Source organism: Phoenix dactylifera, chromosome 13 (genome assembly GCF_009389715.1).
Source record: "Phoenix dactylifera cultivar Barhee BC4 chromosome 13, palm_55x_up_171113_PBpolish2nd_filt_p, whole genome shotgun sequence".
Classification (NCBI taxonomy): domain Eukaryota; kingdom Viridiplantae; phylum Streptophyta; class Magnoliopsida; order Arecales; family Arecaceae; genus Phoenix; species Phoenix dactylifera.
In genome coordinates, this window is record NC_052404.1 from 4480115 (window position 1) to 4537912 (window position 57798).

The 57798-nt window shown below is 45.3% G+C and overlaps 2 protein-coding genes across 2 annotated transcripts; both read right to left on the reverse strand.

Annotated features, from left to right (window-relative positions):
• Positions 1–640: 640 nt before the first annotated feature.
• Positions 641–4997, reverse strand: LOC103716441 (phospholipase A1-Igamma1, chloroplastic-like). Its single transcript, XM_008804432.4, has 2 exons — positions 3608–4997; positions 641–1344 (listed from the first exon to the last, which is right to left on the reverse strand). The coding sequence occupies exons 1-2, from the start codon at positions 4930–4932 to the stop codon at positions 1101–1103; spliced, it is 1569 nt and encodes a 522-aa protein (XP_008802654.2). The 5' UTR covers positions 4933–4997; the 3' UTR covers positions 641–1100.
• Positions 4998–25217: 20220 nt separating this feature from the next.
• On the reverse strand, positions 25218–26277 carry LOC103716429 (protein FANTASTIC FOUR 3-like). The gene is made up of 2 exons (XM_039133149.1): positions 25576–26277; positions 25218–25418 (listed from the first exon to the last, which is right to left on the reverse strand). Exons 1-2 carry the CDS (start codon positions 26275–26277, stop codon positions 25218–25220), a joined length of 903 nt encoding a protein of 300 aa, XP_038989077.1.
• Between the last annotated feature and the right edge of the window lie 31521 nt (positions 26278–57798).

Consider the following 57798-nt stretch of genomic DNA (forward strand, 5'->3'; position numbering starts at 1 on the left):
GTGGGCCGGTCAATGGACCAGGCCCTCACAGCTTCAAACTGGTCCAAATCTTAAACTTGTTAATTGTTGACCACCCTTAAACTGACTCAAATTTCTTATAGCTAGGTAGTAGCCCCTCTCCCTGGATATGATTTCTTTGACCCTAAGGTCATCGACCACTTTGCTTGAAGGGCACAGCCCAAAGAATTTATCCTCATTAACTAGGAGCCTTTGTTCTTGCTTGCATGGGCAAGCACAACGGCCACAACGTCCTCCTTGATGGTCTCTCAAAGGCTTCTACGTGAGCAACTCTGTCTAGATACTCCAAAATCTTGGCCATCTGATGGGTGAATGTTAGGAAGGCCTTGTCATGCTCCACGCAGTCATGGACTTGGTTGAGATCTAGGATGCTAGTTTGCTAAGACTTCCCTGTGAAGGTGGCGTTACAAATCTTTTTGTGAGCACAAAAACTCCCATGAAGTAACCATGGACCACATATAGGGTTGGAAACAACCCGGGCCACTCCCCTACCCAAGCCAGGCTGGGAATTTTTTGTGGGCTTCGTTATCCATTTGGGCTAAAATTTAGGCTGGCCTGAATCTGATTGAAGCTTAATCTTTTAATTTTTTATACTATAGCTTAACATTTTTGTGATGAAATACTGTAGCTTCATATTAGCAACCATCTGATAATTAGAAATATGTTTAACAAAAAAACAAATTGATAATACAATCGAAAATGACATTCTTGTTTTCTAAGTAGTTTATAAGCAAGTACTTAAGTTTAGGTTCGGGCTGGATCTAGAATTGAGTTCGCGCTCCATTTTGGATCTCATTTGTGCTCGAGCTCCGCTTGACCAATGCTAATACCCAAGCTCAGTTCGAAAAATATATGGACTCTATATTTAAGCTCAAACTCCTCTAGCCTGATCCGAAGTCGGCCCAACCCAAGGCTTCGGGCTCAATTCCAACCCTAATCACACAAGACTCACGAACGCATTATATAGCACCAAGTCGTCCTCTGGCTGTCTTGCATGCGAGTAGTAGTCATGCCACCTGAACGTAGACAATTATATTTTTGGCCAACCCAGCAGCTCCTTGAAGCATTCTGAATGGCGTATATTAATGATCTTTGTCCAGACCCAGTCGTTGGAGGTGATGGTGTATGTCCAGGGCATGGTCCTCTATCTTCTGCCTCTCGCGCTGCACCCACCGGCCGTCATGAGCCCTGACCATGCCTTTGTTCTCCTCCTGCCTCCAGAATGGTGGAACCATGAGGTGGTCTTTGAGGAAGTCGCACGCCTTGTTCACCAACGCTGGATCCCTCTTGCTCGCCAGGTAAAACTTCTGGCCACTCCCGTGGTACCTATACGTTATCCCGAACAACAAAAACATTTGCGGAGAGGATTGGAATAATGTGAGTTACATGGCTTTGTTTTATTGAGGAGCACAGTTCTAAACTCGCCATTGTTTCATGAGAAACTGGAAACGGGACAAAAAGAATCGATATCCAAAGGTATAGAAAGAAGATTTTAAAAGGAAAATAAAAGAGGTAGCATTCTCTCTCCATATCTTGTAAAAAAGAAACGAGCAGAGGGAGGGAGGAAACATAAAAAAAAAAAAAAAAAACTTATGGCATTAATATTTTTAGTTTGTACAAATAACCTTTTAATGCTTTTTGAGAGGATATGCATTTTATTTTCAGTTCTGTACTTTATATGTATTTTATATGTGTATATATGCATCATTTATAAAAGTACCAATAATGTTTGTCGAGAGACAACCATAGCTCTTGAATTTAGCTTAAAGCATTATGACCATTCTTTCTATCCTAATGTGAAAACATCTACCAATCAGCTGAATATATAAAAGGTTTCCATAAAATCTGACTTGGACCCGCCAACCTGCACAAGTCTACCCAGGCCCAGCATAAATGGGTGGATGTAGAGGGGGCTTCAATTCACAACGGACCGCTTCTGAGTTGACCTACGTCTACGTAATTATAAATAGATAGATTTGGATTTAGTCCTCGCCCCCATCGGTTTTTCAGGTGACCCAGTCACAGATCTATTAACATAGTTGATGTTGCTGGAAATTGGACCCGGGGGCCGCCGCGAACCGAGGAGGAGGAGCTCCGGTGAGAGAATCGGCGGACGGCGGTTCGTCGTCTGGCGGCGTCCTCCGTGGGGGGGAACCTGCAAAAAGCCGGTGGCCGGGCTTTTTCGGCGCCGGCCCTCCGATGCTTAAGTCAGAGAGGGGCTTAACTTTGGAGAAGAGGGAGGGATTGTATGTAGAAGTCCGAAAAAATCCCCTTGGGAGGAAGAGGCCTCCCCCCTTTTAGAGGGAGAAGCTCCCCTTTTATAGGGAGAGTGGCAGGGTTACCTGTGATGTGACTAGGCGAATTAATGGGTTACCGTCACTGTCAGGGAGCTGTCACGATTGATCGGACCCGTTGGGGTGGTTGAACCGCCGGCCGTGGTGGGCCTGGGGTCCGTAGATGACAAGTGCATTGATTGCTGAGTGAACCGATGGTCAGAAAGAGCCATACGCTTTGATGGTTCAGTGATCCGGAGATCATCTTGAGCCGTGTTCATTTAATGACTGAGTGCATCGGAGGCCTGAGGGTGTGCCGAATGCCTGCGGAGATCTTGTGCCTTAATGACTTGGGAATGGTGGCAGATTGAAGTGGAGTCATATATTTAGTTGTCAGATCCTTTGGAGGGTTAGGCGGAGATTGGATATTTGGCTAAGGCATGGGCTCGGCGGGGTTGCCTTTCTGGTCGGCGCTCTCTGGTCTTGGCCTTCTGGCCTCGGCTCTCTGGTCTCGGCTCTCTGGTCTCGGCCTTCTGTGCTCGGCCTTCTGTGCTCGGCGGCCTTCTGTGCTCGGCCTTCTGTGCTCGGCCTTCTGTGCTCGGCAGCCTTCTGTGCTCGGCTCGGCCTATAAGCTCGATCACTTAGATGAGCTCGAGAGCGGAAGAGCTCGATCACTTGGATGAGCTCGAGAGCGGAAGAGCCCGATCACTTGATGAGCTTGAGAGCGGAAGAGCTCGATCACTTGGAAGAGCTCGAGAGCGGAAGAGCTCGATCACTTGATGAGCTCGAGAGCGGAAGAGCCCGATCACTTGGATGAGCTCGAGAGCGGACGGATTTGGGTGTTATAATTGCATTTGTGGGGTGGTCCATTTTTCCACCAACACTTGATAATCTCTATTTTTTCAAAAAAAATATTTTCATTAGAATATTTTCTAGAATATTTTCATTAGTTTTAGCCTTACTTAGTCTATGACTATCATATAAACACACACACACACACACACACACACACATACAAAAGAAAGTTTCAGATTCCAACTCTTGCACTGCCATGAGAAACAACCGGCTAGTTAAATAACAACAACAAAAAAAAAAGAAGTTGCCTAGCTGGTTGTTTCTCATGGCCATGGGAGAGTTGGAATCTGAACTAATTTTTTTGTTAGAAAAATCTTGTCTAAGAAGACTAAACTAAACTATTTGCTGAAAAGAATTATAAATTAATGTCTCGTTAATGATAACAAGCACTTGGGTACTGTCAGGCCACGTAACTTCCCCAAATATGTACACGCGTGCGTGCATGCGAGAGAGAGACGTACCCGTCGATGAGGTGCAAGAGGGCCTCAAGGTTATGAAAGCAAGAACGATCACCGGTGTCTTTAAGGAACGGCGAGCTCTTGTGGTCTAAAGCCAACTCCACCCCCACGTGGCTATAACTCCATGGCAACCCTTCCGCTAACTTCCTCAACAACTCCGGCACGTGCTCGTTGACCAGAATCCCCGGCACCTTTGGCACCGTGTCGTGCACGTTGACCACCCTTAACGCCTTCAACCCCAACCCCTCAAACCTCTCCTTAAACTTCCCATTCCCCACCCTCGGCCCGGAGAACGAGAACACCGTCACCGCCACCTTCTCGCCGTCAACGCCGACGTCGAGCCCCGTCTCCGCTATATCGTACGCGCTCAGCATCGCCAAAGCACTCCCAAGGCTGTGCCCCGTCACCGTTATGCTCACCGTCTCACCCATCTTCGTATGTTGCTCTACCAGTCGTCTCACCTCCGTTAGCAATTGTTGGCGAGCTGAGTACTTGCAGAAGCGACAGCTTGGATCCTTGTCGGTGTAGAGGTCAATGAAGCCGGATTCCACTTTGACTTCCGGGTCAGGGCAGGGGATCCCCTCCGACGCCACTGGTCGGAGGAAGTCCATGAGGTCGGCCACCCACTCGAGCCTCGTCACCGTGCCCCGCCACGCGATGACGACGTCTCGTCGGCCGAGACGGGCGGTGGCGGCGTCGTCCGACACCGCGATGTAGCCGATCCAGTTGGCCTTTTGGCTCCAGGTCTTGGATCCCCGGGTCGTAGTGAAGAAATTCGGTAAATTTATATTGGAGGTGGCGTAGAGGTAGTGGGTGACTTCGTAGTCGGCGGCGTCCATGCCGAGGCTGGCGAAGAACTGCCGACGGTTGTACCTGCAGTTACCGCAGTAGCGGGAGAAGGGCTGGTAGTCGAAGGCGTCGTAGCAGGCCTGAGCGAACTCGCCGTAGCGGATCAACTCGGAGCGGAGGAGAGGGTCCATGGGATCCAGCAGACCGGTCCAGTCGTCCCGGCCGTGAATCTCGCGCCACCGGTCCGCGAGCCGGCCGTCGCCTGGAGGACGGAGGGGGCTTCGAAAGAGCTCCTCTTCTTCCTCGGCTTCCAGCTCAGTGATGTTGGAACACGAGGAATCATCCTTGGTGGCTAATGGCAAACGAGTCTTTGATGATAATGATGGCGGGTTGTTGGTTCTTAGTGTTCTCAGGATTGGAGTTGGAGAGGGCCGGGAAGGGAAGAGAGACAGGATGAGGGGCTGTCTTGGGGGAGGAGGACAAGGTTGGTGGGAGAGGGGGTTGAAGGATGGAGGGAGTTTGGAGACAGGGAGTGCCATCCCTGGAGATAACTTAAGGGAGTCAGGAGGGGTACGGGGAGTAGTGAATGGTTATAATAAATGATGGGAGCATGAAAATTTGGTGGGGTATGGGCTATTATAAATTGCTTATGGTGATGAAGGTCGATGGGATGACGTAATATAATGTTAGCTTTGGTGGGAAGGGAGGAAGCAACGTATCTAGAAATTATTTGTTGGACCGTACCTATTTTCCGCGGTTAATAAATTTGCATATCAAAAAATAATTTAAATTTGTTCTAGCATATGTTGCTATTATATAAAAAAATAACAAATAATTATTATCATATGAGTTGCTTTTTGGTTGGACTGATTTGTAATAAAATTAATTTAATTAATAATTTTTTCTTGGAAAAGCTAGATGAATACTCATCGAATCTGATATAATAATATTTACAAAATAAAATTATGAGAGATGCATGGGGGTATAAAACTTTTTCTTTTTTACGCATCTCCTTGTGATCAAGGCCGGAGGCTGCATCGAACTAACAGATGGCCATTGACTGACCATTGATCGTCTAAAGGGCCGAGAGAGCCTGGTCAAGCATGCACGACAATTCCAATGAAGATCCGCGTGTGAGAAAGAAACCAGTGCAAGGTCTGAAGGCGCAATGTAGACTGGAGACTATTGTACTAGACGACAGAAATTAAATATGAACGGGATGACCTTTGACTATTGTACTAGACTATTGACGACATGCACTTGCACTTGTGAATCTGAGTCTAGGCCATATTCCAATCACCACTGAGTCTCTAGAGGCTCTTCTCGGTCCTTCTATCATTCCACCGGAGATTTCACATCATCAGAGTTTTCTCTTGATTTTCTTTTTGAACGTTGATTATCCATCATGCTGTCGGCACAGGCCGAATGCCACCAAAAACTAGGTAAGAACCCAACCACCTTTGATCTACTCTTCTCCTCTTTCTTTCGGACTCTTTGGAGCCCCAATGATGGCTGATGATCGTCAGATTTTGGTTGAAAAAGGTAAAGCTCTTTTTTTTCTATTTTGATTGGCCAAACTTTTTTTATTTCCGATTGGTTCCGCTGCCAACACTTGTCGCCGGAGTCTTCCCTCGATTTTCCGCAGCGATTAGAAGTGATGGTTGGAGTTTCGACTGTTGGAATGTCTTGATTTCTCGAGTTAAGGGGGTGAAACCCCTATTTTAGCTGGGTTTCCCTCGCCGCCGACATCCGATTTTCATCCGTCGTCGTCCACATTGGATGGTCATGGGTCCCCCAACCCTAGGCACCACCGTAGCCACCCTTTCTCTCTCCCTTTTTCTCTTCCTTGGCTAAAGAGAGAGAGACTCTATTCTCTCCCTTTCTCGCTCTTTTCTTTTTCTTCCCCATCCTTTCTCTTTCTTATTTCTCTCTCTACCTGAATTTTTTCTCTCCACTCTCTCTCTCTCTCGAGAGAGATATTAGATTCAATAAGGTACTTCTCTTAGTGATTTTGGATCAACCTTGGTGAAGGGCCCTGATCCATGGTCGTCGGACGGTGTGGCAGCCCTCACCTTGGTCCTTCCTAGACACTGTTAGAATTAATCACCCATGATCTCTATTGAACCACACCTAGACACTGTTAGAATTAGTCACCCCTAATCTCTATTGAACCACTTATAACCTAATCTGAGCATGATCAGATGAATTTTACCTTGATCGGACCAATCGAAATATCAGGCATTGCCATTTGGTTAGCCCACGAGGGTATGGAGACTTAGAATTTTTATTTTTAAATTAATCATTATTATTTTTTATAAAATCTAATTTTAGATTGAACTCTCAGCTTGACTATGTACCGAACCTTGTCAATTGGGGATTATGCATTAGCACTTTGATTAGTATTAAGCTCATTGAGTCTACTTTTGGTCCCGCCACAGGGTATAAATGTGGTATTTGGACCCACTCCACACGATATAAGTATAGTATTTTGGCCCACTCAGTAGAGTATAAGTGTAGTTCTATTTCTGTCCTAGCTACAAGGTATAAGTGTGGCCATCGTAAAGGTTGTTGAGTTGAATATAATTTGTTTCGATTCGAAATTGTGATTTTGTAGATGAATATTTGAAAGACATTGGTTTTACAACATTTATGCTTGAAATAGAATTGATTATGTCTTTGTATTGGTTCATTGTAATTTATATTTATATATTATGTTATTACATAAATTATCTAGATAAGGTATTCATTACTTATTGGGCTGTCGAGCTCATTATACTTTCTTTTTTTTCACAGATGCATATACTTAGTTTTGGATGCGGGTTCTACTGTAGAAGTGAGACTAGAAGTGAGATTCAATAATATATACATAGTTTAGTTTTAGTGTTATTATAATCTTTTTATCAGCTATTATTTTAGGTTTAATTAATGTAAAACTTTTAAATATTATTTGTTAGTTCGATTAGGTAGTTAATTGAATTATGGCTTATAATTATTTAAATTTATTCCGTTGCTTTTTTATAATATTATAATGAGATGCCTTGCATGCTTGTGGGAGGAGTTTCTTATGAGTACACGGCGGTTGCCGCGACCTCCGACTCATGAACTTGGGTCGGGGGCATGACATGACAGACTGCGTTCATTAGAGTTCTTATGTAGTTTTGCATCCTAATTTTTTCTGCCTAGCTCTTCTTGACTCAAGGAGGTAGTAAAGCACTTTATAGAACTCCCATCTTATGCGTACTTCTTGGCTTTCTTATCAAAATCTAGCATTTTGTACTCCAAATAGTGAAGTATTTTGATGAAAGCGCCTTCCGAAGAGCTCTCATTTAAATGTAGAAGCAACTCCAAGAAAAAAAAATATAATGGTAACTTCTTAGGCTATTTATCATTGGTTTTAGTTTTCTTGTTCTTCACGTAAAAAAATCATCTGCAAATATTTGAGTTAATCATATCAGTGAGTTAATTATATCTTTTTGTAAGCACACTAGCATGAGATGCTATGCAAGAGAAGCATGCATGTTGTAAGTCTGCATTCTATAATGCAATCGATTGAAATTTGAGAGATTTGGATGTTGTGATTTCTGCATGGTCCTCCGTCTCCGGACCATTTCAGCGTATGATTCTTATGATTCTGGTGGCCATTGCATGGGTTTGCTGGAAAGAAAGCTACGCTAGAATTTTTCTAAGCAAGCATGCCTCTATTGCTTATTTTGCTTTTGCTGGTCTGCACTTCTTCAATGAATGGTCACTTTTGTGCAATCAAAAGCTCTTACCAGGATTTGGGAAGATCTGGAGTAAAATCAGGGACACTCCGAGCTCTCCGCCTAATATTTGAGTCCTATTTGTCACTGCTCAACAACCAATCAGTTTCTTTCATGTTTCGATTTCAAGTTACAGATGTTCCAGCACACCCTTCAGAAGACTAATGACTGCTCCCCTCAAAGGCCTTTGTGATGACAAAGGCTTCAAGTTACAGATGTTCAGATTTCATAGTTTTTACGTTGTTTCAGAGACATATTGGTTGGTTTTAGGGAATGTTCAGAGAATACTTCAAATGTACAGATTTCAAGTTTCAAATGTTCGTATTTCAGATTTCTCACTGAAAGTTTCAGAGAGTATTTCAACAAAGGAATTTGAAGTGTTTCCCTGGTCAGATGGTCACAAATCATGGTTTTCACACAAGTTCAGCAGCGAATTGGACCGTAAGCCTCAAGTTTCAAGAGAAGTTCCAGCTGCATACTAGTGTCTTCCTTCCCTCAGTTCTACCAGTTAGCTGCTTGCAAGTCTTTTCGAAGTCCCATACTCATCATTGTGAGGATCCAAATGTGCAGGTGCGTGTCTAATCTTACCTCGGTTATGCATTAGGTAGATCTTGGATAGTTATATAGAGCGAATTAATCCAAAAATACCTTCTAGCTAGCCTTTTTGGATGAGGTCCTATATTGTTATGATAGTATCAGAGCGAATCCAATCCATGTCCCATGTAGATTAGGGATACTGTAGCACAGGCCTATTAGGGCAGAGCACTGGTCGATCATTGTGTTTATGATTGAATTTATAGTACTTGTGAATACATTTGCATGGGTATGGATCTTTAGCCTAGCAACGACGCCAAAATTTAAATGGAGAAAGTATGTGAGGATCCGTGCGGACATGTATTTAGTCCCATATTGCCTATGTACTAGTAGATTTTGGGTTCTTGTACAAGACCAAATGAATCCTAATATTTTTTGGCTAGCTTTTCTAAGTGAAGTCCTAGATTGTTGCAGCTAGTAGAAAGAAATTTCAGCTGCATGCTTTCCTACTTTTCTTTTGTTTCTGAATTCTATCGACTTCCCTGTATATTCCTTTCCTCATCCCTTTCAGCTTTGTCTTTTTTTGATTGAAATCGCTTTCAGCTTTGTCATCGTAAACAATTTGTTAGACTATAATAGGTGAATGAAAAAATAGGCTGCAAAATGACCCACTTGAAAAGGGTGCTTTTTAGAAGAGGTATGTCTCTTCAAAAGAGTTGCATCTTTTCATTGCATCTTTGTATGGATGCATCTTTTCATTGCATCTTTGTGTGGATGCATCTTTTCATTTAAAAGACATGACTATTAGCATGAAAGATATAACTATTCATAGGGATGTGTCTATTCATTTGAATAGAAAAGACATGTCTCTTCACTTGGTGTCTATTCTGAAAAGTCACCATGAACTCTATAAATAGAGCCTTCTTCCAACCATTCTACAAATGGAATTTTTCCAATTCATCTAGTTCTCTCATTCTAGAATTCTTAGAGAGCATAAGTGAGTTCATTCAAAGAGAGTACAAAAACTCAGTTTTTGGTTCGCCGTACAAACAAATTGGTGTGCTCCTTTTGTTTGTGAAGATCATTGTATCCTGGGAGGCAGACGCTCACGAGATCCAAAGCACCTGTGTGGAGGGCGAAATCTGTCTTAAGGACATAGTGTCAAACACTAGCCTTGATCTAACATAGTTGAATCTTCATTTGAGGTCAGATTTATTTATTCATATATTTATTATTTAATTTATTTTACAAATTCACAATACACACAGACAACAATCTTAAGACAGATTTTCACTTTTTATATTGTGTATATTGTGATTTTGTATTTATTTAATTTTTTGCAAATAGTTTTATATATACACTTTTTAATTCTGTTTGCAAAATTTGTTCATTGTTGGTTTGCATTCACTTGACAAACTAAATTTTGATATTACTCATTCTAATTTGAGATTATTCATTTATTTAGTAATTAGAGATGGCTTTAAGTTCAAGCAATGTGGTGCCTACCGCCATTCCCATTGCCTCATATGTGAGCCATGGAGAGAAGCCCGAAAAGTTCAATGGGAACGATTTCAAAAGATGGCAACAAAAAATGTTGTTCTATCTCACAACGTTGAATCTTGTGAAGGTTCTTCGTGAAGAGGCTCCTATTCTTGCCGAGGGTGAAGAGAGTGCTCAAACTATGGCTGCTGTAGAAGCATGGAAGCATTCTGACTTTCTATGTAAAAACTACATTCTCAATGGATTGGACAACACATTATATAATGTGTATAGTCCTCTCAAGTCGGCAAAGGAACTATGGGAATCCTTGGACAAGAAGTACAAAACGGAAGATGTTGGAACAAAGAAGTTCGTTGTGGGCAAATTCTTAGACTACAAAATGGTCGACTCCAAGGATGTCATAAGTCAAGTTCAAGATCTCCAAGTGATCATCCATGACATTCATGCTGAAGGGATGATACTAAGTGAATCTTTTCAAGTGGCTGCAATTATTGAAAAATTACCACCACTTTGGAAGGATTTCAAAAATTATCTCAAGCATAAGCGCAAGGAGATGAAACTTGAAGACTTGATTGTTAGATTGAGAATTGAAGAAGACAATCGAAATTCTGAGAAAAAGGTTGGAAACCATTTCATGGAGTCCAAGGCTCATGTGGTGGAAGAGGGACAAAAGACCAACAAAAGAAAAAGAAAGAATAATGATCAACAAGATACCAAGAGTGGCAACGGAAAGAGATTCAAGGGAAATTGCTATGTGTGCAACAAACCCGGCCATCGTGCTAAGGATTGTCGCTACCGAAAGGCACACGAGAATTTCAAGATAAAATCTCCACAAGCTAATATAACCGAGGTGGATAAGCTAGCTTCGAATGTTGCAGAATTAAATTTTTCTGCTGTCATATCTGAAGCAAATTTGGTTTCCAATACCAAGACATGGTGGGTAGACACTGGGGCTACTCGACACATATGTTCTGATAAGAACATGTTCACCTCCTATGAAACAGTTAGTGGTGAAAAACTATTCATGGGTAATTCTGCCACTTCAAAAGTTGAAGGCAAGGGCAAGGTTATATTGAAGATGACTTCGGAAAAAGAACTTACTCTAAACGAAGTGCTGCACGTGCCTGATATTAGAAAGAACCTCGTGTCTGGGTCATTGTTGAGCAAAAATGGCTTTAAGTTGGTTTTTGAGTCTGACAAATTTGTACTCACTAAAAGTGGAATTTATTTAGGCAAAGGGTACATGAGCGAAGGGCTCTTTAAGATGAATGTAATGACTATTGTACCATCTATTAATAATAAGAATTTATCTTCTGCTTATATTATTGAGTCCTCAAATGTGTGGCATGGTAGATTAGGACATGTTAACTTTGATACTATGCGTAGATTGGTAAGTTTAGATTTATTGCCTAAATTTGATATTAATACTAGTAATAAATGTGAGACTTGTATAGAATCAAAACTAACAAGATCCTCTTTTCATTCAATTGAAAGAAGTACTGAACCTTTAGAATTGATACATACTGACATATGTGATTTGAAAAATGTTCAAACTAGAGGAGGAAAAAAGTATTTTATTACTTTTATTGATGATTGCACAAGGTACTGCTATGTGTATTTACTTAGAAGCAAAGATGAGGCATTAGATATGTTTGTCCAATATAAGGATGAAGTTGAAAATCAACTTAGCAAAAGAATTAAGGCAATTAGAAGTGATAGAGGTGGTGAATATGATGCACCGCTTAATAAGTTCTGTCAAGAACATGGCATTATTCACCAAACTACTGCGCCTTATTCACCTCAGCAAAACGGTGTTGCTGAAAGAAAGAATAGAACTCTAAAAGAGATGATGAATGCTATGTTGATAAGTTCAGGATTACCTCAGAATTTGTGGGGGGAAGCTTTGTTTTCTGCAAATTACATACTCAATAAGTTACCCCATAAGAAAACAAACGTAGAAGACCTTCCTACAAATATTTAAAAGTGTGGGGGTGTTTGGCTAAGGTATTAGTTCCTACTCCCAAAAAGAGCAAAATAGGACCTAAAACCATTGATTGCATATTTATTGGATATGCAAATAATAGTAGTGCTTATAGATTTCTTGTGCATAAATCTAATATTTCTGAAATACATGTCAATACAATTATTGAATCTAGAAATGCATCATTTTTGAGAATATTTTTCCATGCAAAAATATAAGTGATACAAGTTCTCATAAAAGAACTTATGATGTTGCAACTAGCGATATGGATCATGAGTCCATTGAAAAAGAAAGAGGCAATGAAATTAGACGCAGTAAGAGGGCAAAGACTGCAAAGTCATTTGGTCCCGATTTTCTAACATATTTATTAGAAAATGAGCCTCAAAGCTTCAAAGAAGCAATGTCCACTCCTGAAGCACCTTTTTGGAAAGAAGCTGTTAATAGTGAAATTGAATCCATTATGCAAAATCACACCTGGGAATTGGTAGATCTTCCACCTGGAAGTAAACCTTTGGGTAGTAAATGGATTTTCAAGAGAAAAATGAAAGCTGATGGATCAATTGATAAATACAAGGCTAGACTTGTGGCAAAGGGTTACAAGCAAAAGGAAGGTATTGATTATTTCGATACCTACTCGCCTGTTACGAGAATAACATTCATTCGTATGGTAATTGCTATTGCAGCATTGTATAACCTTGAAATACATCAAATGGATGTTAAAACAGCTTTTCTAAATGGTGATTTAAATGAGAAGATTTATATGGAACAACCTGAAGGTACCATTGTTCCAGGACAAGAAAAGAAAGTGTGCAAACTTGTTAAATCCCTGTATGGATTAAAACAAGCACCTAAGCAATGGCATGAGAAATTTGACAAACACATGATCACAAATGGATTTAAAATCAATGAATGTGATAAATGTGTTTATGTCAAAAATGATAGCCAAGCCTATGTCATTGTTTGCCTCTATGTGGATGATATGATCATTCTGGGTAGTAATAATGAAATCATTAAAACTACTAAGAGAATGCTATCCAGTAAGTTTGACATGAAGGATTTAGGTGTTGTAGATGTTATATTAGGAATTAAGATTTCTAAAACATCTGATGGACTTATATTATCTCAATCTCACTACATTGAGAAAATACTTGAAAAGTTCAACAAAGAAGATAACAATGTAGCTAGAACACCTGTTGACATAAATCTTCATTTAGCCAAAAATACTGGAGAGTGCATTTCTCAAGTGGAATACTCTCGTATAATTGGTAGTCTAATGTATGTCATGAATTGCACTAGACCTGATATAGCATACTCAGTTAGCAAATTGAGTAGATATACGAGTAATCCTGGAGTTGATCATTGGAAGGCAATTATCAGAGTGCTTAGATATTTGAGATACACTCTAAACTTTGGTTTGCACTATACAAGATATCCAGCTGTACTTGAGGGATACAGTGATGCAAACTGGATATCTGATACCAAAGATACAAAATCCACAAGTGGTTATGTATTTACACTTGGTGGTGGTGCCGTGTCTTGGAAATCTTCTAAGCAAACATGTATTGCAAGATCCACAATGGAATCTGAATTCATTGCTTTAGATAAAGCAGGAGAAGAAGCAGAGTGGCTTCGATATTTTCTAGAGGATATTCCAATATGGCCAAAACCTGTGCCAGCAATATGTATACATTGTGATAGCCAATCAGCAATAGGAAGGGCACAGAGTAATATGTATAATGGTAAATCTCGACATATCCGTCGAAGACATAATACCATAAGACAATTGTTCTCAAATGGAATTATATCGATAGACTATATAAAGTCTAAAGAGAATCTTGCGGATCCGCTTACTAAAGGTTTAACTAGAGAGCAAGTAAATTGCACATCGAGGGGAATGGGATTAAAGCCTAAAATTAAAGAGTCATCATAATGGCAACCCAACCTAGTTGACTGGAGATCCCAAGATCTAGGTTCAAAGGGACAACCAAATTATGTGTGGCTTAACATAAGCACTAGGGAGACAAAATCTCCAACCTATTCCTAAGATTAACTAGTGCTGCCTGCAGCGTTTATAATTAAGGGTAAGCTTCGCTTTTAATGAACTCTTATATCTTGAAAATCTAAGTGGGATATAGCAGGATATTCCTAATAAGAGTCACCTATATGAGTGTGAAGGGGCCGCTTCTATGAGAATTTTTATAAGGCTGAATTCTCTAGAGCACTCATGAATACCAGGAGTTGTTCAGGGCCAAAATGAACACAATCATGAGAACTAACTGTGTTAGAAAAGAGACTTTGTGAAGTCTATTTGATTCGATTTACTTAATCAGCTGAATAGTTCAAGACATCTTGTTCACTATTTAGCCAGTAAATCCGATAGCCTTTCACTAGAGAAGGTTTAAGGCCAAAAGCTACCTATCTCGATGCAGAATCTTTTCGCAATGTACTCTCTTAAGTGTCTGCATTAACATTTACATGCATTCAGCCAATTTTCTATTCATGTGGGGGATTGTTAGACTATAATAGGTGAATGAAAAAATAGGCTGCAAAATGACCCACTTGAAAAGGGTGCTTTTTAGAAGAGGTATGTCTCTTCAAAAGAGTTGCATCTTTTCATTGCATCTTTGTATGGATGCATCTTTTCATTGCATCATTGTGTGGATGCATCTTTTCATTTAAAAGACATGACTATTAGCATGAAAGATATAACTATTCATAGGGATGTGTCTATTCATTTGAATAGAAAAGACATGTCTCTTCACTTGGTGTCTATTCTGAAAAGTCACCATGAACTCTATAAACAGAGCCTTCTTCCAACCATTCTACAAATGGAATTTTTCCAATTCATCTAGTTCTCTCATTCTAGAATTCTTAGAGAGCATAAGTGAGTTCATTCAAAGAGAGTACAAAAACTCAGTTTTTGGTTCGCCGTACAAACAAATTGGTGTGCTCCTTTTGTTTGTGAAGATCATTGTATCCTGGGAGGCAGACGCTCACGAGATCCAAAGCACCTGTGTGGAGGGCGAAATCTGTCTTAAGGACATAGTGTCAAACACTAGCCTTGATCTAACATAGTTGAATCTTCATTTGAGGTCAGATTTATTTATTCATATATTTATTATTTAATTTATTTTACAAATTCACAATACACACAGACAACACAATTTAGTTTCAATAAATCTGGGTGGTCAAGCCTCTTTTTCATTAAAAAAAACCTTATTTTTGAGTTATTTCTCTAGTATATATACATAAAATACAAGACAAAATGAATCAGATTCATATGAAATAGCAGGGCAGCAATAATCCTATAGGGCTACTATAAAAGGTTCGGTTACTCATATTAGCAATAGGAGTAAAGTTCATAGCAAAATCATATAGCAAAACAATAGTATCTTTTGTCGTTATTTCGCTCTCTCGACATTCATAAAAAATAATAGCGAAATAGTCATCCTTTTACTCAGTAAAATTGGGTGGCTTCACGCCTCCGCTTTCATCAAAAAAATACATTCATTAAGCAACGAAGCCCAGGTTCACCTTTGTTTGTGGCAATATATTAGTCAAATAAATTGTGTACTGAAAACCATGTTAATAAAATATAACTTCTGCATCTATTACATCTAAATATGTATATCTATATATAATAATAATGATGATAATAATAATAATAATAATATAAGGCTAGTGGTATTTTAGGAACAAAATAAAAATATTTAGTTTACTAACCGGTGGAAAAATAACTTCCCCACCTTTCATGGCTGTGATCATCAATAACATGCATTGCAAGTGACAAAAGCCCATCAAGATCTTCTCAGCACAAGCAAATGAATCAAGAATTTACTGATCCTTGATGAAGGCACTCTGTGCATCAGAAACCAAATATGAGATCACAAGATTTAAGTGGTTAATAAGGAGCTTCAGGAAAATTTTGAAGTAGCCATTTAATAAACTGACTAATACTTAGTAAAATGGCACACTACGCGGAATAGATCGACTGTGCCAGCCTAAGATTAGAACAAACACCAAACAAAAAATAGAAAAGAGATGTTAGAAGAAAACTAATTAGGAGAGAGAAAAAATACTTTATTAAAAAAATAAGACATACGGAAAGGCTCCCTCTCACTCTTCACCAGGAAGGACAATTCTCATTCTCTTCTTTTCTCTCATTTCTCATGCCACACTAAAGGAGATACTAATGGTCCCTTTAAATAGAGCATCAATGGGTGGGATGTTTGATTCCTATTCAAATTCAGAAATTAACACCCATTAAAAGATAAGACTTGATCGCTACTAAAGGATAAGGATAACTATCACCCACTAAAAGATATGACTTGACACTACTAAAGAATAAGAATAAGCAATGATTCTCAACACTTACCCTCATTGCAAAGTCCATACTGACAACGCCGAGCTTGCTGTGTAAATCATTCGACCGTATCCTTTTGGTGAAGATATCGCCCGTCTCAAGCTTTTTACTAGGTGAAATATGTACATGACGAACAACGATGTTTCAAATTTGACATGGAATAAACTCAAGAGCTTAATCAAGAAGCAGTTCTACCCAATCGACCATGAGCAGGATCGATGGATCAAGTGGCCATACCTACAATAGAAGTATGATCAGTCTGTCCAGGACTACATCACCGAGTTCCACAAGCAAGCAATCTCCCTTGGAATCTCCATCGATGATTATGCAGGATTATGCAGTTTTCATAAAATACATCGAAGGTCTCCATGAGTGCATCTGAAAGGAACTGAAACTCTTCAAAGTTGAAGACATCAGTGAAGCCAACATGAAGGGTATAGGGATTAAAGGGAAAAATCAGCCTAGAGAAGGTAAAATGGGCAACAAGTTCCAAAAAAGGAAAGAAATCTATGTCAAGAGAGGGAGCAAGGAAAGAAGCATGCCAACACGACTCAGAAAATTTATTGTGATCATTGTAACCTCCGTGGACACACAAGGAAACTTCACCCCAAGCTACGGCCAAAGAGGAAGACGCATAAGGATGAGAATTCTAAAAATAAGGAAAATGTAGTTTCCAATACTGTACAAGTTGAGGAGCTGCCTGAGCTTGAACAAGCAGATTTCAAATTGAACCTGATGGCGAGAAAACTGAGATAGCTACTGAAGAAGATTTAGAGGTGTGAGATAAACTCTTTCGTTTGAAGATTCAGGTAAAGCAAAGCATCATTGAGGCTATTGTATATCTTGAAAGCTAGAATAACCTCATCTCTGAAAATTTGGTTCATAAGCTGGGATTGCAGACTAAGCCTCATCCACGTCCCTACCCTCTTAGTTGGATTTAGAAGGATGTCGAATTGATGATTACAAAGAATGTACCTTCAAATTTGCTATAATTGAGAGGTATATTGATGGGATAACTTGCGAAGTAGTTCTTTTGGATATTTGCCAGATTATCCTTGGGAGCCTATACCTTTGGGATTGAGGTGCAGTCTTTTACCAACATCTGAAGAAATATCGGTTTGTGAAGGACAGAAAGGAGTTTATGTTCAACGCCTCCAAAACACAAAAAAACGTAGGCCTTATAATTACTGCCCAAACAAAGCAACTTGTTAATGCCTACAACAAGTTTGCTATGATGGTACGAAAATCTCATACTACTTATAAGAGGCCAAGCTCTCGTTTTTTGGTTCTATTGATTGATCTACTAAGATCAAGAAGTTGCCATAGTCATCATCGACGAGGAAAGGCGACAAGGAGCATCGCTACCATGAAGTCCAGATGCAGGAGTAGAGCAAGTACTTTGCTGAGACTTGAGAGTGAAGAAGAACCCAATCGGAAGCCATCTCCAAGCAAAGCCAGGTGGTTTAACCATGAGACGGGAAAACAGATGTTTCCCCACCTCTAGTTTTGATTTAGCAGAAGCTAGATCACCTAAACAAGGAGAGCTCCAATCTAGGAGGATCATCGAACTCAATGTGAACCACTTTGGCTACTATGAGTATTCGAAAGGATCGCCAAACTCGACACAGATTATTTTGGACACTACGAGTATCTAAGGGGATTACCAACTTGATGTGAAATATTTTGACTACTATGAGTATTCTGAATGATCACCAAACTCGATGTGGATCACTTTGGTCACTACGAGTATCCAAGGGGATCACCAAACTTGATGTAGAATATTTTGGCCACTATGAGTATTCAGGAGGATCACCAAACTCGATGTGGATTTATTTGGCCACTACAAGCAGGGCTGGACAAGGTTCAGGAGTGAGATCAGTGACATCAGAAAGCCGAGTTGGGGTCAAACTTTACGAGGCCGTAATTTGATCATATAATGTCCGATTGAGATAATCTTTTCTTTTAAATTTAGATGTCTTTTCGAGATCTACAATTTTGGGCCATAGGAGGTTGAATCAGGCCAAAATTCTATCATTTATGCCCCAAAACAGAATGGTCAAATCAATTTTTTTCTAGGTAAGACTTTGACCAAGCGTAACTCTCTATTTGATAAAAATTCGGCGAGGCGACAAAAGGCGAGTTGATGTAGAAGTCGAGATCTACCTCCTTAAGATTTTTAGCTTCTTTTTACTGGAGATGTCTATTTAAGAAAAAAAGTCTTACTAAGAAAGAGAAATTTGATCCAAATTATATTAGGGTAAACCTCTAAATAAAGGCTATGTACCTCATTTTTGTAAACATCAATAAAAAAAAAGAGACTTAAAGCCCTAATTTGGAGATTCCTCAATCTTTTTCTAGTTTTCTTTTTAGAGATTCGAGTTGAGCAAATTGAAGAAAATCTTCCTTCTTTCCAATCGGATCATTTTCAGAAGCCTTAATATTAGCATAAATCTCCACAGTGTTAAGTCCAAATAAAATAGAATATTCTTTGTCCATGATTTATGAAATAAAAATCAAATTTTTCTTCATGTTAGGCACATAATAAACATTATTTATCAAAATAGAAGAACCAGTAGATGATAGATGATATGAGAGATAAATCACCAATATTTTTGATAGAACAAAGTGAATCATCGGTAGTAGCAATAGAATCAGAATCAGTATAGTCACGTAGAGAGTCAAATATCTCTCTATGACCAGTCAAATGATTAGAACACTAATAATCAATAATGCAATCATGAGCAAAGCAATATCTAACATAAGACAAGAAGTAGAAACATATGCATTCTAGCTAGCAAGACAACTGGAATCAACAATACTAATAGTGAGAGTCCAACTACCAGTTTTCTTCTCTCATAATACTCTCATAATACTAATAGTGAGCTTCACTCTGCAATCTTGAATTTTGTGGCCAAATTTTTCACACCTATGATAATTCTTCTTGAATTTATAATTTTTCTCCTGATTAAGATTTTTGTCCTTCTCAAATTCTCCTACTGACCTTTTTTCTAAATTTTTAAATTTGTTTTCCACTTCTTATTTTTATTTTTACTCCTAGAAAATAAGATCTCTTGTTTTAGAGGGAATATAATCAAATCACGCAACTGAGTATTAAGTGCTTCTTGATGAACAAATATATTTTCTAACTCTACTAATGTTGGTTGTTAAGCTCATCCAGAAATAGCAAGTATTTAAACACTACACTCCTTATTCCAATTACGAATTAACAGTTTACACCATTTATTTTCATCATAGCAAGAGTTTGGATCAAGCATACCAAGCTCATAAAACAATTTCTTTTCTTTAAGAAAATATTGGGAGCTTGTAAGATTACCTTGTTTGAGAACATTAATCTTGTTCTCTAAAAATTGAAACCGAGCCTTATTAGACTATGAGTAGAGAGCAGCATGAATATCCCATACTATTTTTGGCTCCTCTATATTTTGATATGCTAATGATTTTCTTCATCCATATTAGTCCTGAGAATATACATAGCATTTACAGCTTTGATCTCCTACTTTTTTCTCGCTTCTGCATTATCAGGAGTTTCTGGTGGCTTCAATGTATTTGTCTCATTCACAATCTCCCATAAATCTTGCTCGATCAAATAAGATTTGATACAGGCCTTCCAATATGCATAATTGGTGTTGTTCAATTTTTTGATCCTAATGCTAGAGATGATCGTAGCTTCAATCATAATGATTTACCCCTTGAATCACCAAATAGGAGTCCACATGTTTGCACAGCCGCACAGCGAACTAAAAACTCTTCAACTACGTTGAGCTACGAACACACAAATAACCAATCTCCGAGTGTGTATGGCTCTGATACTATGTAAAATGGCATGCTACGCAGAGTTGATCGACCGTTCCGGCCCAAGATCTAGAATAAACAATAAAAAATAGAAAAGAGATGTTGGAAGAAAACTAATTAGGAGAGAGAAAAAATACTTTATTAAAAAGAATGAGCTATACGAAAATGCTCTCTCTTATTTCTTACTAAGAAGAACAACTCTTACTCTCTCCTTTTCTCTCTTTTTTTACACCACACTAAAGGCGACATCAATGGTCCCTTTAAATAGAGCATCGATAGGTGGAATGTTTGATTTGTACTCAAATTCAGAAACTAACTTTCACTAAAAGATAAAAATCGATCACTACTAAAGAATAAGAATAACTATCATCCACTAAAAGATAAAACTTGATCACTATTAAAGAATAAGGATAAGCAATAATTCTCAACACACTCTTTCTATTTTTTTCAAAAACAAGAACAACATTGGCATAACTCATTCTAGCAATCGAAGAACCACCAGCCTAGAATTCTGCAACTGTTTTGCAGAAACCATCTCTGACCAGGTCCTAGTATTTTTGGTGATATGTAAATGTACTTTTTTTTTTGAGGGAAAAAATCAAATCTATAGTAGTACTCTGTTTTTCTTTGTTTGATTAGCCTTTGCAGGATTTATTTGGCCCTTCTTAATCCTTGAGTACTGAGTAGGCTTAACGTAAAGCTCGATTGAAATAGTTAATCTCTGGCCTGCGTCAAGGTATCTAAATGCCTTTGCTAGGTTTAACTCAAATGCCTGATCTTACCTCATGAACACGGCTAAACTGTGAAAGATTTTGACAACTAAATATCTCATGCCACACAATCCCAAGAAGGCTAAAGACCCAACCCAAGGGATTCTGGGCCTGGGCTTAGTTTGAGGTATTAAAGCCATAAAAGGCCCAAAATCTAAGAACTAAGAAGTCAAGCCCAACCCAGACTGGCGAAAAAAATGAAATTTAGCTAATTTAAGACGGGAAGGCTTGAAAGGTTACAAAAATGATTACAAAATGAAAGGTTTATTGATACCCAATAAACCTTTCATCTCATCCTATGCCCTAGACTATATTGTAGAGCAATACTCCCACAGCAGACCACTCAAGTAATCTTGATGACTAATTTCCATTGGTCAACTAAAATTTCTACTTATTACTGGCCCACACCTAGGCCACTCCTCATTCTTGGGCTGAAATCGGATCGAATACTAGCATATGCATATCAATATTTGTTTTGCTTAACGGATACAGATATGGATAAGAACGTTAGTCGGATGCAAATATTCATATCTATATTTATTTTAAACAGATACAGATACAAATCGGATAACGAAAATATAGATATAAATCGGATAATTAAACTTTATGACTATTGAATCAAAAATATTACTAAGTGGATGATAAATCAAGTTAATAGCATGTTAATGTAGTCATTTATTTTTCTTACAAGGTCATTAGAATCAAATAAAATTAAATAGGGTTACAAATGGAATCGGATATTCAGATACAGATCGGATAGTTGTTTATCCACATCCATATCTATTTTTCTCTAATGGATATGGATACAGATATGGAGATAGTCGGATGCTCAAATTTCTATCTATATCTAGGTAAATTCGGATATAAAAATAGATCTAGATGGATACTATCTGATCCACTTTCATGCCCACTTTATTCTCATTTCTTAGTGTGGATTACTTTAGGCCTAAAAGAGTTTTGTGATGAACATTTGTCAGATTTTTTTTTTTTGGATGTTGCAATACATGTTTCTAGTTGACTAATGCTCTTTTATTATTATCAATGAAGCATTTCAACTTAGATATATTTTGGTCTCTTGATGTCACATTTGATCCATATTGCTCCCCATCTCTCTCTCTCTCTCCCTCTCTCTTTCTCTCTTGCGCGCGTGCAAGGGCATGCCAATGTTGCTTAGTACACAACTGTGCAAAGAGGACTATTTGATACCGATCTCTATCTTGTGCATAGATCTTTTGTGGTATGTAGTTTACACCGCAAAGTATTGTGCAATGTTCGAGGGTTGCTATGAGAAGATGGACAGCTATCAAACAAGACAACCTTATATATCATATACGACACGTTGCTGTTGATAGCTATCCATTTTCTGTTGGCAGTTATTGGGCACTGCACAGCACTCTCGGTGCAGACCACGCACCGCAGAGGAATCATCCACCGGGATCCTCTGCTTTCGGCTATATGCATATCAAAGGGCATACAAGCATCTTGGCTTTTTCAAATAGGTTACTATGGATAGTAGTGTAAACCCAACGAGGCATAGATAGCTCTTGGAACGGCGAAGCTCAATATACTCAGATATAGCTTATCTAGGAGTCACTTTATTCCTTCCTTTTAGTAATCAAACATAATTTTGGGATGGAAAAAGGTGTCACTAACATGGTCAAAATCAATAAACTAAATAGATGAATCGATGTAAGAGACTTAGTGGACTTCTCATCCCTGTCAACATACATATATCTAATAATAAATTAATTATATCAAACCAGGTTGATTTGTAATACATGGAAATTATTCTTCAAAGTACCAATATCTAAAACAACATTGGTACCTTGTAAGCTATATTTTATCTCCATTCTTGTGGAACATTTGATGTGGTCCAGGGAGTGATATTAGCAAGTTAGGTTCTCCTACTAAACTAACCAATCGAGAGATCACTAACTTCCAAACTCTAAAATAAGGTCAGGTGGCTGGATGGCTATCAATATAGATGAAATCGGCAACCGCCGCAGCTTTTTATAGTTGCAACCTTTTGCTGCCTTCTCCTTCTCTGATAGGCAAAACCGAAAAAACAAAAGGTGTCATATGAGGAGAGCAATGCCTACTCTCGAGTCAGCACCAAGGAGAAAGAAAGAGGCTTTCTTTCCTCTCTCTCTCTCTCTCTCTCTTTTTTGAGGGAACACTGAGAAAGTCTTTTGCACAGTTCGTTTCATGAATAATATTTTATTCCTTCTTTTTAAGACTTTGTACTTGTGAGGACTTTCTTTACCTATAAGGATGCTAAGGGAAGGGATTGCCTTCAGCTGCCCCTCGCCTACCTTTAACCATTTGATGTGCACTAGAGCCACTTGATCTTGTAAAGGAATCATGATAGCAGCTTACTGTTGATACTTATCCGAGCAAGTTGAGTTCACCTCAAAATGCATGATGATGATGTGCAATGAATGAAACAGTAAAGGTAAGGAAACTCCTTCTACAATCAGGTTCAGCAATTGGCTGCCTGATGTGAGTAATAACTACTCTCTTTGACAGAGTAAAGAAGCAACCAAATATCTTTTGTGCCTCCCCCATGTGAAGAAAGATTGGGCAAAGAAATTGTTGGAATGCAAGAGAAACTCAATCCTAAATTGGTGTTTTTCTCGTGCCGTTGTTCGCGACACTGTTCTGCTTGAATCGGGCGTTATGAATGCAAATCCATGACCACTTTCAGCAATTCCACAAGCCAATCGGTTTTTTTGTATGTGATATATTTTGTAACAATTAGGTTTCCCAAGATCAAATTAAGCTAATAAGTTGGACAATAACCAGCAATGTTCGAATAGCTTATTGTTTACCCAAAAAATAAGAAGATATCATAGTCAGGGTTTCTCATACAAGATCATGTTAAGCTGGTAAGTTACATAGTAATCGATAAAGTTTAGCTTGCTTATATTTTCAAGGTTTCTACCATTCCGTCATGCTTTAGAAGGTTTGGCCGCTATCATCATATGCATATAGTTGATTGTGGTTGTTGTAAAACATAATTTGAGTTCTGCATCGGCCTAAAGCCAACTGTATGGGGGTTAGATTTTAATCTAATAACCTCATTGAGAGAAATTTTGCCAGACCTGATCGCGATATATAAATAAGTTGGATCTGTCGACCTACTTATTGGATCAAAATATGAATAAGAAAAATCATGTGCAGTGAACCCTTCACAACCAAAGTTGCAGGAAATTCCTACAAATTAGGTGCATGACAGGTTTTGACATCCAATAAAGAATCTAAATGAGATTCTTTTTTCAAATCCAATATTCTTGAATAAATTTCTGCAAGATAGAGTTGCACACTAGTAAAAGTATGGGACCTAAGGTTATTGGGATATCTGGATTGAGCCAAACTACAAGCCTACTCAACTAATGTCGATTTCTACGTAAACCTATGATCAAGTTTCATCAAAATGTGGTTAGCCTATGGATCAACTCATCATCAAGTTTCGTTGAAGTACAACTAGTCCATGGATGTCAATTTTATGGGTTCATCCTTTTTGTTTCTTGTCCTGAATTGCTGTTATTCTTGTTTCATCAAATCAGCCTTGGGACATCATAATGATTATGCACCAAAGTGAACTAGCATCACACTTGTCATCATTCCATCACAACAGTTTATCTAACCTTTCCACTATTCATTTACTTAACATATTACTTCTTGTAAATTCAAGTTCTTGTGTTAATGTAAAAATTATTTTATTAACTAAAAAGTAACATTCTATGTTCTTTTTTTTTTCGGTTGTCATTGTATAAGTTATTAGTTAACTACAGTGGCAGGTTGTCCATTAAAACCATATTAAGCAGGATGATACAGTAGCTGACGTCTTGGAAATTATAATAATAAGAAGAAGTGCCACTGTTGTCCATTAAAACCATATTAAGCAGGATGATACAGTAGCTGACGTCTTAGAAATTATAATAAGAAGAAGAGGAAGAAAAAAAAAAAACAGTGAAACTATTAAGTTCCTAACCTCTCCCTTCTACTTAAATCTCATAAACCGAGCTTGCCATGCTTTCAGGAGAGAGAGGGGCAAGAAAAAAAATGGAAAAAGAGTTGGATAACATTAGATAAAAGATAGCTACGCGCGTCCTGAAAGCACTGTGAGAAGCTCTTCCTCTCCTTGGAAACGCCGGAAACTTTCAGGAGGTGGCGACCCAGAACGCCTCTGCCTCCCAGTTGAGCATCGGCTGTCCCCGGCTCGATCCCCTCCTGTGCCCGCCACCCTCCTCTTCTTTACACCTACCAGGCCTTCTATATTTCCCAATCCCCATCTCCTCCCCTCCATTGACAGTATTATAGCTCATCTCATTCATCTCCATACCAACAACACCCAAGTAACCCCCCTCCTCCTCCTCCTCCTCCTCTTCCTCCTCCTCCTCCATTTCTTCATCTTTTTCTTCTTTCACGACTTCTTCCTTCTCTTCTTTTTCCTTTACTTCCTCTTCCTCCAACTCTTCTACTTTCTTGTCATTCGAGTGGAACGGCTTGTCAGAGTATAAACGAAGACGAAGTCGGCCGTCGGCCCTCTCGGCTTCCATGACAGAAGGCTTGACAGGCAGCAGCAGCAGCCTGCCATTCTCCCTCTTGCTCAGAATACGAAGCCGTGATTCCCCCGACAGCGTGGTCAGTGGCGGAGGAAACCCAGCCCCCATGCTTCCTCTCCTGCTCCTCTTCCCCACCATCCCTCCAGTTGGACGTCCGGTGGGACGGTTCTCAGCATCGCCGTCGAAGTCGTCAGCAGCAGCGTAGACCGCGCCGGTCTCGCAGCCTAAATTCTCCGTGCACATTGCCCAATTCTTCTTCCCGGACGTCGATCGCTTCGTGAAAATGGTTGCTGGAAGTGGAGAAGAAGATTTGGTGGTGGAGAATGACTTGCCCATGGCCCCGAGAAGAGATTGTGAGGGAGTAGAAAGAGAGTAGATGGAACTCCACCCTCCCTCACTTCCACCGCTACCACCATCCATCTCCTTCTCGTTTCCTTTCTCAACCATAACAGGATCTTGGTGTGTGCGGGATGGCCGGACACATTTATGGATCTCTGGTTTGGTCTTCGAAGGGTGAATCTGCCGTGGTTCCACGAAAGACTGGATCCCTTGGCATACCGAAGACGACGACGACGACGACGACGACGACGACATCGACATCGAAGGCATCGTCAAGAAAACAGAGCAAAGAAACAGAGCACAAGAAAACAGAGGAGATGGAGTCGCTGAAGGAAACAAAAGAAGACTACTACTAGGAAAAGGAACGGCAAGCGGAGCAACAGAAGAAGAGGGAGTGAGGCAAGGAGTGAAAGGTTCCTGGGCTACAAGAGTGAATGGCCCTGCCGCTAGCTTATATAGAGAGTGGAGGGGGAACCAAAGGAAATTCAATTCGGTAAATTACAAATTCCCCAATTCAATTTTGAGATGGCGAAATTTGATAAGTTAACAATCGGAACAAAATTCCAAATGAGATCCTCACAGCGATTTCCCGTACATAAATGATTAGAATTTAGGCTACGCCCACTGTAGAAGTGAATTGTAATATTTACCGAGTTAGAGATAAAAGATTTTGGTTGTGACCGATCTTCCTCAATTATCAAATTATGAGACCCAGTCATCAGTCTGGAACCACTCTTTACACACACAACAATCGCGTATGAGACTGAGGTTTTCAATTTTTTTTTAAAATTTTAATTTAGTGCAATCAGATCACTGAACTTATAAATTCATTTCGTTTGGTACAGTAATAGAATTATCACGTAATGTCATATTAGGCATTGTTGCTGGAAACTGGACCCGGAGGCGGCCGTCGGCTGAGAAGGAGGAGCTCCGGTGAGGATCGATGGGCTGCGGGTAGCGGCGGTCCGTCGGCGGGCGGCGTCCTCTAGGAGACCTGCAAGAGGAAGCCGGTGGCCGGGGGTTTCCGGCGCCGGCCCTCCGATGCTTAAGTCAGAGGGAGAATATGAGCAGGAACAATTTTTTCAGAGTTTCAGTCTCTAGCCCCTTTATGGTAGAGGTATTCCTCTTTTATAGTGAGGTGCTGGGTTACCTGTGACGCGACGGGACCAGGTTGCTGTACGGCCGAGCACGTCGCATAAATTGATGCACGATCACGGGAATTAATGCTTTGCCGTACAGGATGAGGTCGGAATCATGGAGTTGTCATGGCTGATTGATCGCAGCCGAGCTGATTTGCCGTGGAGGATTGGAGATCCGTAGACAACAGGAACCATAGGCGTTAATTGTTGAGTAAGCCGGAGGTCTGCAGAGACCATGCGCATTAATTGTTGCGTAAGCCGGAAGTCTGCAGAGACCATACGCATTAATTATTGCGTAAGCCGGAGGTCTGCAGAGACCATACGCATTAATTGTTGCGTAAGCCGCCCAAGGCGTGGTTCCGAACTGGGCCGTAGGAGGACGTGACAGTGGCGGGCAGTTGGTGAGGTCTGACTTCTAGAGAATGGATGCCTTCTCAGGTCGGGCGTTTTCTAGGTCGGGCTTTCCGAGGTTGAGAGTTCAGGGTCGGGCGCCTGGTCTGGCGCCAGGTCATCCGTGGTCGGGCACCAGGTCGGTCGTCCGAGGTCGGGCGTCCGAGGTTGGTTATCCAGCGTCGGGCGTTTGAGGTCGGTCGTCTGATCAGGTGTTTTGGTGTGACCTGTATTTCCCTCGACACTATCCTCCGACTTCCGAGTCCGAGCTGCTAGCGAGCTGGGACGTGGGAAGTAACTGCTTTTATCGCAGTGGTGGGGGTTATGGAGATTTAAATTACGCCGACGCTCCGCGCGCTTCAGGGCGCCTTTAATGAGGGGAGGGAAAACGATGCCCTTTCGTCCCTCGAGGTTGCTTCGAATAGCGGGCTTATGATGGGGCTCCGAGATCCGATGGGACGGCACCTTGATCCCGTATCCGAGGCGTCCGTTCGGAATAAATGCGCTGCTCTGGCTTCCGGAGTTGACACGCGGCGCGATCTGGATGGAAGGCGAGATTCAGCCCCGCCGATGTGGGCCGTTGGGGAGGTCTATATAAACCCCCCGATTTAGCCCTAAAAAGGTTTGTTTGTTTTTGCTGCCGTTTTCTCTCCCAACTGCAACTGAGTCTTCCCGGCGACATTTGGAGGCGATTTCCGGTGGTGACCAGAGACAACTCCCGGTGACTCCCTAGCAGGTCATCTTCCCACATTAGCTCGGAGGGATTTTTCTTTGAATTCCCGTCTCTTTTCCTTTCTTTATTTTCGTTTTTTGCTCCTTTCTTCCTTCTTCTTCTTTCTTTCGGGATGGGTCTCGGTCCCGGTAAAGTCGGGTCTTCCCTAACCGAGGAGGAACTGGAGCTAGTTCGTTCCCGGTTCTTCTTCCAACCTGGGTTCCGTCTTGAACTCGCAGGGTCGGAAGGCCGGGTGACTAGGCCTCCGCCAGGTCGGATCGGGGTGTATATTGATACGCTCTGGGCTGGCTTGCGGTTCCCGCTTCATGAGTTTGTGAATGACCTGCTGGTGGAGTACCATCTCGTCCCGGCGCAGCTCACTCCAAACTCATGGAGGACTATCGTCGGATTTGTATCCCTCTGCCTGGCGCACGGGATCCCGACCTCGGTGAACGTCTTCCGCCGGTGTTTTATGTTAAAAACGAACTCGGCGGACGTAGAATGGTTGTATTTTGCCTGGAGGAGTGGTATGTCGCTCTTCCGAGGTGCCCCTTCCTCAATTCATGAGTGGAAGGGGAGATTTTTCTTTCTTTCTTCTGAGCTCTCGTGGGGGTTCGATCCGAGATGGGGGCATCCCGGGCTAAAGGCCCTAAATAGGCTCAACAGTCTTTCAGTGGACGAGTAGAGGGCTTTTGATGCCCTGCGAAGCCTTGGGAGGGACATCCTCCTGACCGAGCTTCTGACCGAGGAAGCTCTGGTAGAGGTCGGCCTGAGCTCGGCGCACCCCGAGGGTAAGGGCAGTTGTGCTGCTCCTTCATTCTTTAATTTTTACCTTGTTTGTTTCTTCCCTTTATTCTTCCGATGTTGGGTTGACACTTAGAAGAATTTCTTTATTTCAGACATTTTCCACATGCCGACCAGCAACACATCCCTCTTCTCTCGGCTGAAGAAGTGGGAAGCCGAAGCCGGCGGGGCTATTCCCAAGCCCCGGAAGAAGTCCAAGTCGGCCTCTACTTCTGCCCCTGCCGAGGTGAGGGGTTCTGAGGCCGGAGTCTCGACGGTTGCCCGTGGGCAAGTTCCGGTCGCCGAGCATGTGAGCTAGGGATCTGCGGAGGCGTCTGGCTCGGCGTCCCCGACCTGTCCTGCCCACGTTTCTCAGCGGGCGGGTAGGCCGGTCATCCGCTTGCGACGCTCGGGGCCCGAGCCGAGCAGGGGCCCCGGGGTCCTGAGTGCACCCCGCCCTGTTGTCGCGAGCTCGGCTGGGCCGAGCTCTTCGGGGGCCGACAGGAGGGAGTCGGCCGAGCCAGAATTCCCAATACCCGAGGGGAGCTCGGCTTTTCGAGACAGTGATGTCGCGCGCGAGGTATTCCGCCGCGCCATGCTTCCAGCTGACCGAGCTGAATTCCGGACTTTCACGCTGGAGGAAATCGTCGACCAGACCTATTGCAACCCAGCTCGGGTAAGTCATCTTCTCATTTTACCCTTAACTATCGGCGTTTCTTTCGCCTTTACTTATAGTTGTTTTGCCTGTAGCGTATCCACGAAGTTGATACCCTGGTGTTCATCGCCTCGGAATGCCAGGAGGAGTCTCGACGGCTCTACAGGCAACTAGAACCGGCCAAGAAAAGGATTGCCGAGCTTGAGGCCGTGTTGGCGGAAGCTGTGGCGCGGCGAGAGGCTACTGAAGCCGGGCGGCGGGCGATGGTTGACGAGCTCGAGGAGGAGCGGGGTGCGCATGCTCTAGCAAGGTCGGAGTTGCGCGCCTCCGAGGCACGTCTCGCTGAGGCTCGCTCCGAAGCTGCCGAGTACAAGTACGAGGGCGGGGTTCTCCGCCTTAAAGTCGAGCAACTCGAGGCCCGAGAGAAGAGGGCGCTCGAACAGGCCGAAAATGCCGTGGAACTCTTTAAAGAGTCGGAGGAGTTCCGCGACATGTTAGAGGAGGAGACCGTGGACGGGTTCCTCCGGGGCTTCGAAAATTTTCGAAGACAGATGGCCCGGTACTGCCCCCAGTACGATCTGTCAAGGATCCGGCCAAGAAAAGGATTCGGTGATGAGTTCGATCTGCCCTCCGAATTAGAGGACGAGGAGGAAGCCGCCGAAGCCGAGGTCAGGGGACAAGTCTCCGAGCCTGAGGCCGCCGAGGCCGGAGCTGATGCAACCGAGCAGGCGACCTTGGAGGTTCCTCCGGGGGAGGTCCATGAGGGCGCTCTGGAGGCCGCTGGTGAGCCCTCAACCGAGGTCACCGTGGGGGGCCCCGAGCCGACGCCCGCCGAAGACCCTCGAATCATTATTGTAGATGATCCCGAGGTCGACGCGGAAGGAGCCGCCGCCTCCTAGAACATAGCTTTTCTTTCTACTTTCTTTTTGTAAACTGGTTCGGCCTTTAAATGTGACCGGACCATAATCTTGTATTCGGCCTTTAGGCCTTTATTAATGAAGGAATTCCTTTTTGCAACTTCATTTCTATCTTTCTCTTCCTTCCATGTAGTAAGTGGGTTTATACCTTGGTTGTCAGAACTAAATTATTCCTGACGAATCCTCCTAAGTGCTCGAGCTCAGCTGATAGACTTAGGTTCCAATCACTCTTGCCGGGTTGTCAGGCTTGGCCTTAGTAAAGATTTTAGGCTTCATGCTCAGACTTTTAGAAAAATTTGCTAAGTCTTTGAGCTCGGGCATTGAGGGGGTCTCGCTAGGCCCCTTAGTTTTCCTCCGAGGAGAGATCTACTAAGCCCTCGGGCCCGGTGATATAAGGATGCGGGGAGCCCGAATCTGCAGATTATCGACTTCCAAATGAAGTCCCGCATCCTCTGCTCGGTGATCCGAGCTACAGGCTCAGCTTCGAACCATTTGGTGAAATAGTCGATGGAGACGACCAGAAACTTCCTTTGCCCGGTAGCTAGGGGAAAGGGCCCCAGGATATCAATCTCCCATTGGGCGAATGGCCAGGGAGCGATAATCGAGGTCAGCGGGGTCGAGTGTCGGCACTGGATATTGGCGTTCCGCTGGCACTGGTCGCACCTTCGGACAAAGTCCGTCGCGTCTTTTTGGAGAGTGGGCCAAAAGTACCCTTGGCGCAAAATTTTATGAGCCAGTGCTCGGCCTCCCAGATGATTCCCGCATATCCCTTCATGGACCTCTCGCATAGCATAGTCCGCTTCTGACGGACAGAGACATCTGAGGAGAAGGGAGGTGAAGGATTTTCGATAGAGCTTACCTTCATATAATATAAATCGGAAGGCTAGACGCCTGATTCGGCGAGCCTCGAGCCCATCATCGGGGAGGGTTTCACTTTGTAGGTAGCTGACGAGCTCATCCATCCAGCTCGGCTCGGTGTCTATGCACATGGCCGGCTCAGGCTCCTCTATGCTGGGTGTTTGGAGATATTCGAGCGCCGTCACTTTGGGGAGCTCGCTCATGCGGGAGGTCGCCAGCTTCGACAGCTGATCGGCTCTGAGATTTTCGGTCCTAGGGATATGGTGAATGTTGAAGGAGCCTAGGGCGGATGTGAGGTCTCGCACCTTTTGGAGATATTTCTGCATCGACGGCTTCTTTGCTTCAAAGTCTCCCAAAATCTGGCTCACGACCAGTTGGGAGTCACTGAAGACCTTTAGGTTCCCGGCTTTCAGCTCCTTTGCCAATTTGAGCCCAGCAATGAGCACTTCATACTCCACCTCGTTGTTTGAGGCCGAAAACTCAAGGTGTAGGGCTTGCTCTGCCACCACCCCATCTGGGCTTGTAAGGATGAGACCGGCCCCACTACCCCCCGAGGTCGAGGAGCCGTCCACATATAGGACCCATGGCTGTCCCGGGGTCTCCTTTGTTGGCATGGATGGGTGCTCGGGGTCGTCCGGCAAAGTGCACTCCACAATGAAATCGGCGAGTGTCTGTGCTTTGATTGTTGGCCTCGGGTGGTATTCGAGGTCGAACTCTCCGAGCTCGACTGCCCATTTGGCGATCCTCCCGGCGCGGTCCGACCTCTGTAAGATTTGTTTGATAGGCTGGTCGGTCAGTACGGCCACAGTGTGGGCCTAAAAGTAGGGTCGAAGTCTCCGAGCCGAAGTGATCAAGGCAAAGATTGTTTTTTCCAACTTAGAATATCGGGTCTCAGCATCCCTGAGGACCCGGCTGGTATAGTAGATAGGCTTTTGGAGCCTGTCCTCCTTCCGGACCAGGACTGAGCTTACTGCAACCGAAAAGACGGCCAGGTACAGGTAAAGAGCTTCGCCTTGCTGAGGTTTGGTGAGTAGCGGAGGGGAGGCGAGAAGGCGCCTGAGCTCCTCAAAAGCTTGCTGGCATTCATCCGACCACAAGAAATCTTTCGGTCGCTTGAGGATTTTGAAGAATGGGAGGCACCGCTCGGCCGATCTGGAGACAAATCTCCCCAGAGCCGCGACCCGCCCAGTAAGTCGCTGTACCTTCTTGACCGTCTTTGGTGGCACCATGTCCTGCAGCGCTTGGATCTTCTTGGGATTGGCTTCAACTCCGCGTTGGGTCACTACGAAGCCCAGGAATTTGTCCGAGGTGACTCCGTGCGCACTTTGCGGGATTAAGCTTCATTTGGTACTTTTTGAGCTTGGAGAAGGCTTCATTGAGGTCAGCCACATGGTGCTCTGCCGTCCAGCTCTTCACCAGCATGTCATCCACATAGACTTCCATATTTCGGCCTATCTGGTCTTTGAAGATTTGGCTGACCGGCCTTTGGTATGTAGCTCCCGCATTCTTCAACCCGAATGGCATCACCTTATAACAATAAGTGCCCTTGTCGGTGATGAAAGCCGTCTTCTCCTCATCTTCGGGTGCCATTCGGATCTGATTATACCCCGAGAAGGCGTCCATGAAAGTTAGCAGTTGATGCCCTGAAGTGGAATCCACGAGCTGGTCGATGCTGGGGAGGGGGAAGCTATCCTTCGGGCAGGCCTTGTTCAGGTTAGTGTAGTCCACGCACATACGCCACTTTCCATTAGCTTTCTTCACGAGGACCATGTTGGCGAGCCAATCCGGATAGAAGACCTTCCGGATGAAGCCGGCCTCGAAGAGTCTGTCCACTTCCTCGGCCGCTGCTCGCTGTCGTTCCGGGGCGGAGCCCCGCTTCTTTTGCCTCACGGGTCTGCTGGTTGATTTCACCTGGAACCGATGGACCATGACCTTGGGGTCGATTCCCGGCATGTCAGCAGGCGACCAGGCAAAGACGTCCATGTTGGCTCGAAGAAATTCGGTCAGACGCTCTCTTTCGCAGGAACTTAGGCCGGAGCCAACCTGTACGGTTAGTTCCAGGGAACTTTCTAGTAAAGGGATTTGGGTAAGAAGCTCACCAGGCTCTACCCATTTCTTCCAAGGGTCGTCCCGTACGTCCAAGGTTTCGATGGGCAGCATGTGGTCCGTTGCTTGGGTCGACGCCTCGGCTAGTAGCTCCCGCCGGCTTGGTGCTTCGGCCGATCGCTTTGCTTTGTAGGTCGCCATGTAGCACTGCTTGGCCATCATCTGATCTCCGCGGACCTCGCCGACTCCTTGGTTGGTAGGGAACCGCAGGAGCAGGTGGTAGGTTGAGACTATGGCTCGAAGGGCATTTTGCTCTGGTCGTCCGAGGATTGCATTGTAGGCCGAAGACAGGCGGACCACGAGAAAGTCCGTCCTCACAGTACTTTCTTGGGGGGCGAGACCAACCGTGACTAGAAGGCTGACCTCACCCTCAACCGGGACCGAGTCCCTGGTGAATCCGACCAACGGGACATTTATTTTTCGAAGCTGGCTTTCCGCTAAACCCATTTTTTGGTAGGCTTGATAATACAAAATATTCGCCGAGCTTTCATTATCAACTAAGACCCGCTTTACATGAAACTTGTTTACAACCATGGATATGACTACATCGTCATCGTGAGGAGTCTCAACTCCTCCTAAGTCCTCCTCTGAAAATGAGATAGCTTCGGAGGTGCGCGGGCGCTTTGGAGAGGTCCTTCCCTCGGCTAAGTCTTCAGCCGGGCTTCCTCCTCCCATGACATTGATGATGCCGGCGATAGGCCTGTTGTCATTTGGATTTTCGGGCGGCACGGTGTCTTCCACTGGCCTCCTTTCCTCACGTCGGTTCCTTACAAACCGATTGAGTACCCCGCGACGGATAAGCGCCTCGATTTCATCTCAGAGCTGGAAGCAATCCTCCATGTCGTGCCCATGGTCTCGGTGGAAGCGGCAATACTTCCTGGGGTTGCGCGGGACTCCTATATCCCGCATTGGAGGCGGAGGTCGGAAAAAGTCCCGACCTTCAATCTCCATCAGAATATCGGTCCGGGGTACGTTGATGGGTGTGTATTTCTCGTACTTCCCTGAATGCATCCGAGATCGTAGTGGGAACCTCGGCCAAGGTGGAGACCTTGGTCGAAGCTGCCCCCGCTGTTGAGGCGGACTCCTCAGTCGGGGGAGATTTTTCTCACGGCGGGGGGATCGGCTTCTCTGGCGGCCGCGCTCCTCGCGGCGCTTCTTCTGCTTCTTTGAAGCCAGCTCGGTCGCACCCCGCTTGGAGGCGATAGCTTCCTCAGCCTTTGCATATTTTCGAGCTCGGGCCAGCATTTCGGTGAAGTCGACGGGGAAGTTCTTTTTAATGGAGAAGAGAAATATGTAGGAGCGAACCCCAGTCTTTAGTGCTGACATGGCTATCGACTGGTCGAGCTCGCGGACCTCCCATGTTGCGGCGGTGAAGCGGTCGAGATACTCCCTGAAAGATTCCCCCTCCTTCTGCTTGATATCCAGGAGGGAGTCCGATGTTCGCCGCTGGCGCCGGCAGGCAGCGAAGTTGGTGGCGAACTGCCCGCCGAGCTGCTCGAAAGAGAATATCGTGCTCGGCTTTAGTCCAGAAAACCAAAGTCGAGCTATCCCTCGGAGGGTCGCTAGGAAGGCCTTGCAGAGCACGGCCTCCGAGGACCCTTGCAGTGCTATGAGAGCTCGGTAACTCTCCAAATGGTCGAGGGGGTCGGTGGTTCCGCTGTAGGGCTCCATTTGGGACATCTTGAACCTCGGTAGGACCGGCTCATCCTCGATCTGGCGAGAGAAGGGGGACTTGGTGGTGAATTCAAAGTCCCCTTCGCGCCTTGCCTTCCTGCTATGAAGCGCCTCGATTTGGCGCTCGAGGTTCTCGACTTTCCTGTCGAGCTCCCCAGCTTGGGGGATTGTCACGGTAGTCTGTTCTGGCTTGTGGCGGTCCGGGGCCGACTCGGCCTCCGAAAGTTGCGGCTTTCGGTCTATACTTCTCCTCGGCAACTCCCTCCAGGGAGAGGCTCGGGCCGGATCTTGGCGATAGCACTGCCTTCATTATTGGCCCTCGAGGAGCCACGGAGATTCTGGCTCTGGAGCACTGGTCCGTTCGGAGGGAGCGCTGGCTGGACCTGGGCCTGCGGGGGCGGCACAGGTAGGGCTTCCCCACGCTGCAAGCCTTGGACGGCTGCGGCCAAGGCTTGAACCTGCTGCACCAGGGTGTTGAACTGTTCCGGCTGAACTTGAGGAACTGGATCAGCCGGAGATGGTGAATTCTGGACAGAGTGTTCAGGACTTGGCGGGAGACGCCGGAAGGTGTTAGAAGCTCCTTTACTTCTCAACTTCATGGCTGCAACTCGGGCCATTCCTCTAGCGCCAACTGTTGCTAGAAACTGGACCCGGGGACGGCCGTCGGCTAAGCAGGAGGAGCTTCGGTGAGGATCGATGGGCTGCGGGTGACGGCGGTCCGTCGGCAGGCGGCGTCCTCCGGGAGACCTGCAAGAGGAAGCCGGTTGCCAGGGGTTTCCGGCGCCGGCCCTCCGATGCTTAAGTCAGAGGGAGAATATGAGCAGGAACAATTTTTTCAGAGTTTCAGTCTCTAGCCCTTTTATGGTAGAGGTATTCCTCTTTTATAGTGAGGTGCTGGGTTACCTGTGACGCGATGGAACCAGGTTGCCGTACGGCCGAGCATGTCGCATAAATTGATGCACGATCACGGGAATTAATGCTTTGCCGTAGAGGATGAGGTCGGAATCATGGAGTTGTCATGGCTGATTGATCGCAGCCGAGCTGATTTGCCGTAGAGGATTGGAAATCCGTAGACAACAGGAGCCATACGCGTTAATTGTTGAGTAAGCCGGAGGTCTGCAGAGACCATACGCATTAATTATTACGTAAGCCGGAGGTCTGCAGAGACCATACGCATTAATTGTTTCGTAAGCCGCCCAAGACGTGGTTCCGAACTGGACCGTAGGAGGACGTGACAGTGGTGGGCAGTGATTTCTAGAGATTGGATGCCTTCTCGGGTCGGGCGTTTTCTAGGTCGGGCTTTCCGAGGTTGAGAGTTCAGGGTCGGGCGCCTGGTCTGGCGCCAGGTCATCCGTGGTCAGGCACCAGATCGGTCGTTCGAGGTCGGGCGTCCGAGGTTGGTTATCCGGGGTTGGGCGTTTGAGGTCGGTTGTCTGATCAGGTGTTTGGGGTGACCTGTATTTTCCTCAACAGGCATCATTCTCTTCTAGTCATATGATAATTCTGTCACGACAGCCAGATGGAATTCATCGACAAGATCCAAATTGAACGAATTTAAAAGTTCAATGACCTGATTGCACTAAATTAAAGTTTAGAAGGAAATTAAAAATTTCTAAATAGTTTAGAATTTTTTGTATGAGTGCTCTTAAAAAAAGAAGAAAAAAAAAGTTAACCTAAGCGTATATTTGTTCATAGTGATCTTTACCTTTGGGAACAATCTAAAACAAACCCATGTTTACCTTATTTTACCATGCATATGGACCTCTCATGTGCAATTATGGGAGGGAATTTGGTCCAAGTTTTTGCTATAGTAATTTGGGGTGCAAGTGGGTTTAATGTGGCTAGAGTGTAGGTTCACTCTTTCCTTGCAATGGGAAGGGATTGGATCATGTTGGATGTGATCAGAGGTATTAGGGTTTTGAGTTCTCCAATTTGGGTGTGACAGGATCTATTGCTGGAATTTGGACCCAGGGGCAACCAGCGGCTGAGAAGGAGGAGCTCCAGCGTGAGATGGCGGGTGGCGGTCCGTCGGCGAGTGGCGTCCTCCGAGGGACCTGTAAAAAGCCAGTAGCCAGGGTTTCCGACACCGGCCCTCCGATGCTTAAGTAAGAGGGGGCAAATGTGTGGAGGAAGAAAAAAATATATCCCAGAGTTTCAGAGTCCGGCCACCTCTAAGAAGGAGGGGTTTTCTTTTATAGAGGAGTACAGGATTACCTGCGATGTGATGGGGCGAACGGGTTATCATCATGATTGAGCATGATCATGTCAATTAATGCACGATCGTGTGAGATCAGGCCGGAGCTAGAGAGTCATCGTGGCTGATCGGACGTGGCTGAGTGGACCAACTGCTTGTCGTGGAGAGCTTGAGATCCGTAGATAGCATGCGCATTGATTGTTGAGTGAGCCGGAGATCAGCGGAGGCCATGCGCCTTAATTGTTGAGTGATCCGGAGATCTGCGAAGGCCATGCACTTTAATTGTAGCAGGGCATGGTCTCCAGTCGAGCTGCAATTAAGGTTGGGCTTCCGAGATTGGGCTTCCGAGGTCAAGAATGCTGAGGTCGAATGCCCGGATCGGGTGTCTCGGAGTCGAGCGCCTGGCCGGGCGCCCGGGAGCCCTGAGGTTGGGCCTCCGGTGGGGCGTCTTGAAGTCGGACGCCTCCAGGTCGGGCGCCTCCAGGTCGGACGCCTCCAAGTCTGGCGCCTCCAGGTCGGATGCCGGTTGATGAGAGCACAAAAGTGCAATCATCAGGCCATTTTAATTAGTATTTTAGCTAATCATTTAAAATAAAATTAACTAATTAATGTTTTATTTGTGCAAGCATCCCACATTCCATGTCCAGGTTCAACCGAGCCCAACTGCATCTAACTTCTCTTAATTCCCACGAGCATCACCCTGATGGAGTTGAGTCACTACCGGCTGCCATCCCACCGTTGTCTCAGCCCAACTTTGATTCCAACTCCCAATCGTGCGCATCAGCGTATCACCTATTTTCTATCGCACCCATGCATGCATGGGAAGCCCACTTCCCAACACAACAGATCCATTCCGGCAGCCCGAGCTCAAGCCCAGCCAGCCATTCCGAATATTCTGCCATCAGCAGAGTCCCACCATTTCAGCCCGCATGCATGGAGATTCAGCCAGCGATGCAGCCAAGCATCCCACGTTCCATGCATGTAACTTCCATCCCAGCATCGCCCAGCCGAAGCAGAGAAGATCCTCCACAATCTCAGCATGCTAGCCCGTTTCAAACGCAGCCCAGCCTTCCATTTTCGCCAGGAGAAATTGCCGATTCAGCTCTTTCCCAAGGATCTCGCAATCAGCCCAGAAGCAACCTTCCATCCGTGCCTTCCGGATGCGTCCCAATCCTCCACGCCATCAGCAGCAAGCAACGCCTCAGTTCTTTCCATCTCAGCGTGCCAGTCCATGCCGCGTCCCAACCGAATCAACCGGCAGCTCTTTCCCAAGGATCTCGCGGTCAAATCCCCAGTGTATCAGACGCGTCTCACAACCGTGGCCATGATCGGATTCTCCCCAAGATCTCAGCTTCCAGCGGATCAATCTTCCCGAGTCCCTGCTCCTTCCACATTCTCCGCGATCCATCCCGTGATGCACTCCCGCAGCTCTTCCGCGATCAAGACTGCAGCCCCTCCTCCTCAGCGCACGTCTCCATCTTCCGCTTTTAACGCCAGCATCACGCGTCCGTGAATGGCGTCCAACCTTCCGCATGCGTCCCCCTCTTCCCATTTTCCTCTGTTTCCTCAGCTGTCCTTCCGCCGAGATTCAGCCATCCATGCTTGCTGTGGCACTATAAGAGGACGTGGTGGCCGGCGGGTCCAAAGGAAAAGAAGAAGCTCGGCTGGGATCGGGTCCAAAGAAGAAGAAGGAAAGAGGCCATCGGCTGGTTCGGGGAAGAAGAAACAGAGAGGAGTGTTGATGCTCTGTTTTCAAACAGAGCACATTCCTTTGTTTTGTTTTTTTTTATTCTTTTTCTTTTTCTTTTCATGTTTAGTTTTATTTTTAAGAGCAATGTTTCATGCTTAGTTTTATTTTTAAAGAGCAATGCTTTATGTTCAGTTTTATTGAGAGCAATGTGTTTTGAGTTTGAGTTTTACTTGAGAACAATGTTTTAAGTTTTAACTTTAGAGAATTTTATTTTGGTGGAGTGTTTTACTTTTAAGATTGTATTTATGCTGAAATTTTAATTTTTTTTATGCAATACATTAAATCTTCTTTTATGAAATTTATGTTTGCTTCAATCCCCTTAGTTTCATCCATTTTAATTTTATGCCAGAGCTTTATTTTTCATTAAAAATGCTTTTTGAATCTAAGTACATGTCCTCTAGTTAATTTCAATTAAAAATCATAATCCGGTAGACTAGAGAATCCATCAACATCTCCGAAATAATGTTTTCCTTTTATCATTCAAAAATCGATTTCAAATCCGAGTGAACGTTCTAATTTTTATGCAACTCCAATCGCCTCCCTGTGGATCGACCTCTTACAACCGCTATTCTTCGAGTAGGAAAGGTAAGAGTAAATTTAAATTCAACTTTTGTTCGTCAGTTCTAACAACGATCTGTCTAGCATATTTTTAGGTAGACAGGAAAGGACGAACACCGGTGATGCATTCATGCATTTTGGGGTAATCCGTTTTTCTCCAACACTACCCCCGACTTCCGAGTCCGAGCCGCTTACGAGCTCGAGCGAAGGAAGTAGTTGCATTTATTGTATTAGTGGGGGCCAGTAAGCCTTAAATCATTTCGGCATCCTGCGTGCTTTGGGGCATCCTTAATGAGGGGAGACGGGGCAACGCCCTTTCGCCCTTCGAGGTCGCCTCACATCGTGGGCTCATAATGGGGCTCTAAGATTCGATGGGATGCCGTCTTGATTCTGTATTCAAAGCGTTGATCCAGATTAAATATGTCGCTTCGATCTTTGGGGCTGACACGTGGCACGATCTGGACAGAAGACGGAATCCGGACCTGAAGGATCTGGGCCGTCGGGAGGTCCTATATAAACCTCAGACCTGGCCCTAAAAGTTCTTATTTGGCCGCCGCATTCGCTGCTCCCCCTTCTTCCTTTGTCTCTTTTCTCTTTTCACATTCGCGACCGAGTCTTCCCGGCAGCGCCTTGAGGTGATTTCCAGTGACTCCACAGTAGGTTATTTTCCCACATTGGCTCGGGGGATCCTTCATCTTCTTCTTCTTTTTTCCTTCGTTCCTTGTTTTCTTCTTCGTCTTTCCTTTTCTGGGATGGGTCGTGGTTCAGGTGAGGTCGGATCTAGCCTGACTAAGGAGGAACTGGAGCTGGTCCGTTCCCGATTTTTCTTTAGGCTCGGGTTTCATCTCGAGACTGCGGGGTCGAAGGACCGAGTGACGAGACCTCCTTCAGGTCGGATGGGGGTGTACATTGAGACACTCTGGGCCGGCCTGCGGTTTCCTCTTCACGAGTTCGTAAACAAGTTGTTGGTGGCGTACCAGCTCTCTCAGCACAACTCGCTCCGAACTCATGAAGGACCATCATCGGGTTCCTATCCCTTTGTCTTGCGCATGGGATACCGACCTCGGTGAACGTCTTCCGCCGGTGCTTCATGTTGAAATCAAACCCGGCGGACGGGGAGTGGCTCTATCTCGCCTTTCGGGGTGGTAGGCCACTCTTCCGAGGTGCCCCTTCCTCCATTCATGAGTGGAAGAGAAAATTTTTCTTCCTTTCCTCCGAGCTCTCGTGGGGATTCAACCCGAGGTGGGAGCATCCCCGGCTGAAGGCCCTTAATAAGCTTCCCCAGCTTTCGGCGGACGAGCAAAGTGTTCTCGACACTCTGCATGGCCTCGAGAGGGATATCCTTCTGACCGATCTCCTGAGCGAGGGGGCCCTGGTGAACGTCGGCCTGAGCTTGGCGCACCCCGAGGGTAAGAGCAGTCGCACTGCTCCTTCTCTATTTTGCTGTCTTTTGTCTTGTATGTTTCTTTTCTTCTCTTTTTAGCCCTGATCTAGCACTTGAAATTTTTCTCTTCTTTTCAGACGTTCCCAACATGGTGACAAGCAACACTGCGCTTTTCGTCCGATTGAAGAGGAGAGCGGCCGAGGCCGGCGGGGCTCACCCTGAGCCCAGGAAGAAGGCCAGATCGGCCTCGACTTCTGCTCCTACCGAGGCGAGGGGTTTTGGGGTCGGAACTTCCGGATCTGTCCGGGAAGAGGCCCCAGCTGTCGGGCATGCGAGCTCGGGTCCTAGGAGGGCGACGGACTCGGCGCCTCCAGCCTGCCCCGCCCCCATTTCTCAGCGGCCAGGTCGGCCAGTCGTCCGTCTACGGCACTCGGGCCCCGAACCGAGCTGGGGCACTGGGGTTCCGAGCTCGGGCAGGTCGAGTTCGTCGGGGGTCAACATCCCGAGCTCGTCAGGGGGTAGAGATCGCTCCAAGAGAGGGTCTGGCGACCCGTAGTCCCCCATCCATGAGGGCAGTTCGGCCCTCTGTGATAGCGATGTCGCGCGTGAGGTATTTTGCCGCGCGTTGCTCCCAGCCGACCAGGCCGAGTTTGAATCTGTCGATCTCGGCGATCTTGTCGATCAAACTTATTGCATTGCTGCCCGGATAAGTCATCTCTTTGTTTTGCTTCGGTTATTGGCATTTTCTTCATCTTTACTTTTCATTGCTTTTCCTACAGCATCTTCATGAGATCGACATGCTGGTGTTCATAGCCTCGAAATGCCAGAATAAGGCTTGAAGGGGCCAAAGGCAGCTGGAGGTGGCCGCGAAGAGGCTTGCCGACTCCGAGGCCGCACGGAAGGAGGCCATCGTGAAGATTGAGGCTGCCATAGCCGAGCGGCGATCAGCGGTCGACCAGCTCGAGGAGGAGAGAGCCTCGCACACTCTGGCAAGGTCGGAGTTGCGCGCTTCCGAGGTGCGTCTGGCCGAGGCCCGTTCTGAGGCTGCCGGCCATAAGTACGAGGTGGGCGTTCTTCGCTTGAAGGTCGAGCAGCTCGAAGGTCGAGCAGCTCGAAGCTCGGGAAAGAAGGGCACTAGAGCAGGCCCGAGACGCGGTGACACTCTTCAAGGAGTCGGAAGAGTTCGGCGATCTGCTGGAGGAGGCCGTGGATGGATTCCTCCGGAGCTTCGAGAACTTCCGGAGGCAGATGCAACGGTTCTGCCCCCAGCTCATCCTTACAGGCATTCAGCCAAGGATGGGGGTCGGCGGGAAGAGCGAGCTTGATGTTCCCGCGATCCTCGAGGCTGAGCAGGAGGCCGCCGAGGCTGAGACTGATGCGGCCGAGCAAGCGGCTCAAAAGACTCCCTCTGGGGGAGTTGCCGGGGGCGTTCCCGAGGCCACTGGCGAAGCCCCGTCTGAGGCCGTCGCGGAAGGTCCCGAGCCAATTTCTGCCGAGGACCCCCAAGTGATCATTGTGGACGACCTCGAGGTTAGTGCTGATGAAGCCGCGGCCTCTTAGGACTTAGCCTCCTCTTTTTCTTTGTTCTCCTTTTTGTAAGTGAGGTCGGCCTTCGAATACGGCCGAACCTTAATTTTGTACTTAGCCTTAGGGCCTTTATCAATGAAGAGCTTTCTTTTTCTAAACTTGTGCCTGCTTCTGTTTGCATAGTGGATAAACCTTTATTTTGGCTGGTTAAGTTGGATTCCTCTTTGGCGAATTTCTTCAAGTCTTCAAGCTCGGCTAAGTCTCAAGACTTAGATTTCGGTAGAATTTGCTAAGCTGTTAGGCTTAGCTCTAAGAGGGATCATGTTAAGGCTTTAGGCTTAAACTTTAGGAGAACTCGCTAAGTCTTTGAGCTCGGGCTCCGAAGAAGTCCCGCTAGGCCTTTAGGTTTGTCCTCTGGAAAAATTTTGCTGAGTCCCTGGGCTCGGCTTCCAGAATAAGCTTGTCGAAGCTTCGAGCTCGAGCTCCGAAGATAACATAGGCCAAGGTCAGGCTATCGTTGGAGCTTTCATGCTTTTTGATCTCGGACCTAGTCGGAGTGCCATTAGGTAAAATTAGAGCTCATGGTGAGTGACTTGGCACTTCCGAGCTCGGCCAGAATATCATCGGGCGGAGCTCGAGGTCCTCATTACAGGCCGTCTCGGCTTGAGTCGACGTTCGGACTTGACTGGGCCCTCATCCAGAGGGGTCTGGAGCAAGTAAGGATTGAGCCGGAGGTTGGTGGTGAGGAGCTTCTCGCGCTTGGTCGAGAGATCTGCGCGGGGTCGAGGGAACCTCGGCTTGTGGTCGATTCAGGAGAGCATCCCGTCCTTGATCGGGGGATCCCGAGCTTGGTCGGGGTTTTGTTAACCATCCTGTAACATAAGCAAGTAAGCGGAATGACGTAGGTGCTGGGTAGGATATACCTCTCGCACCATCGAAGCCGAGCATCTTCGATTGAGGTAAGCAACTCCACTCTGAGGTCGACTTTCAGTGGCATTCTTTGGCTCGTAGTCCGTTCCTATGGGTGGCGCCATCTGCTACGGGGATGGCGCTTTGGCGGAGCCTCGCGCAACAGCATAGCCCGCACCGGCCGAGCAGAGAAAGATATTGCGTCCCCTATGAGGTATTGTCCACTTTGGGCACGCCTACACACCAGGGGTCCGCGTAGGTACTGCCCCATCTTTGAATATCTTGGGGGTCTACGTAGGTACTACCCCGTCGTCATCGTTGTGCGCTACGGAGGTCCGCGTAGGTACTACCCCGTCGTTGAATGCCTCGAGGGTCCGCGTAGGTACTACCCCATCTTTGAATGTCTCAGAGGTCCGTGTAGGTACTATCCTGTTGTTGTCGTCGTGCCCACGGGGGTCCGTATAGATACTACCCCGTTGTTGAATGCCTTGGAGGTCCGCGTAGGTACAACCCCATCGTTGAATATCTCGGGGGTCCACGTAGGTACTACCCCGTCGTTGAATGCCTCGGAGGTCCGTGTAGGTACTACCCTATCGTTGAATGTCTTAAGGGTCCGCGTAGGTTATACTTCGTCATCGTCATCGTGCGCCACAGGGGTCCGTGTAGGTACTATCCCGTCGTTGAATGCCTCGAAGGTCCACGTAGGTGCTACCCCATCGTTGAATGTCTTTCCGAGATCGAGAGAGTTTGGGCTTACTGTCGACTCAGCGGGGCATCCCGACCTTAGTCGGGGGATTGAGCACGAGGTCGAGGGAGCTTGGGTTCGCTGTCGACCTGGTGACGCTTTCTAAGGTCGAAAGAGCTTGGGCTCACAATCATCTCAGCGGGGCATCCTGACCTTAGTCGGAGGATCGAGCACGAGGTTGAGGGAGCTTGGGCTCGCTGTTGACCTGGTGATGCTTTCTGAGGTCGAGGGAGCTTGGGCTCACTGTCGACTCAGCGAGGCATCCCGACCTTGGTCGGGGTCTCTGATGGAGATCGAGATCGAGCTCGACGTCATCGTGGTCAGGTGTTCCAGACTTGGCTGGAGCATCCGAGCTTGGTCGGGCATCCAAATTTTGTCGGACATCCGAGCTTGGTCGGGTTTCCTGAAGTTCACAAGTGTCCCAATATCAGGAAGAGCATAGAATAATTAAAAGAGAACGGCGAATGAATTAGCATAAGAAGGGGACGAGAATTGTGTTTCCAATCATCGAGGACCCCTTGGGGCTCTATTGGTAATACATCTGAAGGTTTTTAGAATTCCAGCTTCGTGAAATGAAAGTCCCTTCAAGAGACTCTAACTTGTATGCTCCGGGCCGCTAGACTCGTGCAATCCGGTATGGCCCTTCCTAGTTCGGGGCAAGCTTCCCTTGCTCGATGGGCTGAGAAGCTTCGACTCTTCTGAGGATGAAATCTCCTGCCTTAAAAAACTTGGTCTTTACTCTGGAGTTGTAGTATTGTGCCGTTTTCCGTTGATATCTCGCCATGCGAACTCAGGCTACCTTCCTTGTCTCCTCGATGAGGTCCAAGTTGCCCCTGAGCTGGAAAAAGTTGGAGACTGCGTCGTAATGTTCCACTCTTGGTGAAGGGAGTCCAACTTCCAGGAGGATGACCGCTTCTGTTCCGTATGCTAGGTTGAAGGAGGTCTCGCCGGTAGGAAGTCGGAATGTGGTTCTGTTGGCCCAGAGAACATTGTAGAAGTCTTCGACCCATTGCCCTTTGGATTGGTCGAGCCTAGCTTTGAGCCCCTAAAGGATGGTGCGGTTCGTCACCTCGGTTTTTCCATTCGTCTGTGGATGGGCTACCGAGGTGAAGCGGTGGTCGATGCCGAGCTCGGAGCAGAATTCTCTGAAACGAGTGTTGTCGAACTGACAGCCGTTGTCATATATAAGGATGCGGGGGAGTCCAAATCTACAGATTATTGACTTCCAGACAAAGTTCCGCATCTTCTGCTCGGAGATTCAGGCCACTGGTTCAGCTTCGACCCATTTGGTGAAGCAGTCGATGGAGACGACCAGAAATTTTTTCTGCCCAGTAGCCAAGGAAAATAGCCCCAGGATGTCAATCCATCATTGGACGAATGACCAAGGAGCACTGATCGAGGTCAGCAGGGCCGAGGGTCAGCGCTGAATGTTGGCGTTCCGCTGACACCGATCGCACCTTCGGATGAAATCCGTGGCATCCTTTTGAAGTGTGGGCCAATAGTATCATTGGCGCAAGATTTTGTGGGCCAATGCTCGGCCTCCCAGATGGTTCCCGTATATCCCTTCATGAACCTCTCGCATAGCATAGTCCGCCTCTGACGGGCAGAGGCATCTGAGGAGGGGAGAGGTAAAAGATTTTCGGTAAATTTTGCCTTCATATAATATGTATCGGAAGGCTAGACGCCTAATTTGGCGGGCCTCGAGCTCATCATTGGGGAGAATTTTATTTTGTAGATAGCTGACGAGCTCGTCCATCCAGCTCGGCTCGGTTTCGATGCAGAGGGTTGGCTCGAGCTCCTCTGTGCTGGGCATTTGGAGGTATTCGAATACTGTTGTCTTAGGGAGCTCGCTCATGCGGGAGGTCGCCAGCTTCGACAGTTAGTCTGCCCTTAGGTTCTCTGTTCTGAGAATGTGCTGGATATTGAAGGAGCTCAAGGTGGACGTGAGGTCTCGCACCTTTTGGAGATATCTCTGCATCGATGGCTCTCTTGCTTCAAAATCTTCCAGAATCTAGCTCACGACCAGTTGGGAGTCACTGAAGACCTTCAGGTCCTCTGCTTTCAACTCCTTTGCCAATTTGAGGCCGGCGATGAGCGCCTCGTACTCTGCTTCATTGTTCGAGGCTGGGAACTCGAGGCATAGGGCCTGCTCCGCAACTACCCCATCTGGGCTTGTAAGGATAAAACCTGCTCCGCTAACCCTCTGAAGTCGAGGAGCCGTCCACATATAGGACCCATGGCTGCCTCGGAATCTTCTCCGCTGGCATGAGTGGGAGCTCGGGATCGTCCGACAGAGTGCACTCCACGATGAAATCGGCGAGCGCTTGGGTTTTGATCGCCGGCCTCGGACGGTATTCGAGGTCGAACTCTCCAAGTTCGACTGCCCACTTTGCAATCCTCCCGGTGCGATCCGAGCATTGCAGAATTTGCTTCATAGGCTGGTCGGTCAGTATGGCCACAGTGTGGGTCTGGAAGTAGGGCCAGAGCCTCCGAGCCGAGATGACCAGGGCAAAGATTATTTTCTATAGTTTGGAATATCGGGTCTCGGCATCCCTCAAGACCCGGCTGGAATAATACACTGGTCTTTGAAGCTTGTTCTCTTCTCGGACCAGGATCGAGCTTACCGCAACCGGTGAGACGGCCAGGTACAAATAGAGGAGCTCACCCTGCTGAGGTTTTGTGAGTAATGAAGGAGAAGCAAGAAGGCGCCTAAGCTCTTCAAAAGCTTGCTGACATTCCTTCGACTATATGAAGTTCTTCGGTCGCTTGAGGATTGTGAAGAATGAGAGGCACCGCTCGGCCGACCTGGAAACAAATCTTTCCAGAGCTGCGACCCGCCCAGTGAGCCGCTTACCTCCTTGACCGTCTTTGGCGGCACCATCTCTTGCAGCGCTCGGATCTTCTCAAAATTTGCTTCGATTCCATACTGGGTGACTACGAAGCCAAGAAATTTGTTCGAGGTGACTCCGAACGCACACTTGGCAGGGTTAAACTTCATTCGGTACTTTCTGAGTGTAGAGAATGTCTCATTGAGGTCGGCCACATAGTCCTCTGCTGTTCGGCTCTTCACCAGCATGCCGTCTACATAGACTTCCAAGTTTCGGCCTATTTGATTTTTAAAGATATGGCTGACCAGCCTCTGATATGTTGCTCCGGCATTTTTCAACCCAAAAGGCATCACTTTGTAGCAATAAATGCCCTTGTCGGTGATGAAGGCCGTCTTCTCCTCATCTTCTGGCGCCATTCGGATTTGATTATATTCCGAGAAGGCATCCATGAAGGTCAGCACTGGTGTCCCGAGGTGGAATCTATCGGCTGGTCAATGCTGGGGAGTGGAAAGCTATCCTTTGGGCAGGCTTTGTTCAAGTCGGTGTAGTCCACGCACATGCGCCATTTTTTGTTAGCTTTCTTCACGAGGACTACGTTGGCGAGCCAGTCTAGATAGGAGACCTGCCGGATGAAGCCGGCCTCGAGAAGTTTGTCCACTTCCTCGGCCGCTGCTTATTGTCGTTCCGGAGCAGAGCCCCGTTTCTTCTGCCGTACAGGTCTACAGGTCGATTTCACCTGGAGTCGGTGAACCATGACCTCGGGGTCTATTTTCGACATGTCGGCGGTCGACCAGGCGAAGATGTCCATATTGGACCGAAAAAACTCGATCAGGCGATCTCTTTCACGGGAGCTCAGGCTAGAGCCGACCTGCACGGTTAGCTCTGGGCAATTTTCTTTTAAAGGAATCTGGGTAAGAAGCTCACCAGGTTCTACCCGTTCCTTTCGAGGGTCATCCCGCACTTCCAAGGTTTCGATGAGCAGCATCTGATTTGATGTTTGGGTTGGTGCCTTGGCCGGTTGCTCCTCTTGGCTTGGTGCCTTAACCGGTTGCTTTGCTTTGTGAGTCATCATATAGCACCGCTTAGCTATTGACTGGTCCCCACGAACATTGCCTACCCCTCGGTCGGTGGGGAACCGCATGAGCAGGTGATAGGTCGAGACCACAGCTCGGAGGGCATTAAGACCTGGTCGTCCAAGAATGGCATTGTAGGCAGAAGATAGGTGGACCACAAGAAAATTCGTCCTCATAGTACTTTCTCGAGGAGCGAGCCCGACTGTGACAAGGAGGCTGACCTCGCCCTCAATCGGGACTGAATCCCCGGTGAATCCGATTAGTGGAGCATTCATTCTCCGAAGCTGTCTTTCCGTCATCCCCATTTTTTGATAGGCATCGTAGTACAAAATATTTGCCGAGCTTTCATTATCAAATAGGACGCACTTTACATCAAATTTATTTACAATCATGGAGATGACCATAGCGTCATCATGAGGAGTCTCAACTCCTTCCATGTCCTTGTCCGAGAATGAGATGGCTTCGGAGGTGCGCGAGCGCTTCGGAGGGGTCCTTCCACCGGTTGGTTCTTCAACTGAGCTTCCTCCTCTGATAGTGTTGATGGTGCCGGCGATAGTCCTGTTGTCATTTGGATCTTCGGGCAATGCGGCATTTTTCACTGGCCTCCTTTCCTCACGTCGGTTCTGCACAAACCAGTTGAGTACACCGCGGCGGATAAGCGCCTCGATCTCATCCCGGAGCTGGAAACAATCCTCTGTGTCGTGGTCGTAGTCCCGGTGGAAACGGCAATACTTTGTAGGATTGCGTCGAGCTCCTGTATCCCGCATCGGAGATGGAGGTCGGAAGTAGTCTCGACCTTCTATCTCCATTAGGATCTCTGCCCGGGGAACGTTGAGGGGAGTGTAGTTCTCGTACTTTTCCAAAGGCATTCGTAACGTGGTGGAGATCTCGGTTGAGGCGAAGACCTTAGTCGAAGCTGTTCCTGCTGTCGAGGTGGACTCCTTAGCCGAGGCAGGTTCTTATCTCGGCGGGGAGACCGGCTTCTTGGGCGGCCGCGCTCCTCGCAGCGTTTCTTCTGCTTCTTTAAGGCCTGCTCGGTTGCGCCCTGCCTGCAGGCGATGGCCTCTTCGGCCTTCGCATACTTCCGAGCTCGGGCCAACATCTCAGTGAAGTCGGCGGGGAAGCTCTTCTCAATGGAGAAGAGGAACCTGTAGGATCGGACACCAGTCTTTAGTGCCGACATGGCTATCGACTGGTCGAGTTCGCAAACCTTCCAGGTTGCAGCGGTAAAACGATCGAGGTAATCTTTGAGGGATCTCCCTCCTTTTGTTTGATGTCGAGGAGGAAATCCGACGTTCGCCGCTGACGTCGGCTGACAGCAAAGTTAGTAGCGAACTGCCTGCCGAACTGCTCGAAAAAGAATACCGTGCTTGGCTTCCGTTCAGAGAACCAGAGCCGAGCCGTTCTCCGAAGAGTTGCTAGAAAGGCCTTGCAGAACACAGCTTCCGAGGACCCCTGCAATGCCATGGGGCTCGGTAACTTTTCAAATGGTCGAGGGGGTCGACAGCTCCATTGTAGGGCTCTACCTGGGGCATTTTGAACCTCGGTGGGACCGGCTCATCCTCGATCTGGTGAAAAAAGAGGGACTTAGTGGTGAACTCAAAGTCACCCTCATGCCTTGCCTTCCCTCTGCGAAGCGCTTCAATCTGGCGCTCGAGCTTCTCGACCTTCCTGTCGAGTTCCCCAGCCTAGGGGATTGCCACAGTGGTCTGCTCCGTCGTGTTGGTCCGGGGCTGACTCAGCTTTCGAGCACTGCGGCCTTCTGTCTACGCTCCTCCCTAGCAGTTCTCTCCGGGGAGACGCTCGGGCTGAGCCTTGGTAACAACACCATTCTTCATTGTTGGCCCTCGAGGAGTCATGGAGATTCTGGCCCTGGGGTGTCGGTTCATTTGGAGGAAGCATTGGTTGGACTTGGGCCTGTGGAGGTGGCATAAGTGGGGCTTCCTCACGTTGCAGGCCTTGGACGGCTGCGGCCAAGGCTTGAACCTGCTGCACCAGGATATTGAACTGTTCCGACTGAACTTGGGGAACTGAGTCAGCCGGAGGTGGTGAATTCTGGACAGAGTGTCCAGAACTTGGTGGGAGACGCCGGGAGGCATTGGAGGCTCCTTTGCTTCTCAACTTTATGGCCACAACTCGGGCCCTTCCTCTAGCGCCAACTGTTACTGGAATTTGGATCCGGGAGCGACCAGCGGCTGAGAAGGAGGAGCTCCGGCGTGAGATGGCGGGTGGCGGTTCGTCGGCGGGCGGCGTCCTCCAGGGAACCTGCAAAAAGCTGGTGGCCGGGGTTTTCGGCGCCGGCCCTCCGATGCTTAAGTCAGAGGAGGCAAATGTGTAGAAGAAGAGAAAATATATCCCAGAGTTTCAGAGTCCAGCCTCCTTTAAGAGGGAGGGGTTTTCCTTTTATAGAAGGGTACAAGATTAACTGCGATGTGATGGGGTGAATGGGTTACCATCATAATTGAGCATGATCATGTGAATTAATGCACGATCGTGTGAGATCAGGCCGGAGCCAGTGAGTCGTCGTGGCTGATCGGACGTGGCTGAGTGGGCTAAATGCTTGCCGTGGAGGGCTTGAGATCCGTAGATGGCATGCGCATTGATTGTTGAGTGATCGGAGATCAACAGAGGCCGTGCGCATTGATTGTTGAGTGAGTCGGAGATCACCGGAGGCCATGCGCCTTAATTATTGAGTGAGCCGGAGATCTGCGGAGGCCATGCGCTTTAATTGTTGTAGGGCATAGTCCCTGATCGAGCTGCAGAAGGATGTAACCGTAGCGGGTGGATAGTGAGGTCGGGCTTCCGAGGTCAAGAATGCTGAGGTCGGGTGTCTCGGAGTCGAGCGCCTGGCCGGGCACCAAGTCGGAAGCCCTAAGGTCGGGCCTCCGGTGGGGCGTCGAAGTCGGACGCCTCCAGGTCGGGCACCTCCAGGTCGGGCGCCTCCAGGTCGGATGCCTCTAGGTCGGATGCCGGTGATGCATTCATGCATTTTGGGGTAATCCGTTTTTCCCCAACAAGATCCATTTTGGTCTGGTCGGTGTGGACACAACTTGTAGACACATAAGTTGTCTATTTGGGATCCCATGTGTGTGCAGCTTACTAAATTGTGTGGAGTAGGTCATGAGGACCATATGGCTCTATGCTCAAGCGGAGGTTCAAATGGATGTTGTGAAAATTTTTCTAGTCAATCCAAGGACTTAAACTTTTCTTTTTTGAAGAAACAAAGCTTCCTACTCCTTAGTTTGTGTAATGAAATCTTATTAAATGCATTAAGTTCTATTCCGTCCTAATGTATGGTGGTGTTTCTTCGTCTAGCATACATAACCATATATTATTTTGTCTATCAGCCCAATTCAGTTTCGAGCTGTTGAATTAGGGTCACGCACGACCCGATCGAGATTCTTGGCTCAATTAGGGTCACAGTTTCTCGAGCCTAATCTAAATCTAGTTTGTGCATCCCTTTGTTTTTTAAGTTTTTTATTTTAAATTTTTATATAGGTGAAGTTTCTAGGTAATGAGCTATGCAAATGGTGTAAAGACCAAAAAGTCTCAAATACCTTCAATCCCACAAATAGAGGAGAACATTTGGACTCGGGTCCATTGGTACAAGGGTAAAAAACTTTACTTGGTTAGTCAACCGCCACCTTCCTCTGACTCGAACCTTAGAACATATTTCTGAGGCAAGTGGAGGTTCTTTTGAGTTTAAAAATACAAGGCTAAATGATACTAGACCTGCATGACTTTGATCTAGGTATCTAGATTAGCGTAACCATCCAGGTTCTCTGAACCATAGCACTATAAAAGTCTGCGATCCAATTGGGATTGCTTTTTGGACCTTAACTTCATTCCAATTTTTGGACAATGCGCACCGAATACAAGGACATAAGCATGAGACGGGTTGCATCAGGCTTCACCTTTCTTCGCATGAATCCATCATTAGATCCCGCAATTAGCCGCTTCGAAATCTGTGGAGATAGATGGATGAAGGAGTTCGGAATACTTTGACATCTGCATAGGGTTTGATTCGATGGTCGACATCGTGAAAGAAGATTAATCATTCTTTTAAAGATACACCCCGAACCCTTATAAAGATGATGCTAACCGGACCCGCTTCATAGGTCCATTTTGGCTAGTTCAACAAATTAAATAGTTTTGGCTCGAGTCAACCATATTTATTTGATGTCCTAAGTAAAAAAACACATTAAACAAGCATGGAACAACATTTTCGGAATGGTGCAATCAAGGACTCTTTTCTTCCCAATATTCTGTTGATTGTGCTCGCCCTGCTGTCACCTGTTATGCCTCTCCTCTCGAATCCTAGGAAAAGGCAAAATTCTACTTTACGAGATTATTGGCACAAACCAGTTTAATTACCCTCAGCTGGCCCTCAGTGGCCTTTTATGCATGACAAAAGCCTCAGCCGACCATAGCCAAAATATCCAAGCTTTCATCATGGCACTGAAGACCTTCACATCCTCAACCCCTTTTCCACGAACCAATGGCCCTCCTTCCTCAACTCTTTTTAACAGACCGTACTAGGAATAAAGGTACCTTATGTAAGCAGCATTACTATTGTTATTATTATTCGTTTTAAACCTCTGTGTCTGCATGCAAGTTGGAGAAATAATATTTGGCTCTTCAGGGAAGCAAGTAGAACGAACCCTACTAGGCTACTATTTTGCTTCTACTCTCTCTCTCTCTCTTTCTCTACCCCAAGTTTCTAACGCATTAACTGGATTCCTAGTTGGAGAAATGGTGCAGCTCAGTGGAACCAATATGTTCCTGTGAGGACAAGTTTATGGGGGACAGAACAGGGCAGGCTCAGTTCCTGAAATAAGGTCATGTATGCAACAAAGGGTGCATGAAAACATTAGTGTGAAAAGGAGCTGAAACTTAGTCCACTTGACATGGATGCATGGAATGGACTTTAGGCACATAACTGCATAAGGATTGCTAAGGGTAGTTGCACAGCCTTTGTTTAAAATGAGTAGTTACAGTGACATCCATTTATTTCATGTAAGCTTTAGGTAAATCTTGATAAAAACAGTCATCCACCATGCCTCAACATAGCATACAAATTGTTTGGAGCAATGGAAGAAAGAGAGGGGGTCATGAGCCTGTCTCATGTCGAGCTCCAAATTCCAAAAATTATTTGCCCCTCTGCATGCTGAGCTGACCCCAACAAATGTCTAGTCTTGCTCTTTCTTTGTCCACTCACATTTTTTCTTTCTATGCATGAAAATTCTTTTTCTTGTCTGCAGTCCAGCTGAATCACTAGCCATTGTGCATTCCATGGAGCAACATCTATGAGTCTCTTGGAAACCCAAGTTTTATTAACAGAAATATCACTCAAATTTCATCCAAAAACTAATTGTTTATTTGAAAAATATTATCCCAAGAAGGTATTCTATCCCTTACAATCTAAGATGCATGAAATTTGTAATTTACTAATAAAACTAAATGTATATCAAAAAATATCCAAATAGGAAATGTTGTGTCTGATTGAAGAGAGAAAGAAGCAATTCATTCGATCCACTTACTTGGAACACTTAAAAATAGGATTGTTATGATCAAATATAGTTTTTAAGTAAATTGAATTTACTCCTAGTGCTCCTTAATTATTTTAATTTTCTTAGAAAGTTTCACTCTAGCTTACTATCTTAGAGTCTTTTCTTATGGGCCTATCCCATTAAGTCCCAACGAGCGAGTCAAAAGTATTACAGTTGAGTACCAACAACATTCGTCAAAGGATAGGCATACAAAAAGTTTATTCAATGCGAATATAGGATAATTGTGTTAAGATGTTGGTCATGTCCATTTCGACCATAGCCTTGCCCTCTTGTACTTGCGAATGGCAAGATATTCATCCACGTTGTATTTCAAACTGCAGTTCGATAGTAATGTGTTCAGGATTAGTTCCTCAAATTTTTTCTTTATTCATAAGCTTATGATTGAAATTGCTTCAATTGTCCACATATGTATCTCAATTTTTTTCCGTCATCGATCGGTCATGAAATTAATCAATTAGAGTTACGACGGTGCTAACAAACGTCTTACCAAACTTATCCAATTCTATTTAGTGGCTATATCACAGCCATCATACGTTAAAAATTTGGATAAATAATTTTTTAAGTAATATTATTTATTAATAATAAAATAATAATAACTATTTAGTGGTTGTTCTTATTTTTTTTTGTTAAAAAACGACATTTCATATAGCTCTAACGTGAGTACAGCCTGCCAGGTCAAACGAAAGTAAAAGATACAGAGAAGGAGGTAAAACTGCCAATGACGTCCAGATGAACTCCCTGGAGTGGCGAGCTACAAATGAGGCGACCCAGTCTGCTGCTCTGTTCGCCTCCCGAAACACATGAGCTATATGAAAAAAAGGTAAACTCACTAGTCAGTCGACGTATCTCACCAATCAATGGAGGGTCATCCCCATACGTATCCACACCACAGATCCAGTCAACCACCGAGGAGGATTCCCTCTCAAGACACACCCTATCGGCTCCGAGAACACGCCTCGCATAGAAGATACCCTCCCAGACTGCCCGTAACTCTGCCCCGACAACAGTCAAACCCGGGGTGCGCCGGCCTCCAGCTGCAATCAGCCTGCCAAGATGGTCTCTGATCACAAATTCCACACCTTCCAAATCTCCATCCACCAACATACCACCATCGAAATTCACTTTGAGATGACCAAGGGGTGGGGGTACCCAAGAAAGAAGGGCAAACCTAGGCGCTATCAAAGCAGTATGAGTACCCCATATGTTCCTAGTCATCCCAAAAAAAATCGATGTGGTCACTATGGAAACCTCCATAGCATGGATCAAAGCTCTCTCCGAGTGGCTGTTCTTTTAAACAACATATAACGGCTGTTATTCTAAAAAACCTTGGCGCGACCATATGGATTGTCAAACAAGTTCGATTGAGTTGACGTTGGTTCAGGCCGATTTGCAGCCTTTTTTACCTAAGGGTTCTGACATAAGATAAGCTATGAAATTGCCCCCCCTGAACATTGAAACATGATCTTCCAGTGTATCAAAGTGGAACCCACCTATGCTCCAGCATCAAGAACCTAACCTGAAGATTTACCAATAGATATTACTCTTGTCTTCTTTTGGACATTATTGTGTTCTGCCAGGACGCCATCGATCAAGTTGATGTTTCCTATGTTTCCTCAAGTCTTTGGAGATCTTGTCAACAGGGCCGGTCGAGGGGAAAAAACGAAAATAGTGCGATTTCGCTTCAAAGCTATTACGATGACAGCTTTTTGTTAGAGACAGAGAAAAAGATGAAGGCCAGACTTGAATGGCTTTAGAAGCCTCATATTATTTTATTTTATTTTATTTTTGTTGAATGGACAATAGAGGAAGTAAGAAACTTCCCCCTAATTTATTATAAAAATATTAAAAAATTTATTGTTGTTTTACAAAAAGAAGAAAGGATCTTCTTATGACTTTGAAATAATTTAGCTGTATAATAGAGATTTTTAAATAGTAATCATTATCAAGCAGTTATTCTATTATAATGACTATGTAGCAATTATTCTATTTATAAATCCAGATTTACTGAAGAATATTTTACTATTAGCTTAAGTATACATAGTAGGGAATTTTTAAATAAGTCATTATGTAGCAATTATCTTGGATTATCAAATAAGTCATTATCCAGCAATTATCTTATTATAATGACCACTATATAACCGGAATAAGAATTGTTGTTCAACAACAATATTTGTAAATCCAAATCTTCATATTGTAATAATCTAGAATCTCATCCGAAATGGTTAGTCGGAAGGTATTATTTAGGTTTTTTGATCTTATATAAGTACCCAAGATCTCCTCGACGAATAACTAATATGAGACTAAAAACACACCTGCACCCTGATGTCCTCGTCAGGTTAAGAGTTCAAATTTATTCAAATCTAATCACAACCACTACAATTGGCTTATAGTCAGCTTCCATGAATTCATGCTATATTTTCTACTAGCCTATATAGGTTATATGTCAAGTTTGCTCTAATACTAATTATAACAATATAGGACCTTACCCAAAATGGCTAGCCGAAAAGTATTATTTAGGTTCTTTGATCCTGTATGAATATCCAAGATCTCCTCGACAAATAACTAGTATGAGACTAAATACACATCGCACGGATTCTGACACATATATACCCGCCAAAAAATATTTTAACTAAAATAATACAATGATTTTTTTTTTTATGAAGTAGGGCCAGGGAAATTTAGCTAAAATCAAATCTATATAGTGATTTCAAATCACCAACTGAGCTAGTTGGCATCCTCGCTTAATACGATCTAATCATATCATAATCTTTCAAAATTATTCTTTAACTTTTATTATAACCGACAATAACAGCCACCGCCGTAAACACAATTGTAAATCTTTTTATTCTTCAATATAAACCAAATACAAGATTGAACTGCGGCCTGACTGCTGCAAAACCTTGTGTCGTGCTCAAAGACAAAAAAAAATTACGAACTTGATGGTTGGAGGATGCTTCCATGACCGTTTGTAAAGCCAAGAAAAGTAGTCGTTAGGAGCAGACCTAATAAATCTTTCTGTAACATTATCATTATTTGCAGATGCTGCATTTGACTACTAATTCAAGCTCTTTGAAAGAACTCATGAGAGCGGGGGAAATAATTCTTCGATTTCACTGCATGGATCCTCTATGATCCCATGCTCTCACATCAACAGATCCGTTATTACGACATACGGATCTCCAGGGCTATCCAAGGAAGACGATTGGGCTTTATTCACTGCAAAGATACGCAAGCAGGCTCCACATGAGATGAGAGAATCCAAGCTACGCAAAGTTCCATTGAATGTTTTGGTGAGTCAGCACCACCTTTCGTGTGTTGATTGGTGCGATGGGACGATAATGCCTGTTCTCCCTGTGACTTCCATGGCTGAAGAATGACCCATGAGAGAGAGAGATAGATTCATCAGGGCATGGCATGGCCCATTCTCCACCACCTCAAGTACCAATGCTGCAACTCTCCTAAACTTGAACAATGGACTATATAATTGGAACTGCTGTCCTCTTTATTGATCTTAACTGTAAAAATAAATAAATAAATTTAACAAGTATTTTGGTTTGAATACTTCTGGATTATATGGCTCTGTAAATGTGCCCTTCGATTAAATTCTTATAGAAACAAAAAGATTGAGCTCCTAGGTGATATAGGAGCCAATTACTTGGCAAGGACAATGCATTGCACCCATGGTTTAAATTTCATCTAAAACTCCAAAATTCAAAATATTTCCTTTTCAACTTAATTAAATTGATCAAGTATCACAATTAATTTCGGATTTTTGCCCAAGATTAACCTTTAAGGTCGTATACTTGTCAATTAATATATGACCCCACTAATAAATTTCAGGCACAAGACGTTGCTTAAAGGCAGATCTAATCTTTTGTTATTGCTCTATGTGATAATTAAGCCTATAGATGGCACCTTACAAATAAACTTATAATATAGGTAGGGGCTTTGGTAGCACTTTCTTTTCCTGAGACTTAGGGAGGGGTACTAGCCCCATGCCCCAC

Excerpts from the sequence above, each read along its gene's own strand:
- LOC103716441 (XM_008804432.4), bottom strand. The coding sequence starts at position 4,932 with ATGGCACTCCCTGTCTCCAAACTCCCTCCATCCTTCAACCCCCTCTCC. Across the intron at positions 1,345-3,607 it reads CTCTTGCACCTCATCGACGG|GTACCACGGGAGTGGCCAGA; the intron begins GTACGTCTCTCT and ends GATAACGTATAG.
- LOC103716429 (XM_039133149.1), bottom strand. The coding sequence starts at position 26,277 with ATGTCGTCGTCGTCGTCGTCGTCGTCGTCGTCTTCGGTATGCCAAGGG. Across the intron at positions 25,419-25,575 it reads AAGAGTTGGAGGAAGAGGAA|GGGAGGAGATGGGGATTGGG; the intron begins GTAAAGGAAAAA and ends CTGTCAATGGAG.